The 55298-nt window shown below is 41.9% G+C and overlaps 2 protein-coding genes across 3 annotated transcripts; one reads left to right on the top strand and one right to left on the bottom strand.

Moving 5' to 3' along the window:
- The first annotated feature begins 13030 nt into the window (after window positions 1–13030).
- LOC6542408 (protein nubbin) lies at window positions 13031–46951 on the top strand. Of its 2 annotated transcripts, XM_015159446.2 has the most exons (5): window positions 13031–13776; window positions 32669–33238; window positions 41697–41741; window positions 44237–45987; window positions 46267–46951. In XM_015159446.2, the coding sequence occupies exons 1-4, from the start codon at window positions 13080–13082 to the stop codon at window positions 45874–45876; spliced, it is 2952 nt and encodes a 983-aa protein (XP_015014932.1). In that variant the 5' UTR covers window positions 13031–13079; the 3' UTR covers window positions 45877–45987; window positions 46267–46951. The 2 variants fall into 2 exon arrangements, with proteins under 2 accessions (XP_015014932.1, XP_001969720.1); XM_001969684.3 differs by lacking the exons at window positions 13031–13776; window positions 32669–33238 and adding an exon at window positions 37245–38018 and having other exon boundaries at window positions 46267–46950.
- Window positions 29757–30526, bottom strand: LOC6541318 (THO complex subunit 4). The gene has a single exon (XM_001969686.2). It carries the CDS (start codon window positions 30423–30425, stop codon window positions 29757–29759), a length of 669 nt encoding a protein of 222 aa, XP_001969722.1. The 5' UTR covers window positions 30426–30526.
- Window positions 46952–55298: the final 8347 nt, after the last annotated feature.

Below are 55298 nucleotides of genomic sequence, written 5' to 3'. Positions count from 1 at the left end.
TCAAGGCAGAAGTTCTAAACTCCATAACTCAACATATCTTAATCGGATTTTGGAGTTGCATACCATTAAATGTTTCTGGTGCAATTCTCTAAAAAACTGCATTTAAATTAAAAAATTAATTTTTTTTAAATTTTTTTGTAGTTTTTTTGTATTATGAAATTCAAAAAAATTAAAAATGTCCCAAGGCTGAAGTTCTAAACTCCATAACTCAACATATCTTAATCGGATTTTGAAGTGGCGTACCTCTAAATGTTTCTGGCGCAATTCTCTAAAAAAACTGCATTTCTCGTTTTCACTCCACTAGCTGAGTAACGGGTATCTGATAGTCGGGGAACTCGACTATAGTATTTTATCTTGTTGTATTTGGATTATAAAATGTGTATATATTTAGGTATTACAATTAAATACGCCACCATGAAAATAAAATGGCATTCCCATCAGAAAATCATAAATTGGAATATGAGAAGCAAACTTGCCCCACCCAAAAAATATAATTTATATATGCACAGCCTTCTCGTCTCAGTCATCACAACCTTATTGGCAATGGTAATTTTTTTGCAACATTTTTATAATGAATTATTTTGCCACTTTTTAGTTGGCCATGCCTTTAAAGGCATTTTTCAGAGCTCCATCACCTTGTAATGGAATGTGTGTCTAATTGCCTCGTTAATTTAATTCATACCACATTAATTAATTCTCTTTATTAAATTAGGAACAAATGAATGTATATCTGAAAATATCATATTTTTCTATAGAAATTCAGGAAAGTCACTCAACCAAAAACGGATTAAGTGGGTATGGCAAAAAGCAGAAAAAATCGCCGGCAAAGAGGCGCAAAAACTTGACCAGGCCAACGATGGATGGTGGCGAATTATTATGCAGCAGCAATTACTCGCCAATTGTCGTCGCAATGAGATAGTATAGAGAATGGGAACAGAAGAGGAAAAAGCTGTTCGAAAAGGCGATAATCCGGTCGTCGGGAACGATGGACGTCCTCCACGTCGCATCGAGTCGAATAGGATCGCAATGATCAAACGCCTCTGGAACTGGGATCTTGGCCAGCTCAACGGTTTTGGCCCGGCCAGCTATGACCAAATGCAGAGGATCAGCAGAGTCGTCAGTCGCCCCCTGTGATTATTTTTATTATAATTGCGCGTTTATTGGCGTGAGGATATGTGTTGCCACTCGAATCCATGGGGACACTACACAATCGTACCGCCTCGGCTGTGAGTGCTTTAAATTTCATAATCAAAAATCGAAACACCAATATCAAATACTATATATATATATTTCTCGCTTTTCCACCATCAACGATTGCAACTGCTAATGACGACGACACCTTGGTCGAAACACATACTCCTGGGCCCCCGGTTCCATCGTCATCATCGCTCTCTGGATGCTGGATACTGGACAATTCGAAAACATCCCACTAATTTTGCCATATATGTCCAAAGTGGTACACAAACGGCAAACGGCAAATCGGCTTTGATTTGTGTGGCAAACTTGGCGCTTGTTATACAGCATTTTTGCGTCTCTTAAATGCTGCATTTTCCTCTGCATTTGTTGCTCTTTAGTTTAAGCGGCTTATATGACTATGGTTTGTAAGGAAGTCTACAAAAATGATATTGTGTTAGATCTTAGAATCATAGAGAGCACTTATCTTTCTTAACTTAACTTCTCTTACAACCGTTTTGCTAAACATTTTACAGTATCGTTTCGTAAGCCTTAATATAATGTAAAATATTTAAATATTCATTTTGTTACAAGATTTGAAAAGAGCTTTGGATATTATATCAACATTTTTTTCCTCCTAGTTTTCACTTCAAAAATTTATAGTGGTGTGAGATGCTTGTACCAATTAAAAGTGGTTTACAAAATCAAACACAAGAACCCAAATTAAATTACAATTCTTATGTTGTCCATATCAGATTATTTATATTGTAATGTCTAATGGCTTATTTCCCACTTGTCATATCTATGATCTCGATTGGAGCCTCACCTTCATTACCTCATCAATTATTTCAAGCAAATGCAATTCAATTAGGAAGTGCATTTATAAAAACCCAAGTCGAACTGTAAACTCTAATTTACCAACTTTTAAAGTAGATTTCAAATCAAGCAATTGCCGTTGGCGCCAACAGTTACAACAAAGACGTTAAACTGTTGGAAATCTTCCTGAAATAATTAACTATTGAGCTGAAACGCAATTGGAAACACAATAAGTGTTTTTCAGATGGAAATCTCGAGCAATTTCCAGACCCAGCCTATCATTTATTACAGGCAAAGAAAAATCCACTTGAAATGCTTCAATTCATTTTCATAATTGAAGAAGGCGTGTTTTGAGGGTGGGACTGTGCTAAGTGAAATGTAATTGGATAAAAGTCAATACTTAAGCGAATAAAATATTACTCTTTATATAGATAACATTTGAAAGATATATTAAAATTGTTGCTTGTGCTTGTTACACTTATTTACAGCACGCCAGAACATACAATATGTATATATTTTTATATGTTTATTTATGCTCCATAAACTTTTATACGTCTGCACTAAAGGCTAATATAATATTAAAGCCAGACAGCTTTGCCCTAAGGTGCGATTTGCTTAAAAACAATTAAGCCGCAGAAGAAGCGCTAATAAAAAATTAAAATAATCAAGGGAACAGCACGCCAATGGCTCATTTGTAATGCTCCAGAAGAATTTCGCTGAAGTGTATATATAGTGTATATATAATTACATCGCCTTTTGTTGTCTGCACTTTGCGTTTGCTGGGCTTGCGGGTGTTGTAACGCGACAATTAAAGTTGTAAAACTTTCTGTTTCTTGGCCGGCCTTAGCATAATCGCACAATTTGTCAACGAGTCAGTCGCAGACGACCCCTTTCATATCACATTTAATTGTTTTTCCCTGACTGTTCGCGCTTGCCTCTTGTTTTTTTAATATAAATGCAAAGTTTTCGGGTTAACCAGTGGGGCTCAAATGCGTTAAGGAGAAAAATGTGGTCGGCATGGCGTGCTTGCAAGTGTGAAGTGAAAAATGAGCTTTCAGCCATCTTCATATGATGAGTTGCCATTAGGAAGCCAAAGGTAGTAGGTTCTAGATTCTAGTAGCACTAGGGAAAAGTTCTCCTTATTGATAAAAGTGACTGGGGGAATGTCTTAGGTCATATTCTCAAGTTTAGTAGCTAGCCTCCCTCTATTTAAAATCGAATTAGCTTTTTACGCCGTTTAACGTTTAGGTACAAACTTAAAGTCCACTAACTTTTTAATTTAAGATAATACTTTATCGGACAGGAATATAAAAACATGAAAAAATATATGTAATAATATGGTGCCTTTGATTTTTTTCGCACTTAACCAGTAGCATTTGTGATTCATTTATTACAAGAGAAGGCCCCTATCAAAATCGCAAAGTCGCCATTACTTTTGGCATAACAATCATTTGGAATATTTTATGCCGCTGTTTTACCAATTATAATCAGATTAGACAAGACAAACGCATTTGGCGAACAGCGCAAAATGAGGGAATGCCATAAAGCAGCCAGATTATTGCAAATAAATATGGATGTAAAATCGCAGAATGAGGCGGCTAAGAATTTAGCTACATTCTATCACATGAAATCAAGCAGTTTATGCTGAACAAAACTAACCATCGGGATTAGACCATAAAGCATGCTAGAGTGCTCGTGCTCGGCGGTGTATCTGCCAGATATCTAGATACGTACTCGCATCTAGACTGTGCGTGTCAGCGAGTGTGTAGTGTGTAGTGTGTAGTGTGTAGTGTGTCTTTCTCGGAGTCATACTCGTATACGTATTCGCATTCGGATTGGGATGCTTCATGGTGCACTGGGCCTGGCCTGGACCATCAAACCAGAACGGCCGCCTAGGAAGAATTCTGCCATAAATCATGGTCATAAAACTTAGCTGTAATCTGCGCGGAGAGTAGAAACACTGTTCTGTTCGTCGAGGGTTTTTTATTTTTGCTGTTTTGCGGAAGCATTGCGGACTTTCAACTGAGCATAACTTTGATTGATAATGATGTGTCAATAATATGTGTTTGCAATTTTATGCTGACTGAGTAATGGGTATGTAACATTGTGATGAAATGCCTCGGCTGGAGCAACATTTAAATGGTAATTTAAACATCGACTTAAGTTCCAGGAACCAATCCAACCATGATGAGCCCATCGGCCGAAGGACAGCCCATGCCCATCACTTTGTAATGGCGGCATATCATCATATTGTACTAGAAGCCTATTAGGCAAGAATTTCATGATTAGCTGAATTGGGATTTTTCACATTTTGTTACATTTTAAAGTAGCTTATATCAAGCTATGCGGAAATTTAACGCTACTTTTACTGGCTAACTTGAAAAGGTTGATACGGGAGAGATACAATTTGCTATTTTATACCATTTAATGAACCTTGTGGAAATTCAAAACAAACGCTGTGAAAATTGTATTAACTATAAAATTTAATTTTTTCTTTCAATATTTTCATTTAAGTTTTTATTCATAAAATTAAAGAGGATAAATTGTAGGGTTGGCATATTTTAAAACAAAAACTTTAAACGAATATTCCCCAGTTATTTAAACGAAATGCAAGCAAACAGTTTTCTATACATACAAGCGCAGCATGTTCTTTATGAATTATATTTTTAATCTTTTCCAGCGAGTCAAACAATTGTACTACCCTTACGGATAGGGTATCGCGGATGCCGCGGCATTAAATCTATAACTTCGCGGCCCCTGTGAAGCGGCAACATTTGAATGACCAAAAGCGCGCAATGCGTGGAATTTGCATTCAAATTGAGGCCCGTTCACTTGGGAGGCCGGCGCCTTGAACAAAGTGGAAATACCGCAGAAATGCAAACGACAGGCTAATAAGCTCAAGCGGACAGTTTGGAATGCCTGGCCGGACTGCATATGGTAAACAATTGGCCAAGATCAGTTCCAGTTGGCCGGAATTATGCACCCAGGTCGTCCGATTGCCGATTGCCGATTCCCGATCGCTGTTGACAGCTTTTTTAAACGCCGGCAAATTGAGCAACAGGTAAAATATCCAGCCCGCGGAGGTGAATCAACTTAATTGCTGGCGGAATTGTGTCAGCAGATCGTGCGTTTGCGATATGCGATTTGTGAGGCACCGGCGCCCTCCAAAACAATGCCCTTCAATGGAAACTCCGCGGGGCAGGTCCAACCTGAATGCTCTTCGCCATTCAATGGATCCCCGTTTAGCTGGAAAATGTTTCTCTCGAAGTATTGATGATTAATTTACATTGTTGAGTTTATCCAGATGATGAAAAATTAAGTATACGCCATATAAAAAGAATTTCTTTTTCAAAGATTAAAAGATATATTATGGGGCAGTATTTAATTTAAATAAAACGATTTTTTCATCACGTATAACATAATAATTTTACTTGGTTTTTAAAATATTCAAAGGTGTTTTTAACAAAAAAGTAAGTAAAATGTATGAATAAAAATAAATTAGAAATAGTTATAAAAATCATAATAAAAGGTTAAACGCATAACATAATTAAAATAAATAAAATCTTATCTGGATGCAACCGAGAATGAGGAATATTTGCAGGGGTAAAACATTTTGGTTTGTCAGTATAAAAGTACTGCCTTGTATTAACCCAAAGCGAAATCATAAGAAATAAATACTAATTCCCCACTTATTTAAAAGCTTTTACCACAAATTCACATTTAGAGCGCTCCTTTAATCAGTGTGTACTTAGTTAATAGCCGAAGCGGCCCTACAAATAATGCTGCCAATAAGAGGCGTTGGCGAAACCAGTTTGCAAAACAAAAATCCAATTGGATAAGTCTGGGCCGCAAAATAAAGATAAAGCCCCCCACTTGCGTCAAAGTGACAGTTAACGAGGCGATATATGCAGGCGGAATGAGAGTCTATGCGAGCGTATCTCCCAATTGGGCAGAGAATTGCGGCTCCACCTCCAATTGGATTAAGTAGGCACACACACAAGGGGGCGATAATCATAAATTTAAATAAAGCGAGGGAGCACGCGGGTGCGAGAGGGATAGCGAGCAACCAGATTTGAATAATGCAAACGTGTGCGTTGCAAATTAGCGAGCGAGATTAGTTGTCTCTTTTTCGCCAATGGGACAGCTTTTTGTGGAACCTAAGAGAGCGATCGCAGCTTTTTGCAGTGGTAGTGGTGTGAGTCTGGGCCCCAAATACCGAACCACACCGCCACCCCCCGCCCAACGAGTCAAGAAGCGGAGCGCGAAGAGAGAGCGAGAGGTTTGAGACACAAGAGAATTTTGCTATCAAAGGAAACTTAATTGTTTTTTTTATATATAAAAATGAATTAGTGTTTAAACATAACTCATTACGGCTTGGGAGAGCTTATACTCTCTCTCTCTCTCTGTCTCTCTCTTATCCCTCTCCCACAATTGCAATGTTGCAAGCAGGTGGGTATCTGTGTGTGTGTGTGCGTGCAAGTACCTGCAGCAGACACAAGCAGCTAAAGTCACGCACACTTAGAGCAAAAACCGAACACAGAGACACTTCACATTGCAATTGTTTGAGTGCACTGCCGTTTGTTTATTTGCCTTTTGTTTATATGGATTTGGCAAAAAACTTGTTGCAGCCCGCTGCCGTTAAAGTTGCCGATCCGTTGCGCATCTTTAAGATACTTTCGGCGAGCTCGCCTCAGTTGAGTTCAGCGTTCAGTGGTTGTAGCTCAAGTGCGCGCGCTCCCCGGACTTTGGCAACACATTGTGTCCTCCGCGATATCCCATGCGCTACTCGATACAATACAATACGATACAATACGATCCCGAACGATTCGCTTCGTTTTGTAGACACCCCTCTTCTAATAATAAAAATCCCCATTCTCATCGCTCTCGCGTCGCGATTTTCCGATCTCTTTTGTGCCGCAGTTTTTGCGTTTTGACGGCGGCATTTGTGCGAATCGAAACGTGCGAATGAGACGCAAATTGCGCTTTTGAAACATCATAATTTATTGCAAAACTATACGCTTATAGTTTTAGAGTGCCAGCAATTGTGCAGATAATTAAAAGGATAACTCATTACTTATTCACTTCAACGAAATGAATTCGATATCTAAATATTGAAAAGTTTGTCTGAAAAACTTAACAGCAGAGGTAAATACCAGAGTATTACATTAAGTTATAAAAAATATAAAAAATAAAAATATATTTAAAACATGGTGTAGTGTACTGTATTTCAATAACAGATTATTTTTGTACAAGATGTTATATATAAATAATTTTTTTTTACTGTTCAGCTGTTTTTAGTGTGCAGAAAACAAAATTCAAAATAAAAGTTTCTTTAAAAATAAAATGTTCCATTTTAGAAAATCAAGAAGGTTGGCTCAAGGCTCTTACTAAAATTTTAAAATGGCAATTATAATGGCCATTGATATAATTATCTTTTTGGGTACCATAATATTTATTTACCTTCCCAATGAATTTATGAAACAAAAAGATCAAATTATTTATTTATTCGTTAAATTAATTAATAAAACGTAATTAAAAATGTTTTGTGCATATAATACTGCAAAAATTACTTACCTTTCTTTCCAAAAGATTGAACAAATCAATTTTAGAGTGACATCAGAATATTGTTGTTGATAACAGTTCCCCAGGTCACCTGGACCTAATCATGATTCATTCAATTAATCAAAGCCGTGTAGAATTTCACAATCCTAATCTGGAATCTTTAACAAGCTTTCATAAATGAAACAATCTTGAATTTATGTTGCTTAGCGTTTTAAAAGGGACTTTCCCCCGCCCCGCAGCAGTAAATAGTGTTTGACAATCTAGAAGATTCAAGAGCTACAAGGTTATTGAAAATAATTAAAAGGAAAGGAAATGTATATGCTACCATCTAAGAGGGGGATATGTGGTTGTATAAACCGTTTTTAAGGCGCCTTGAGTTTCAGACCGGAGGTAAACAGAACCTGCATCAAAGTTTACTCTACAAAAGTTGAAGTGGGATATCTGTAACTGCAGTATCTTTCGCAATATCGGCGGGGTGAACCGTGAGGCGAGAAATAATATTGAAATTGAAATAAATAAATACGGCAAACAAAGTGTAAGAAAACCGATCGATGTACACTTTAAATATCGTACCACCCCACCGTTCGATTTGTTTAATGTGTATATCTATATCAATACACAAGCGTATATTATGTTGCCTTATTGATAAGGCGATCGGCTCGATATGTTTTATTAGCATAACACTTGTGGCGTGCCGCAGTTTTGAGTTCAAGTGCCTCTGGACAAGTTGGAGCTGCATTTCCTTTTGGTTGGACACTCATTTTTTTCTTATTCAAATGCCGTTATCTGGGCGGCGTATATAGATACAGTCGTACAGATACCATTACCATTTGCTGTAACGATCGGGTGATTGATTATTTTTACAGTACAATAATAAATATTTGTCCAGCGTTTGTGGCGTTGCCTGCTTAGCCTAATTAGATAAAAATGGAATGGAAAAATGGAACCTGCTCCTTCTTATTCTTATTCTCGTTCCCGTTCCCGTTCTCGTTCTCGTTCTTGGCGTAGCATTATCTCGACTGCGTTTTCCCATTTACCATATTCGGTGCTCCTCCAGCCGAACTGAACTGATTAAGCCCGACCGGGCCAAGAAGACCAAGACGAGTTGGGTCTTATTGGAGTATCTATATCTATGTGTAGACCCGTGTCGACAATTGCGTCGAAGCTGTTGTTTAAAAAGAAAAATGAGTTCAATTTGTTTGCTCTGGCCTGATAAGACACCTCCGCCGGCAGGTGAGGCCAGGTGGGGATCGGCGTGGAAAGGTGAGATAGAGTCAGTAGTGAACTAGTGCCATGCCACGCACTTCATACCCCAGCACTTTGCATATCATCGACGACGTGTTCAGCAATGAAATTTTGGCCAAGCCCAGAAAAACTAATCAATTGAACGGGTATCGATTTGATTAAGGAATCCAAGTCCATAAAGATGAGGGTTAAATGCTTGAGAAATGTGTCTATCTGAATCTCTTAAGAGTTACTTTTGAATTAAGTTGAATTTGAATTTAAACAATCAATTCTTACACCCATTCCGAAAATAGCTCTACAGTCACCTTTTTTAAATAACTAAGAAAGTGCTCATGTAAAATGAAATCTTATCAAGCTAATCAGTTCCGTATATCATTTAAATATGAATCACTTGAGACTTGGCGACCAAAAGAGTCAGCGCATAGTTGATAAGAATTATTGATTTCTTTGCGCCTGATAAGCCAAATTCGTCAAAAGGGTCCTTTCCCCCACTACTATCTTCTCCAATAAAAAATAATTTGCAAAATTAACAAATAAGTTGAAGGCTCGTGATTAGAGTTTATTAAATTCACCTGATTTCGTTTATTGCGCTCTCCACTTCAGCTCACTTCACTCCTCACTTGAGTTTGGTTCCATGAAGTGTGTGCCACAATTCTTGGAACTCGTAATTCTTTCAGCGGGGTAAACAATGGAATCTTGAAATATGGGCTGATGTTTAGTCCGAGCAAAGTTCATTGGGGGGCTTGTTTCGCATAACACGTTTCACATTTCGCAATCTAGGAAATCGGTTTGCACCGGTTCCCCATTTTTCGTTTCGATGGTTTTGGGTTAGGTAAGGTCCGGTGCGATACAACTGGCCTCAAGTGGCCATTCGCTTGAAGTTAAGGGCTGCGTATCTGGTATTTGGGCCATTAGCAAGTGTCCAACTAGTGTGTTCCTTGCTATATTTTAGTGGATTTCCCTGAGTTTTTTCGCTACTGATGCAATTTACTTGTATAATCTCTATTGTCTATGAACAGCTAAGAAATATTCGTATTTGTGATAGTATATGTATATGTATATTCTTATCTAGAAGCCAAGTACGACTATAAGCCAAATATCGCATTTCCCCGAAACAGTTTTATAGATCTTGCCTTAGCTATAATACGAATATTGTGCTTCCCCTTATTGACCTTTTTGAGTTCCGCACTTGAGACTTCTTGCACAAGTCGATCAGTTATAACCACGTGATAGCCATTAGATCGACGTCTGTTCTTGAGGACCCGCCTGCCAATAGCCGGAGGCAATAACAATTGAACGTGACACAAGAACAAAACCGAAGTAATAATAAATAAATTTGTCACAGTTAAAAAAGCAGAAACAATGAATGGCATTCATTAGTCAATTACAGTAAGACTTGGCTAGTTAACAAACACAGACGGTTATCAAGATAAAAACCGGCGATACCGCGAAATGGAAATGAGTCAAAAACAGGTGCCAAATGGGGGAAATGATGATGTCTAGATAGAAAGACAAATAATTTGTTTAGAATTAGGAATTTGGGGCTCCGGCGACAAGCCAATCAGTAAAGTGTTGCTAATTAATATTGAGCTGCAATGGGGTTAATTTGTCTTAGTTGGTAAGTCACAAATTGTTTCATTTAGTGTTGAATATTCCGTGCTTATTTTGTTTTTTTTTTTTTTTGTTTTGTGGCGCAGAGCTAAGCCAACTTGAGCCGCAGGAAATCTACCTTTGGCACTTTACGAATGGCGCCCCATTATTCATAAATGGGGAATACGCAGACCCCCTTCGATATGAGAAGGGTGACAGAAATCGATGGGGGACCTCTGCTATTTGGTTACGCATTAAGCGTAATTAATTTTGTAAATTCCGCTAATACACATGGACTTGCCACTAAACTTCTATTAGCATTTTAAGTCCGCGAGTTAAAATACGCTTCTATTAATTGTCAATTTTTGTACAAATTTATCCACGTATTTCTGACTTTGCTAAGCCTTCCGCTGAAATTGATTAGCTAGGCAAGCAAAAATAAATATTCGCTCGAAATATATTTTTGTATTCTTGACGAGGTGGTGCAGGCCCACCCATAATGAGTGCCCAGGCTTTGTCCCACTTGGGCAAAGGTCATATTCATAGCCACATGTAGACCTGTTCCACGCGGCTTATCACTATCTACATGCAACTATGGATCGTGTGTCACCATTTGCTATGAATTTACGATTCAAAGTATCTTCGGCTATGACATGATTCAAATTAAAGTGAGCTCTGACTGAAATATAATTGTGAAAGCTTAAAGTTGTTTACTTGTTTTGATTGAAGGAGGTGTAGTATTGATTGCCTTATTGTTACCTTATAGTTTGAACATATATATCTTACTAATTTTTAAATAAATATTATGAAAATATCTATCTCACACGTATCTCATGGACTGAGATACCCCCGCTTAAACTGTAACTAACAGTTCGTTCCCATTTGGCTCCCAATAAGTTTCGTAATACGCTTATAGAGGGTTAAATGTTGTTAAATATTTAACAATGGCTAGGAGAGAAATCGGCCGCGTCACTTTTCACATTTCCGCTGCACTCGGATCTAGATCGGGATTGGGAACTGAAAACCCTTTCGGCTTTAATAATAGAACATGACTCGGTCGAACAAAGTGTGGCTTTCTGTACGCACATTTAAATGGCATTAGCAATTATGCGTGTTTAGGCCCTATGTATGAATGAAAATTTGTATCTGTCGGTGTTTATTGTCTGATTATTATTTTATTTCTATGCGATTGCCCCCGCCGCCAGCATGGCTACTGTTCCGTCTATTCAACCTAGTCTGCTTCTGCTTTTGTGGCTTAAATGGTCAAAAACATCAGGTAGATGACTTGTAATTGCGATGCCAAGATCGGAGTCTGTACGGCTATCTCTGTTGTAGTTGGGCAATTTAATACGCCGAATGCGGAGGGGCACCTCGTAAATATCAACTGATGCACAGATAAAAAATGTTGCGGCTTTCATACTTGATTCAAAAGAAAACGCATATATATTTCCATAGTTCTTAATTTAACTTGCGTTCTTCAATGATTATGAATCAAAAAGCTTACAAATTTTGTATGTTTCTTAATTTTCCAAGTTAGACTAACATCAATAGCCACGTAAATGCAGCCTTAAACAAAAGTTTGGCAATAAATTGTATGGGCTGATAACAACTTAATTTTAAATGAAATTATTTCATTTTGGTAGAATTTCGTCTTTCAGTGCAGCGTCTGGTATTTTCTGCGGCTGGCGATCATGAATATTCAGTTCGATTGCCGCTACCGTTGACAGACTTTGTCAACTGTTTAGGCCACCTTCTTCAGCCCCTCCCATCTGCAGTTGGCTGATAAGCTAAGCAAAAGTAAGAATGAGTTGGCGTTTCTAGACTTTACATTTTCGGCCACGTCACGTTAATGGCTTGTCGCCGAGAGAAATTTCAAGGCAATGGGCTGATTTAAGAAGAGCAACATAAACCAAAAATTGAACTAATTAAAATGACAAAAAAAAAACAACAACAAAAAAGGCGAGATACCCAGAAAAGCAGAAGCTCGTGAGGGGCTTTCAACCTGCAGATAAACAGGTTCACATGTCCATCATACTTTGCGTGCGGAGTGATGAGTTTGCATAAATGAGTTTTCTTCGCAGCTCGTCTTCTAAGCTGAAAATGCGATTTGAGCTCTTTGAATTTCTAATTGTTGGGGCTTTTGGCTCGCCTAGAATTTCCTCTGGCTTGAATTATATTTTTTGTAAATTTATTATTACCATGACAATTGCTTTGGTATAATTTATGGCACTCCCATGCCCGAACCCCAAACCCTGCCCCCCACCGCCACGCCCTTTATGGCTAATTAATCTTCTTTGGCTAATTACAGACCAGCCTTCGTCCACTTGACCAACTTGCGGCTATCGGCTCTAATCAAGGTTCCTGAGGTGTTTTTCGAGAACCGTTTTCAACTGCTATCTGCTCCGGAGAGTGATTACCTATGTGCCCTGTGCTGTTGCTGCTGTTGGCACAGTTAGCCGTACACACTGATTATGCCATTGTTGCTAGCAAACCACTATCAGCAGCAACTTCAGCGACGGCAGCGGCGTGTTGCTAGCAACAACGGCATGTTACTTGAATACAAAAGCCATTGCAATACAAATCGGGGCAGCAACAATTGCAGCAGCGGCAGCAGCAGCAGCAGCAGCAGGAACAGCAACAACAGGCGCAGCAGCAACAACCAGCGACAGCTGTTCGCAGCGGAAGCACTAACAATGTCAACGCCGACAACAACATCGAAATACAAAATCAATGGCGAGGCCACCGAAGGCGTTTCAGCTTCCACACTGCTGTATCATCATCCGCATCACAGCCATCGTCATCATCACCATCAGCAGGCGCAGCAGCAGCAGCACCAGCAGCAGCAGCATCATCATCATCATCAGCAGCAGCAGCAGCAGCAGTTGCTGCTGCAGCAACAGCTCCTGCAGCAACATGTGGCCAGCAGTTCGCCGCTGCAACACCTGAGCAATCTGTTTGGCCAGCATTTGCCTACGCACAGCCTGCAGCACTTGATTGCCGCCGAGTACTGGCAGCAGCAGCAGCAGCAGCAGCAGCAGCAACAACAGCCAGCAGCAACAATTAAAAGCGAGCCAACAACTCAATCAGTGGCAGCAACATCGGTCTTCAGCTTCACGCCGCAGCAACACGTCAATTTTGCCGCCTCATTAGTCGCATTACAGCAAAATGATGCCCTGCCCGAGGCAACAATGGCAACGGCAGCAGCAGCACCGACACCAGCGACATCTGCATCAGCAGCAGCAACTGCGGCAACAGCCGCAACAAGCCCTGCAGCAGCGACAACCGTGCAGGCGCCAACAACAACACAAGCGGCAGCAACAATTGACGACATCGATGATGATGATGATGATGACGACAGCAACATCGGCGACCACATGCAAAATGCAGGCGGTAAGTTTGATGTTTTATGATTATTTCGGCAGCTGCAGCAGCGAGCGAGGGGAGGCTGAGCAGTTCCTACTAAGCAAAAGCATGGGGATATGAGAACAACCATTTAAATAGTTATTATATGATGTCAAAATATTCTTTTTTAACTCAACTTGGATGTATATGAATGATTTATATACACCCACTGATCTGCTGTTTCCTGAGCATATCCTTCGAGAAACCCTCGCTTTGGAACCCATGATGCAAGCTCATTTCCATTTCCTGTCCCGATCACGCTTCGTTTCGATCCACCTCTCAACTCGGTTTTGGCAACGTGTGTGTCTTTTGATTTATTATGCGGCCTTTATTTCATTCATAAAATGAAATGATTATGCTGTATGCTATGTGGCATGGCTGCGCGCTCACACATTCGTGTCATCTTTGGCCGAACTCATTTTCATATCATTAGCCTCATCAGCAGACACGTTTGCTGCACTCCACTTCCGCACCTGCCGCCTCCGCAGATCCCGAGTTCCCGAGATCCCTGGGACCTGGCCAAAACCCAAACCCAAACCCAAGCCCAAAACCTCTTAAACATCATCATCAGGCGCAACATTACCATCATCGCAGCGCCCTCTCATCAGCCAATCGTCGACTTCTGTTTCCCTTTTTTCTGTATTTTTTCTGTCTTTTTTTTGTCTTTTTTGTGTCTTTTGTGTTTGCTCTGCTTTCAGTTTGCTGGGCACAAAATCGTCTGTTGTCTGCACGCAATATTCGTAGATGTAAGAATATTTTTGTTGGTTTAGGCCACCAGCACTTGACGTGTTTGGTAGCAAACCGGAATGAATAATATTCTGCGATGGCCAAGTTTTGAATATCTGCTCGCCTGATAAATGTCTCGGTCTGCGGAAATTTACATGGCCTTACAGCTCGGGAAATGAAATCGCATGTCGGCCAATTAAATTATGCTTTTTTGCTGGAATTATGTAAAACAGCAAAAAGCCTTTAGGGTAATGTGCTCTCATTAATTAGGCAATCAGACTGAATTTATTAACATGTGCCCATTTTATGAGTAGGAAACGTATGACAAAACCCAATTGGAACAGTAACTTTTGTTTCAATCAAAAGTGTTTTTAAATGGAATAAATTGTATTATCAGATAGGGAAGATAATGTTCGTATGATTTGCAGAGCCACAGCCGTATTTGTAGACCTCTTTTCCTGCTCTGCCCGGTGCCATTGAATATGAAAATCATTTATAACTGGCCATAAAAGTGTTATAATCACGTCAGAGGTGTCAAAAACCAGCCCCTCCGCCCCCTGCGGGCCAACCCACCGCCTAGACATCTAACAAATTGCCAGCCCCTGTAAGCACGTGGATAATTGATGACCGGAGCCACAGTCAAGCCTCCGTGGAAAGGCCGTCGTACCATCTCCTCCCCGTTTGGCATTTTAGCATAATTTCAAGTGCCCTCGAAGTGATCCCAAAGTGCTTTGTGTCTATCCCATAATTATGCCATTTGTACAACCGTTTGGTTGGAGCCTTTGAGCCGCGTGGAGACGGCAACATCAAACTAATTTGAATATAATTTCATAGAAAATTAACCACTTCGCTTGCCGTTCTCAGTTATTTATTGCCTAATCCTTGTGGTTTGTGCTTTGAAGAACTCGTGCCCCGGCTTGTCTTTTATGCAAATTCTTTTTTAATAACCCCAACGGCCGGCAATTCTTCAGGCAGCCCGCGCAGCGTCTTTTGTTCACCTCACCTTGATTGCAGTCTGTCAGCTATTGTCTGGATCGCCTTTTTTCGGTTTCATTCAGCGGCCTTTGATGGCTTTTGATTCTTATTGAAAGTGATAAATGGAGATGAGTTCGTGTCCGGGGCGAGTGCAGTAGCAATTTGAACTCATCAGGCTGCAGGCAGTTGACTGATAGCTCTGATTGCTACCTGAAAAGCTCACAAAGGAAGTTGCAGCTGGGGATCATGTAACGCTAAAAAGCTGGGATTATTCAAAATATTCATATTCAAGGGACCATCTGGCTTTATGATGAATTTCTCACTGAACCTGCATTGATTGGAATAATTGTTTTACTTAAAACAACCTATTTGTTAAGCCTAAAAGTTGTACCTGTAATTACTGAGCATTTTATTTACCTTGTCTCGAATCAGTTCATTTTAATGCCGTAAAGCCATTATAATAATTTGAATTTCATTATCAGAAACGAATTTTTTGGACTTAGTGTATTATTTAAGCGCCACTATTCCCTAAGTCATATGTATGCTCAAGATTAGTGAAGTGTGTATTTAAATTGATAACTTTAAACTCCATGAGCATGCATAATTTTAAACTGATACTATCAATAAGGCTATAAGCGATCACGCTGTGAACTGAGCTGATGATTTATTAATTTTATTAAAATAGACCCGGCGACCGCCTATCAGAATCATCAATCAAATGTAATTTATGGCTGATTTCGCATACAGAAAGCTTTTCAAAAGCGAAGTAGACAATTTTGATAAGCTGGCTGGGGCATTAAAGTTCAATTCGTTATCCCATTAGGCCATTAGGCTGCAAAACTATTACCGGCTAAATGCCCAGTTAGGCAGTTGAAGTTGCAAATTGCTGGGAGAAACGTTCTGTGGCTTCTTGGCCATCATTGCCATATAACCAAATCGCCGGCCAGAGCGATCATCAGCCATTTGGCCAAGTACAGCAGCCATTAAGCCCAGCAGATCTAGTGGATCCAAAGTGCTCCTCTAACTACTTAACTCGACTGCTCGAGCGAAAAAGAAACCGAAACCGAAACCTAAACCGAAACCGAAACCGCGAGAGCTGACAACTGTCAGAATTTAATGGCGGCTTCAATTTTTATAACCAAAGCACGACTACCGTCAAAAGTGAGGAGGGCTTGCACATCCACATCCACATCCACAACCACAGCCACAGCCACATCCATCGCAGGCTGAGTTTTGAGTTCGAGCCAAGTTAAAACAGATTACGCCAGCCAATCTGACGAGGGCTGAAGGAAATAAGAAATGCAAACGAGTTGCGGCTTCGTCCGAGGCTCGAATGCAGATTTCAGAGGCACGATATCGCTTTTGGAGGGGAGTTACTACTACGTACCGCTCTCGCGGTGAGTTGTATGTGTGCAGCATGCAATATCAGTTCCCACAGTCGCCGCAGCGGTTGCTCTTTGGCAACGCCTTCGAAAACTGATGACGTTGTAAGGCAGCCGCAGCCTCCTCCAGCCTCCTCCAGCCCATCCCCAATCCCCCAATCTCCCACTGCACTCCTCCTACTCCTTTGGCTGATGACTCGCAGACCTCGACATGCATATGAGCTGATGGGCTCGATATGGGTGCGTGAGTCACGGACTAGGAGGAAATTAGTTGAGGCATCTCGAAAAAGCGGTGCTAGGAGCAGCTATATGGTTTGGATCCGCGCAAAATGTGACCAAGTTACTTATTAATGCATGTAGTAGTGTGCCCAAGAACTGTGTAAAGCACAGTGTGACCATGTGCTCAACCCATTTTACGTATCTCTGCCATTGAAAAGATAAAAAGCAGTTGGGAATGCGTAAAAACACTTTAAAATACTAAGCGTTCGTTCAGATTTCCATTACCCCATAACCGTTTACTAATTTCATTCAATTGACTGTTGCACCTGCTTAAGCCCGGCTGAATCGCAATATGCTTCGGTCACGCTCACATCCCCAAGCTCTGTGTTTTGGACCACAACCATAACCATCACCATCACCATCATCATCCACGCTCGTCTTCTTCGTCGTCGTCGTCGCTTATCTGGCAAAATTTGATCAACGTTTTCGCAATTCGGGAGCTCCGCCCCGAAGGTATTTCCATAAATATTCCTTGGCCCCGGCTTCAGCATTTTGCCTGGCTTTTGCTGCATTTGCTGCTTTTGCTTCACTTTTGACTGCTCAGGTTTTGCTTTTTACTTTTATTAGTTGGCCAGTTGTCTGTGCTGGCCAAAAGGCTGTTGTTGTTGCCGCTGCTACAAATAAATTAAAATTATGCATGCTTAGGCATTGGGCCATGGGAATTTGTTTTGTGGGAAAGCCTCTTTTGTCTTTGGGTTCACGTCGAATTTTGTGTTTTTCGTCTTTTTGGGCAGCGTCTTTTTGGGCTGAACTTAAACAAATATGTTTCGATGGGTGCAGATAATAATTTTTTGCACCGAAATTTATGTGTGTGTGAGCCTATTGCTTTTGGCCATACGTATGTATGGTTATGTCAATGGGTGGGCATTACAATACCCAATTATGGTAATTGTGGGTTAAGCCAGCTTAGCAAGATTTTCATTGCTCTCCCTAGGCTAAGATTTTAAGTACATAGCTTACCATGTAACTTCTCAGGAAGGTGTTACTTACCAGGTAATAACACTCAATTAAACTCGGTTTTAAAATTAATGGAATATATAGCCTGTATCTGCTCATATTGAATATGTTTTGAAATGGTTTTTCCTATGCAACTCTGAGCACGAACGTACCCTCTTTGCTTGGCATTTAAAAATTTCAATAAAATTGCATTCTATTCCGTTCAAACAGAATCGCAAGCTGTTCTGGCACGTTCGGGTAGTTAACTGAGTTTGATTGCTGGCCAATGGCCAGTGTCCGGTGCAACTGAGCAGAGCCAAACTGAAAGCAACCCCAAGCTAAAGGGCAGAACGGAGTGGCTCTTCAATATGTTTACCATAAAAAATGGTAAATTTGTGCTACGTTCTGTTTGAATTGAGCAATGCAGCCGGAGAAGCCTGCATCCTGGCGCCTTCTTCAGAACGCAGGCGGCTGAATTTCCAGCGAACTGAGCGCATCGTAACTCATACGCCTCGTGGGCCTCGCAGTCGGCGATTTAATTTGCACCGCCGCAGACTTCACCTCCAATTAGCCATAATAAAGTTGAGACGTGATATTTTATTTCGCTTTTGTGGCCGCGTGGAAATTTGCCTACGTTTTGCCGTTCAGCGGGGGACGGCTGCTCATAAAAATCCATCGACGACTCTTTCCGCAGAAAACCCCTACAAAACAAAAAAATGAAATGAAAAAAAGGGCAGCTGGTCAAATTATATGCATAAATAATAATTTCAAAGAGCCAGGGACAAAGGAATAAGAACTATAAATTTGTTTCATTTTCGAGTGTGGAACGTGAGCTTTTTGGTTTTTGGCCAGAAAGGATATCTTTGAGGGAGGAGGACTGGGGGAGCTCCCTGCTCACTCAATGTTCGAACTGCGAAACCCTATCATTAGCATTTCCGCTTTTTATTATTGCTCAGCATATGTATAAGCCATTCGGGCCATGTGAGAGTACCAGATGATCATACTTAATCATAATTTAAAGTCTTCGGGTCTCCGAGGATCTGCGGATTCAAATTGCTCGAGAATCTCGCCTGGCTTGTCATATGAAAATTGCAGACCCATTAAAGGGAGTCGCGGATCCCGCGGGTCAGCGGATATGTTGTTCTCTGAAAATGTGCTCAAATTATCCCCGAGTCTTGCCAGAAAAGGGTGAAAGAGTTTTGGGTCAAATTGTTGCCGGTGCAACAGTGGTTGGGGCATTATAATTGGGGCCATTTACATTTTGCTTACACCGATCTAAAAGGATTATGAAATTATGATTAAAATTATAAGGACTTTAATTCCCACTCAATTTTAATGGTGAAGTAAGCGATATTGGGCCTGTTTTCATTTGCTGTTTTGTTGAACTGAATTCTAAAATTAATTATAAATATTATTTTTTCAAAGCCATTTTCCCCAGGAAAATAAGTATACGAACCACTGTTCTTCGCTGTGCCAAAAATTAATTGACTTTACCCAAAGATCTCGACAACATTTCGTAGGCAAATTAGCTTTGTGTTAGCTGGACGGAGTTTCCTGGGAACACAATTAACCAAGTTCCTTTCGGCCGGGGGGCGTTAGACGGCAACCTCTTTTACAGTTAGCCGGCAAATTGAGTTTCGAGCTGGGCCAGAAAGGAACAAGAATCCCAGTGAATCGAATCCTAAACAGGACCTACCTGCGTTGGCAGAGCGAAATACAAAACAATTTGCCCGATACGGTAAGATTAATGGTCGCCACAAGGAGCTGGGTCTTCGGTAGCGATTGCTTAGACAGTTCCCGGTATTAATTTTGAATTCATAATTCAGGAAATCGCATTCAGGGAGCCAAACACTCCCCTGGCGGCAAAGTCCTTTCAAATCGCTCAAGACTGACCTTCAGAGTCTTTAGTCTTTTAGTCTTTAGCCTGCTGAAGAGGCGCCGAAGAGGAGTCTTCCATCTTCAATCTTCAGTCTTCAGTCTCCGCTTTCCGATCTCCAGTCTACTATTCACTCTCCCCATGACGCCGACTTTTATGGACCCCAGTTTAACGCCAGTCTTTTCACCCCTCCCGGTGCAAAAGTTGTGCTCAACTGACGCTCTTGCGGTTATAAAATTGTGCCAACATTTTTATTACTTTTCAACACATTTTCAAGTTGACGTTCGAGTCAGTTTTCGGTTTCGTTTCAGTTAAGTGATTTGACCACACTTTGTATGGAAAGGGAGCGCCAGTTGCACGGTTTTCCGACTTTTGATTTAATTTATCAATGGTCCAAAGTGCGGCCACTAAAGGCGAGCATTTGTTTTGTCATCTAGGAGGAAATAGTATCTTTTATTATTTCTGAGTAAACTCAAAAGTAACACAAAAGTGTTAAAATTAAATGTTTGGCGAATAAGAGCAAAGCATCAGCTAAATTTAAACATATCAAAAACGTTGCTTAAATTTAGTATTTTTATAATAACTTATTCTGTTATTTTCGGGATACAAATTTCGATCATACTGCGCGAAAGCCATTTTTCTTGGTGCTCGGCAACAACGCATGGGAATTGAATGGAATGAATGGGAAAATGAGGCGCAGCCAAAGGAGCGTACAATGTGCAACGAGACCGCAGGTTGGACCTGTGCCCGACTGCATCCCGATCTGCAACTTGCCGCAGTCCCTTCTCCCTTCCCCAGCCTTCCAAGCGAACCTGAACCGATCATCCATCCATTGCCAAAGTCATGGGAACTTTTTGTTGCTTGCGCCTTTCGTACGTTTCATTTAATTTGCATGGATCGTGCGGACGTCGTACGTAAGACTGACGACTTGGAATTGCCGCAGTGCCTCCCCCTTGGAACCCTTTGGATCCCTTTGGGTCCGCTCGGATCCCCGCCCCACCCCCCACCCCTGCTTATGCGGCTACTTTGTGAGTTGTTGCTGCTGTGCCTGCGAAAGAAGGACGCGAGTCATCATCATAATCAACTGCCATGGCGGCTGCTGCTGCTGCAGCTCTGAAAGCCTATCATTATGATTATGACGAATATTACTTTTGTATATAACTTTTACGCTGAGCCAAAAGAGATCCACTCCCTACATAGCAACAGGTGCATTCAAGATAATAGCAACCAAGGATGTGAATATTAAATATACATTATCCTTTTTTACGATTTTTTTTTATTTCCACCTATTTGTTTCATTTTTCGCCAAAGGATATGCTAACGAAATATAATAAAACTCAGACATCAGCGGGAATTTTTATAAAAATTTTTACCAGATTTTTTAGTTGCTACATTAGTAGATCTGGATCTTATTTTATAAAATTACAACCAACAAAAGATCCAAAAAGAAATTGTAGCACTTGCCATTTAATTTTATATTTGGTGCGGATTAACCATGCATCTGGGTGCTATTATGTTGACCTCAGCTGTGGGTGCATGCACACGAGCAACATGTTGCTGCAGATTCTTTTTGCATGTTGCTGTGATTGGTTTTAATTCAAGCCGAAAGAGTCGGGCAGGTTCGGGCCACGGCCACTCAGCTCTTTTTGGCCGGGATCGTCCAACAGAAGCGACCTCTTGGCCACAATGGAGATGGAGGGCGTGCTGCAGCAGCCGTGGCAGCAACTCGCAACATCGGCCGATGCATATCTGAAATTAGTTTTGGTAAACTCTTGGATTCGTTCCCTTTTCCATATTTTCTATATACATATATGTATGTAAGTTCATATATACTATGCCATATTGCCCCCGCCTGTCTGCTGGACTAATTAGCTCCCTTGGCTGCTTGGCTGCTTGGCTGCTTGGCCGCCTGGCTGCCTGGCTCCTTGTGTGATCACTGAACCGGCATCATAAACATTTACAATGACACCAACGACTTTATAAAGTCGTAATTGTTATTTAACACTTTGGCAGGCGCCGCCGCTAGATGTCGCTGCAACTGCCGGCAATTGTCTGTCACGAGATCGCTTCATTGTGGACTTCGCTGACTTGGCCGGTGAATCACTGTGGTGGCCTGGTCGACGCGTCGGCAAAACTTGTCCAATTCACGACACCCGCTTTTGTGCGGCTATAAAAAGTTATTAACTGTTTCGCTTTTTTTTGCACCTCAATTGCAACCGTAGACAAGCGGCAGACAAGCTCCGTAAAGAAGTCAAACAAGTTAAAAATAGTCTTGAATAGAAGAATTGGTTGTTTTGGCTTTCGGATAATAGAAACTTTCCGTAGGTGTTTGTCCTCTGCTAAACGGTAAGTAACCATAACATTTTTGTGTTCAAGAAGAATACGAATTTTGTGTTGGATCTTTACAGCTTTATTTGTATTTAGATGAATGTTCTAGGTCAGTTGTTGTTCCTTTTAAATGCAGTCTTTATATTTGCGGTAATTGCTCTTTAATAATCCATCGAATGGTTAGTAAATGTTGTAGTGAATCATTATTATTTCCAAGAAGACTTTTTTACACCCCTAGAAATTCGAATCAGAAGAATCTTCAATCTGTTTCGGGAATTTCTTTATCCCAATTGGAGTAGAACTCACCCCTAAATGTGATGCATCTACTCGACGCTAGATGGCTTTTTGGCAATGCCATAACCTTTATCTTGAAATGTCTTTTTAAAAATTTGAAAAAATATTTTTCCTAGGAAAAACTCCAACTTCTGGATAACTGCACTTGTCTTCAGACTTCCCCCTCCTCATCCACCTCCATGCAATGTTCAAAAAGCAAAACTAATTACAATTGGCAGGCAATTGTGTCAGTTTCCTGGCAGCAGCGACTACAACTCACTCAGTGGCCCAGCCAGTCAAGTCGAGTCACCAAGAGCAATTAGTTAAGCCAAAAGAACCCAGAGCCGCGGCTGAAAAGAAGGAGCAACTAGCGAATTGTGAACTATAATTAAACATTTGCTAATTACCCCCGCTGAAGTGCGGCCCCTGGTCGACGTGGGACGAAGGGGTGCCGCCTTTAAGAAGCAATAAGGGCAATATAAATGCAAGTTGCAGCTCGATATAGAGTGACAAAAACAAAGAGAAAAACTCGCGAAAATATGGATATGCAAATGCATAGTATAGTAAACTTGAATATAATATGCAAAAACTAAAACTTTTGGTCAATAATTTCAAAGAAGTATTTTTTAATGAAGAGCTTGTTTTTACAAACATACAAGTACATATAAAACATTTCAATTTTAATTGGTAACCAAAGAGGATTTAAATTTAAAAATATATATAAAATGTTCTTACAGTGTATTTTGGCCCACTGGTGTCTGGTGGCACCCCCCGGGGTCAGCTAATTGAACGCTTTTGGCCCGATTGCAGTTGAGAACTCCATTTCGCGTTCACAGCTGGAGAAGGAGAAATATGGCATTGAATAGATGGATTTCAGCTGATTTATAGGGAAATTTGCATATGCCACAGTGCTGGCAAGCAATTGCTTGCTCCAGCTATGATTACTCCCCTCTGCTCCTTATTTCCGCGCCCATGAATCCGCGTTCGTTGTTTCAGTCTTTCGATTCGCAGACGTTCTGGCCTGTTTGAGCACTTAAGTGGTTTGTCTCCCACTGTCCCCCCTGCTTACTTTATCTGGCATTACTCCTCTATGAGCATGCGTTAATTGAACTTTTGCCGAGACAAACTGTTATGCGCCTGCAGACATACACATAGGAGTGCATATGCTGAATCGACATCGCCGCTTTTTCCAAGACCAAGTCTCAATTACAAAGCTCGGTTCAGTTTGGCTCAGTTATGAAGGCAGCAGAAACAGCAACAAATATTTGCGTATCTTTTGTTGTTTTTTCGGTCTGTTGTGCAACTAATTAGTGCGCAATGCATTGCACCTGTTGCTAGCTGAAGTACCCTGGGTTTTTGTGGGGGTATCAGGCTATCTGATGGAGTTGGATTGCCAAATGCATAATTTAATAATCATTATTAATAACATCTTAATAATTGTTTTGAAAACATTTTGATAACATTGTAATATTTGTAAAAGTCTTCTTTACACTAGTTAACCCTTTCTAATGACCAGTAATGTAAGGCACTAAATTAATTCCTGGTCTGAAAATTGGTTGGCCAATTAGGGTATTTAATCTGCGGATAATCCTTGCTCACTTCTGGTGCTCTTTTCGTGTTCCCTGCGATATTTTGCACCCAGGGAATGTATTTTGCATGCGATCGCCGCTTAGATGCCGTCGCTGATAATTATTTGTTGCTGTTCTGGCTGCAAGCTCGCTTGTTTTTGTAGCAATTTGCAGGGAAATATAATTTGTTGCCGTTGTTGTAGCACTTTTTTTCGTATTCTACCTACAATTAATTATATGTTAATCGCAGTGCATGCTAATTACCCATACCCCCATACCCCTCCCCGCCAACAACTCGTTGGTAATTTAACCCTGACTGCGAATATGCGTGTGTTCTACAGCGAAAATGCACTTGTTGCTGCCACTGTTCATTCAATTGAAAAATTACAACTTTGGCTTATTTGCGTACATTTCGTGTTTTGATTGTTGCGGCCATTTCAAAACAATTTTCCCCATCATACGGGATAACTGTAGTGCGGCCGCGTATTAATTGCTAATCTTGACCACTAGTGATCGTAAGTTTGAGGGTGCTAATTAAAATGCTACATATCACATGACCTAACCAAACTAACAATTTATAAAATACACTTCTTCTGTAAGTAGTTATGTAACTGAAATAGTTTTCATTTGCTGAATTCAAAAAGAGCTGACGTTTTAAGCAATAAAACCCAGTGATGATCCTTCTAGTTTACCCTTCAGTGACATCTCTATACTTTTTCAAACAATTTCAATGTCAATTTGTTTTTAATCAAAGCTTAGAGACAGCCTGGGATTTGTTCAGCAGATCGGCCTGTCCAAGTGAATGTCAACTAAAGTTAAGAAATTTTTTTATTGTAGCTCGTTTAACGCTGTCAGCAGATCAGCAAATGGTGCCAGGGGCCTCGAAACGGACTTGTTTAGCGGCTTTTGTTTCAAGCCGAGCAAATTTTTTGCCTTTACCCCCCTCTGGAGTCTTTTTCGCTGCCGCTTTTGATTTCCTTAACTTTAGTTGCCGATTTCGCATTATTATGAATGGATTGGCTGGATGGATTGGCTGGATGGACGGATGGATTGGCTAACTGAGACGAGATGGGAAGACAGCCCAAGAAATCATCATAACAAGACAAGAACAGAGCCGAGATTTCTGATCCTTGGCTTTGATCTTCAGCTGCCACATTTCAGCAGCGGCAAAGTTGAAAGCATTTTTCAATGATTTTTCGCTTTGTTTTTGCCTTTTTGCCTTATTGTCTTGTTTTTTTAGTCGGCTTGACTGTGGCACGCATCCCCAGTAAAACTGTAAAGCTAATTAGGGAGTTCTGCTGCCACAGCCAGTTAAAAAATTTATGAAGTGCAACGAGTTTCTTTCTTTTTTTTGAATAAAGATATGGTAATTCGCGGCATATGGAGAGGGCAGAAAATATTGCGTGCTTAGCGGGCGAAAAAAAGTGCGAAAAACCAAAGCAACTAACAAAGCGAAATGGAAATACTTGAAATTTATTTAGATAGCTTGAAGCAAGGCGATTGTAATGAAATTCAAATAGTTTGCCGCCTTACTTCGATTTTGAAAAGTGCGCAAAAAATAATGAGTTTGGTTTTTGCAAATTGGAAATTACAGAAACTCATGTACACCAATGCACATTCACATACAAATGCACGAGCCAAGTAAATTGCAATAATTGTACTAATTGTTATTGCAATTATTGCTGGCAATTACCATGACTAATGTGGGGCAAAATGTTTGTGCATATTGCGCGTACAAAGACAGCCAGCTGACTTTTAGACAGTTGAATGCTCTAAGAGCCTGAATCAAGTTAATCAACGTACTCTCAAAGATAAAACAAAAAAAGGAATTGGTAACTTGATTTATTTTGACATCCATCGACGATCAATTTGCTGATTTCCGAACCCAGTATATTAGCCATTTCTTTGGCGGCCAGCACACCTGCATTTCCCTTTCATACCCGACAATTGCCCATCGTTTGATTTATGTACATGTGCACTTCCGTGTTCCCCATTTCCCAATTGCAGCATTGACCGACTGCCCCAGACAATCAAATAAATTCATTCGCTCAATATCCGTTCGGGCAGGAAAAAATGGGAACCAAAAACATCAAAAAGATGGGAATCATCTTGGAGGAAGGGTATCCTTCCTGCATCATTATTCTGCCCCGAAATACAATTAAATTTCGTTTAATTTGTGGATGGCACAGCAAGTGCCGCGAGCAGACTATTGAAGGAAAATCTATTGCAAAAAAAAAGATCAAAATAAAATAACACAAAATCAGAAGAAAACTCCCCCAAGACAGGCGACTTGTTTACATTCCCACGTCCCAGAACGCACCTTGCTGCATATTCAAAGAGGAGAAATAATAAATAATAATGAGTGCCCATCAATAGGATAATGCGAAATGAGTTTCGGATCCTTTCGTCCTTCGTACTCCTTAGAGCAATATCCGTTCAAGTGGAAGGCAATGCAGTGAAAGTCGTCCTTGCGTCCCAACTACCTGGCTTTGCAATTTTCCACGCACTCGCAGGTGAGATTGCCTCATCCCATGGATCCCACGAAATGTTCCCAGACTTCTTAGGGTTGTTTTCCAGCTCAATCTTATGCAAAATCACCTTAAGGGAAAATTTGCATGGGAAAGTGTTTGTGAGGGTTCCTAAATGGGACATCTTTCAAGGGTATTCTTCTACGGATTTACTCATAAGCAGGAAAGTGCCATTTCATGCAGACAGGTTGATATGATCCGTGTGTATAGTTAAGTAAATAAATGCTCTGAGGAAAACGTTTATACAATATTAAGCATGACTCGTTATACTAATTTAAATAATTTTTTAATATTAAAGGTAGCCTTTTTAATTTGCAAAGGGGAGGTCAATTTGGTTAATTACTACTGCCAACGTTATGAATCATAATTTCCGTTCACTGAAATCACAGCCACTCCCCTCTCGACAAACCCATAATTATTCACTTAACACTATCTAACCTAAGCATATAAATAATCAAGTTTTTGCTTTGAAAAGAAAGAATTGCAGGAAAATGGAAACGTAAATTTAATTTTCCCGTTCATGTTGCAGGGCTCATTAATTTCGCTTGTTAACATTTTAAGCCAACAAATTTTTTTGTCGGCGCAGAGCCAGACGAAAATCATTTTCCAAGCTGAAAAACATCTGTTGAGGCATTTGCATGGCTTTCACTTTTGTGTGTGTTTGCCCATGCCATTGGCAATGGAAAATGTGGAAATTTGTCGCAAATTACTTTCACTGCTGTATCGTATTACAAGAGGAAGTCAGCGGCGACAGCTCGAATTTGAATTGAATGCCAGCAACGCCGAAATCCTTTCGCAGGACATGCAGGGGGTGTCCCCAAGCGAAAAGGGGGAAATTTTGTGAAAATGTTTGCATGTCAAATTTAATTTCCAAACAAATACAGCGACAGCAGCTGCGACCCGCAGTGGCCGCAATCCTTTGGCCCAAAAGTGAAAGGACCTCGACGCAGGATATTCGATCGACGGCGATATGCGTGTGCCGTACCAAACCGAACCAAACCGAACCGCCTTTAATGATGATAAATGCGATGCCCTTGCCATTGGAAGCTGCAAGTTCCGCCACATTGAGCTGCGACGACAAAACAATCTCAGTTTTCAGCAAATACCAGCTCGACTCACTCGAAACAGTTTTAGAGCGGGTTCCTCGTCCTCGTCCCCGTCCTCTAACCCTTGCAGGAATCCCAGGATTGGGTTACACAACGGGCACAATAACAAACAAGGCGCGCATGCGCAGCACGCTTGGGCAAAGGACTCGAGCGAAAGGCGCATCCTTTTGCTCCGCACGCGCTGATTTCGATTTTCATTTTTCGTGATGAGCACAATGATATCTCCGCCGATACATGGCCCCCATTCCAGTTTTCATTATACCAAACACTTTTTTATTGGCCCTCGGCAGTTTCATAACTTTGTTTTTTGCTTATCATTCACTTTCATGCAAAATAGGGTTGAAAATGCATGTGTATATAGTTTTATGATTTTTTTGTCTTTGATTTTAGAGCCATGCCCACATTTGATGTGAGCCCCTTTTCCACCCCTTTTTTGCGCCATGAGCAGCTGCCATTAAAATTCCCATTTACTTTGCGCGCTCAAAATTTCTGTAAAAAACAGCAAGTAATTGCCCGAAAAAATGCCAGGGTGCGAAAAAAATGAAAATCGAATCCGCTTAAGTGACATTTAACCTCTTGAAAGTACTTTTGCTACAAATTCTGCACAATCTCGTAACGTATTTTTTGAATTCTCAATAGAAAGGATTTTATTGCCGCCAGCATCAAATGGAGTGTTTTCTTGGGAAACATCGATTTTAAATTGCCAAAAAAAATAAATAAAACCCATTAAAATAATGCGAAAATATTGCGGGCTTCGTGGCAGCGTGGGAATGGGTAAAAACATATATTTTATTATTTTTGAAATACTCCTTTATTTTCGAACAGTTTTTCGATGGATAAACGCTGCAGCTAAGCCATTGAAAATGAAATCAATTTTCTTTTGCACTAACACTTCTTCAAAAATATTTTGCACATGCTTTAATCAATTAAATTTCAATTAAACTGCAGTGCATAAGTGATTTCTCAAACATATCAACCTTAGCCTATAATTTTAGCCGGCAGCAATTGAAAAATCCTCTGCAATTACGGACTTGCAACACATTTTCACTTCATTTGCAGCGCTGCTTTGGCAAATTTAAATGCAATACAAATACAAATTAAATTAAATATATGCATTTAATATGAACTTACGCAATTTAGGAGCATTTATTTTTTGCGCCCCGCTGATGTTTGCTTTTTTAATGCGCGTCGTGGGCCAAATAACTGCAATTACAAAACGCAAAAGCGCAGAAGACCGCGTGCGCGAAAGAGAGGCAAGACTCGCGCGTCTCGAGCGGCTGCACATGCAAAGTGCGGCAGCGAGAAAGAGACGGACAGTAAGAGTGAGAGGGGGCCTCCACAGGTGCCTGGCACGAAATTTATGCAAACAAGCAGCGAAGTGTAGAAAGGCGTGTAAAAGCGGGGGCGTCAAAAGCGAGGGACGGCGGTACGAACGCACCTCTAAGCGCTAATTGTGCTCAGTGTATGCAAAAAAAGATTGATAGGTAGATAGTTGCGTGCCAACTGCGCATTAACCAGAGCGCGCCGTTATTTAAATGCGAGCGAAGCTCCTACGAATTGCTGCCAGTGTACTTTATGTGCTTACATGCATTGGGCGTGCTCCAAAACCAAAAGAGAAACGTATAGCATATGACAACATAGAGATCATATAGTAAAGCATACTAAACATAATTTAAATTAATTTAAAAGGGAAACATCATAAATGAGAAAATCAGTTGAACTGTTTGGCTTTTCAAACAATTCTTCAAGCAATTCTTTGAACTTGCTAAGAATAAATATAAAATTTATGAATACCATAGAAGGGCTATATTTATTATAGTTTGAACAATGTTACTCCATACAAATTTATAAAGATTCTTAAAAGCCAGCAATGCCACGATCCGTAGCAAGAGTGGTATTACTGGATAAAAACATTATTTCTGTATATATTTTTATGCAGAATGATTATGATTTCAAAGAATCTGCTTGAATGATTTAAATCGACATGTGGTCTAGGTGCGTTTGTAGTACCGCACCCCAGAAGTCCGATAGGTTCCTCGATGGGTCTTCGGCAAAATATGGGGAGAAGATTCGCGGCTCTCGCAGGTCGATGAATCCACTTGGATAGAGTTGCGCTCGAGAGGACGAGTCGAGAATGACAGTGTCCTGAAGAAACCCGGCTGGACAGGACGAGACTGGTAGTAATGATTCTGGACAGGACGCTTGCAGTTGCGTGTCTTTTGAATGAGATGTATTTTCAATCGGCGTCCGTCAACATGAACGCCGTGGAACTGCCTGATGATCATCATGGCATCAGCGCGATATCTACACATCAATTGAGCGGTGCCCAATGAGTTGCCATCGCGATCGTAGTGGACGAACCCCTTCTCCACCAGACCGTTTTCATTGAACAGCTCCATGATGTCGTCGTCATTCAGTGCGTAGTTCAAATTGCAAACCATCAGAAAAGTGTGTTTTTTTGGTGGCCTTAAAGCGTTTTCCCGATTGAACTTGGCCTTATGAATGTATCCAGTTCCGTTTCGGGGCCTTAGAATACCTTTCAATCCGCCTTTTGAGTTTGGTTTTCTCGTCGATCCTCTTTGAACTCCTTGCTTTTGAGCGCGGTGAACTTTGTTCAACTTGATGATGTCTTCCAGACTCATTTGCATTTTATCTAACATCTTAATGCAGTGAAATAGTGTGGTTTTTTTTTAAAGAAGAACAGAATCGATAGCTACCGGAAATTCTTTTTTTGTGATGACTGAACAAATCCTTGACTGACACCTCAGTTGCCTACTTAAATCTGAAATAATCACACATTTAAATCATCCTAAAAACAGTGAAAAACTTGAAAAGTTTTGCTTTGAGTAATTGGAAAGAGCACATGAAGATGGTCAGCAGGTTACCCACTGCGCTGTTTCTAAAATCCCTCCCGATATTATAATACTAAGGTTAGAAACCCTATAAAAAGTCGCAAAAGAAGAAGCAATAAATTCACGTTTCGCAGACACAAAAGAGCAAAAGTCGCAACAATAATCAGTTTGCGCATTGTGCCGCCGTTTTGTTTCGCTTGCTTTTGGTGCGTAGCCAATGATCACAATGGTGTAGTGATCATCATTTCCCGATTCTCCAGATTTGCCATTGTCTGGAATCGGGTTCTTCATCATTTTCCCGGCCAGTGTTACAGTTACACTTTGTGTGCCGAAATACGCAGCGGGTGTGTTGCAGTTGCCAGGGGACAAAAGCCAAATTGCACTTGGTTAGCTGAGCTGAAGGCATTGTCCTTTGCGCAATGTGCAGTTCCCACGACGATGGATCGTCCTCTGCTCCTGTTTGGCTGCGCCAGAGGGAATCCTTCTGGACCCCAGCAACACCTCCTTTGATTCCCGGGCTGCACCTGGCCTCCTGGCGGTGGAGGAAGCGAGATGGATGGCAGGTCTCTGCGGCGATAGCTCCTCAATTAAAATCCTTGGCTAGCTGACAGAAATTTATGACCGAGGAGGATCCTTTTCTCGGTGCTGCCACTTCCTCGTAATTGTGCAATTGAAATGCGCTGTCAAACGGTAAAAAATCTAATAATTCCAGTGTCTTTGTTTTCTTCTGCCTAATGCTGCAGTCGCCTAATTCGTTTGCAGTCGCAGTTATCCTTATTGAATCCTGTCGGCTTGGCCTCAGAAGTTTACCTTTTCCTAAGATATGCAGGTTGCGCAACAGGCGGAGATTTGTTTGCCCAAGCGAGAAATTGAAGTCCTGAAATATCGTCGCTCCTAAATACTCTGCGATAAAAAACGGGATGCCATTGAATACCTGGAAATGAAAGAGGATGGCGAAATGCACTAATTTCACTGTTGTGGGTTACTTAAGATTCATCTCTGTGGTAAGCCTCGTTTAAGGAGATTGCTAAATTCAAGATTAAAAGGTTTCAGATGGCATTGCATTCCCAAGTCTAATGACTAAGAGCCTAAGCTTATTCTACGATTTTCACTCAATCTTTATATTTGCCTTGTATAATCTTTGGAGAAATGCGTACATAAATGCAGTGTCCTACGGGTAACCTCCCCTGTTGAAGGTATCACACATTCCTGCACACTTAGGCTTTCCCTTTTAAGAGCCAACCCCCCTCCAAGAACTTTCACACTTGAACACTTGAAACCCATCCATGTGACTCATTTTTTAGTGGCATTCCTGAGCACAGAAATTACCCAGCAACAGGAACAGGACTCAACGGACACATGATGGCTATGTCCTGCCGTTATTTCGAGCATCAGTTACCCGGAGACATTTCAACGCCTTGCGATGAAAATATTTTTCATATTCCCCGCACTTTTTTGTTGGCCCACATGCGGAGTTGAGGCCATTCAGCCAATGAAATGTGCCCGGTTGGCTGCTTTTTTAAGAGCCCCCCTCCGGCTGTCCCCCACACCCCCCTCTCTGTACGCCAGAAGCCAGGGAAATATGACGTTATCAGCATAATGTCAGGAGTGTGCGTATTGGCCCATCAACCCTCGGGGGAAATATTAAAATGAAGTCAGCCCGCCCGTTTTTTATGTAAATCAACCCCTTTTTTATGGCCCACCAGAGAGAGCGAAGCTTATTCAAATGCCACTGGGGTTGGGTCATAAAAAGGGTTGCTGTGATTCCATAACCATAGGCTTATGTAAATGCCGAGGTCAACCCTTTCAAAGATAGCGATTTGTGCTTCTGATTGGCTCATCGGCAGTGATTTAAATATATATAACAAAATGGAGTCCATAGATTTAAAGGGGGCTTTTATGTAGTTACTGAAACTTAGTAAATATACATACGTGTATAGCTAGGCGAAAAACGAAAGCATTTTTGACAAAAACTACTGACTTAGCGAGCTAAAATCTCTGCAAATCCATTTAACATCCATATAACCATCCTCTACTGTCCCTCCTTGCAGTTGGCAACTTTAAATTCGAGCCAGGACAACAACTTGCCACGCCGCCGAATGAAGCTGTCCTAACGAGTTCCGAGGAGCACAAAGATGGAACTTTGACTGCTGTTGACACAAATATGCGCGATGTCAGCGCAAATCACAGCAGCTCCTTTCTTTCGTCCTCGCCCGCCTCCTCCACTCTGGTGTCCTGCCACTCCCCCTCGCCGCCGCCGCCGCCGCCGCCCCTTGCGGAGCAGGACGAGGGAACGAGGCGGATGCGGGACAAGAAGCTAACGCTCGAATTGAAGTTGCAATCGTGTGATGAATATGTTGAGCAGCCAAAGGATAAAGGAGCCGAACGGCTGCATCCAGCTCAGATTGCCAACGACAATGCTCCGTCGCCTCTGCATTTGAAAGTGGAGGAGCAGGATGAGCAAGAGGAGCAGGAGGAGCAGGGGGAGCAGGAGCAGGCGGAGGAAAAGGATACGGTCCTGGAACTGACCGGAGCAGCAGTTGCTCTTTATGGCCACTTGAACAATGCCAGCAAGGATGTGCGAGATTTAGAGCAGTGTCTGAAATTGCAGGACCCAAATGGTGAGTGGCGAAGAACTATTGCGATGGAAATTGAAGCTAAGAAGGTTTTCAAGAACTGCAGAGTGTAGGGATGTGGGAAAATCGTTTTATAAATTATTACAATCGTCTAAATGTCGCGTAGTATCTAATTACGTATAAGAAGTCCTACAATCCCAATCATTTATCTTCCATGCTAAAGTCGATAAGCCCCGCATTGCAAATACCTAGATATTTCAATGCTCCTTTTAACAGTCATTACCCTAAACAAATACCTTATTAGGCAACTGTCCTCTGCCCAAATCAGAGATAGAGGCATGCAAAAAGATATTCATTTTTTACCTTAAAACTCGTGGGAAACTTCCGCAATGTAGGACCCGAGGAAAAACTGACAAAGAATACCTCGATTTGTGTTTTTTCGAGAAAACGGCGCAAAATAAATCAAAACCGTTAGCAACCACAATCCGAGATCTAGGTAAACTCAAAGTAGTAAGGAAATGAAAGAACGCAATTAAGGAAACTCGCTATAAAACTGCCGAAAAAACGAAGCGAAGAAAGTTTCCTAACTACCCCTGAGTAAACAGAAGGAAACCCAAATTTTCATGCTAAAAATTGCATAAAAAAGCGGAAAAAAGTACACTTTTGGGGGTAGGTAAACAGCTCGCATATGCATATACATCTCAGGACTCCGCACTCACTACCTGAGGGTCCTGCCAATGTATGTCCTTACTTCTGGGGTGTCAAATGCCAGCAAAGTACCGTAGCATGTTCCTTACCATTTCCATTGTTTAGCCTTGCTCTATCGTATGTTTTTTAACGAATATTTCCTTATCGAGGTAGGCAGACAACGCAATTGATTTCTGTTCTTTTCTACCAAAAAAATAGCAGACCGAAATTTTCTGTGAGGACATAAATAAGAATCAAAGAATGTCATTGAATGTCATCCTCGACATCGATGATGCGGTGCTTCATCATGTTACCCAAAACAATGGCAAAGTCTGAATTGAAGTTGCCATCGGAGATATGTAAAAAACCTTAGGGGATTGCGAGGCTAAGTATCATGAATATTTTTGCGCCAAGAACGGACTGCAGCAGCTTTTCCTTTTCCCTCCTCATTTTCAGAGTAGCCCTCTTCAGACCAACCCCAAGTCATTTTGAGTTCGAATTTCCTATAATTTCAAGCAAAATTGTGAGCGGATTTTTGGAGATGCTAAGCTGCCGATTAGAACGAGGGACAAATTTAATTAACGCACACTCTCCCGCTGAACTGGGGTGGGATTTCCATTAAAATTTATATTTGCTGAAAGGGTGCAAAAATATTATCCACTAGGGCTGATGAATTTGAGAAACTTTGCACAAATGTTGCTGTACGATCTCCTTTCGTCTTGAATACCAATTTAATTTCATCTCCATCTTTTAAGATATATGCCTAAACTATAAAATGTTTTAGTGCTCGAAAAAAGTTGCTTTTTACCCCAAATTTAGTTTCCTTTTCCCATTAATCAATGCACTAAAATCTAAAATCAGGAAACCCACAAGAACATGCCCCCAAAAAGGGCGATCTCACTAAAATACAAACACATGCCAACGTGTTTGCTGGTCGAAAGAACTTTACGACTTCATTAGACATTTCACTTTTCATTATTTTCTCAAACAATTTACCAAGTACACTCCAAATGGCTACGAAAATTCCCTTTCCCTTCCATTTTCTTTTTAATATTTTCCGGCTGCCCCAATAAAAATGTTGTTTGCCACTCTCAACTCTTCTGGACTTTTTGCCTTTTTTATGATCTTTGCCTACATTGACTTAAGTAATTCTCGGCAACGTATTTCCTTTTACGATAGTCCGCAAGGACGCTCCGCAGCGCAAGGTGAGTGCGAAAGGGTGGGGTAGTGTAGCGCGAAAGAGAGAAAGATAGCGGGCGAGCCGACAAATAGTTCTGATATTTTTTATGGACACGCACAGTAGGCCACATTGGTGCAGCTAGAGTTCACGCAAATAAAAAAGTCAAACGATCAGTAAGTCAAAGGGAGCTGTAAATGAACTGATGGACTATATGATACCCTCGAGATATTCCTCTACTGACTAGAGATATCTTGAGAGGCAGTCGTGTAAAGCAAAATTTTAATTGCAGATACTTCGAAAGCCAATAAACTTTTAATATTTTTCCTTGTATATGTATGTTTACATCACTGTTCATTATAATAGTATTGATGAATTTTGAAACCCATGTATAACCCATATATTGAGATGGCCACATTCAGCCTAAACCACTCGAAAACACACTACAGGGCATTACAGAAATCCTTTTTTAACAGCTCTTCGCGAACGTGAGAGCGCGAATGACCAGTAGTCAAAGTGGTCCAATGGCTCTTGAGCTAATTAACATGTAGGGCCAGGATGCTGGCCAACAAACCGATTTTCCGACTGCCCGACTGACTTGAGCGACTGGCAACCTGGGATCTCAAACGTATCGAATGTTTTTTATGATTTACGTGGAAATCGAGCCAGCCTGCGTCGTAAAAAGATGGCTAGGAGCGCGAAATCCTTCAGAACCGAGGAAAACTAAACGGATCCTAGGTGGCTGTCATTGATGAAAGCGTTAAACGCTGTCAGGACCCGGTCACTGATTCCACTGATTTCGTGTCCTCTTCTTATCCCACACATTTATTTTCTTCCTACCTGTTTGTTATTTTCGACTTTTTATGACTGTAACAATTTTTTATGATTTTTTTCCATAACAAAGCGATGTACGCATAAAAAATATATGCGTACATTGTGCATCGTCCAGGTAGTTGGGCTAGTTTTTTATATGGGCAAGATTTTGTTACTCTCGCCTTGAAAATTTGACTTTTTCATTATAATTCGTTTGTCTTTGCTGTTCTCCGGAACATAAAAAACATTTAGTTTTCAATATGCATAAAAACGAAATTCAGAGAAGTTGACCTCTGTATTTAAATTTGACCAGATTACAGAAGTTTTTCTAAAATGAATGCGTTGATTTACTGGGGAATAGTTTTCTACTTGTGTTACAAAATTTCAGTCTTATCAATTATACTCGAAAATGGCGTTTATAAACATTACTTTTTTAATATTTATTCAGAAAACTTTCCCACCATAAATGTCCTTTCATATCGAAATATGTGCTAAACCAAAACAAATCATAAAATAATACAAAAACGGGGGAAAAAATCGAAAGAAAGAAAGACCGGGAAACAAAAGCAAGAAAAGGAAAGAAAATTCTTCCAAGTGGGTGGCAAGTCCACGAGAGGAGAAGTGGGTGGATGGGGGCTTTCTTTTTTCGGGAGTACCCCTACTACGCTCCGCACATGTGTGCATACATGAATGGCAAATAAAATTGCGAAAGCGAGGGGGAAACGGGAGGCAGAACAAAGAGCGAAATCAGAAGACGACAGTGCTGCAAATAAGTAGGGTGGGGGTGGGGGTATTCTGCTGCAGTCGACGTCGACGCAGCTTTAAAATATTTTTACATAGCTCAAGAGCACACACACAGCAGCGTTTGGCAGCATTTTTGACTCGCCAATCATAAAATAATATGCATACACACATACGGCTCCAAAGAGCGGGGCCGTATAAAAAATCCATTGCCATTTGAAAGCCAAATTTAAATTTTAAGCCACGCCTCAAACAAGCGCACGCATCTCACACTCACACACACACACACCGCTACACCGACAACAATGGAGCCCACGAGCGAACCACAAACGAGGTAGCCCCCCACTCACACACGCACACGCTAAATTTTAAAGCGCATAAAATGTGTGTGTTAGTTTACAATTCACTCGCAGTCAAGAGAGCGAGAGCGAGCGCAAGAACTTCTCCTCTCCACTCCAATTGGATTGTGAGTGTGTGTCCGTGTTCGTGTTCGTGTCCGTGTGGGTGTGGAACGCATTTCTAACGCCAGCAAGAGAAAGACAGAGAGAGAGATAGGGGGAGAGCGCTCCAAAGCTCTCTCTCGCTCTTCTGCCAGCGATTCTGCCTTTTCTGCCCAAGTTCCAATTCAACTGCAGTCGACGCGCAAAAGTGGAACCAGTTAAACGTGTGGAGCGCTAGGTCGCGTTTTTTATCACGTATACGCCACCATTTCCCCAGTCCGTTTTTTACCCCCCATCGCACACGTGTGTTTGTCTGTGTGTGTGTTTGTGTCTGTGTGTGCGTGCTAAAAAAAGGGAAAATCAACCCTTAAGGCTTTTTTAGGGGTGCAACAAACACAACACAGCACAACAGTTTTCAAACTCAAAATCCCAAACGCCGGCACAGAGAGCGAGCGGGAGAGGAAGAGCCAGAGCCAGAGCGGCCACAGAGCGAGAAAGAGAGAGCAGACAGAGGCAGTCATCATCATCATATCATCATCGCCAGAACGCAAACATTCAGGCCTAGAGCGATTATCCGTTAGTTCGCTGAGAGCTATCCTGCCGCTGCGACCGCTTCTCTGTTGTCAGTTTCACACGAGACACGAACGCGTCCACACGAAAGCGGCGCTTCCAAGAAATCAGAATTAATCTACAAGATACCAAGAAACCCAACACAAACAAATCAGAATCAGAATCAATCAGAACAGAAATACCAGTGCTCCAGTGAATTGACAGTGCTTAAGAAACATTGAACATATCGCATATAAACACTTGCCTTTGCACCATTGAGTTGTGAAAATGGTTATGTCGGAGCTACGTTGGCACACCGCTAGTCCCGAGGATAATAACAATTCCTTGAAGCGCGATTTGCTCAAATCCACACCGACCAGTGCCCGCGAGGCCGCCGTTCACATGATGCAGAATCGATGTAAGTTAACACCTTCTGAACACCTTAGAAACAGACTATAAACTTGTACTTATTGTCTTGACAATGCAAAATGATTTACCATACACAGCTTAACATTAAGGACTCTAGCTGTTCCATTACAAGTGCTTTTTGGTATTACTTTCACCTAGAACTTCTAATTTGTTTTTAAAAATGTATTTTGTTAGTCTGGGAGCTAAGCTTATAAATATTTATTTCTTGCTTAATATTTTCACAATTAAACTAAGTTTTTGAATCACAAAAAGATTGCTCTTCATTTTGGTCATGTCAACACTATATCATATTTAAAGTTTTTGATAACATGAATATTGCAATTAAACTTCTAAAGTTTTCAAGTTTATGTAAGTGATTTATAAGATGGCAGATCATAAGTTTATTTATTTTATGATGATTGCTGTCAAATTATGTCCCCAATAAGAACCATCCTTACAGAGAATCCTGCAAATAGTTTCGCAAAGCATCTAATAAACATTCAAATTAAAATTCCCTTTCACCGCTGAATTACCAAGCCAGAACCCGTGAAAATGACCAAGGTTTAGTCAGTCAGGTGCTCTGCACATATCGGAGCAAAAACCCAAGACTCACCGCTCCAAAGCCAGAACAAAGAAAACTGCAATCTGCCTATTGAAAATAAACACCGGCACAGGTGTCTCTGCCATAAATATTAACTCCCAGTGCCCCACTTAAAGACGGGTCTCAAGACCCTCAAGACTGGCGGTGCCAGGCGAGAACTACCAATACGTACAAGCTAACTAACAAACTAACAAACTTATAAACCAGCAAATGGGTACTACAAATGCCGGACCATAAAATATTTATTAAAGACGCATTTCTTGCACAACCAGCCCACCAATATGACCATGTAAATACACGTACATAGGTGCACCGCCGATACTGGTGGCGATGGGCACTCAATGGAACCGCTTGGCCGTTGTAAACAATACTTTTAATTTGTTGCCTTATCAATTATCGTTTTCGAAGCGCAGCGAATGCGGGGCAATAAAAGAGCGCATTCGATGACAAAATAGAAAATCGTCGGAATATGCGTAATAATTCCGATGAGCCATACTTGAGGTGTACCAAGTGGTACTGGCTTTCGAACGGGGGGGCTATGATTGATTATGTAAAACTTCCCTAATGAAAAGTGAGTAACTGGCATATGCAAGTAGCCAGATAGCAAACGACATTGGAGCATGCTAATGAGATTGGCACTAGTTGATAATTTTGGGGATTTCCAGTACCTGGTACAGGAGCACCTATGTGGAGCACGTGACGTAAATCAGTCGCGTAATCTTGAGAACTAACGATAGCTAATATATGTCTCATGATATTCCCATGGAGTTTACCTTGTACAATACGATTTGCTTATCGCCAACGCTTATCGTTCGCACAACCAAAATCGAGCTAACGTTTTGGACACCTGCAAAATAGCCAAAGAATGATTCCAAGAAGTCCGGCACGTTTGGTAAACAAGTATAGTCATCTTTTGCCGATTTTAATAAATTAATCGAAGACCCAGAAATTACTGGTCCGCCAATCAGTTTTAAATGAATATATTTGGTCGATTACAGCCCGTGGCAATTGACGACAATGTCCAACTTGAATAATAACATTATTTTTAGTCATTGTCCATGAGCTCATGCAGTCATTTCTGTTTTCTGTTTTATTTTTTGTTGGTTTAGTTTTGGCGTTATCGCCTATCGCCGCTATAAAAGCCGATCAAGAAAGAGGGCGTGTGACCGATTTTTATGGGTAATTCTTGGAACTCATAGGAAACAAATGAAGAGTCGATTAAGATTTACAATTCGCCAACGGAAATCGATAGAAAATGCAGTTAATAGGATTTTGTAATGCAGGCTAAGTGATAGGCAAACAGTCAACAGGGTTTGTTGACTTTTCAAAGAGCTCAAAAGAGTGCGAAAGCCGCAACCTGTGATTACATTGCCTTAAAAACTTAAAAAAGGCTAGTTGCATATTAAATTTGCATTTATTATAATATGGTTTGCCTTCAACCGCTTGCATGTTAATTGAGCAGAATGCCAATTAACTAGCTAGACTTCTGAACGAAGTGCGAATGATGTTGGAATAATTCCTAAGGACACGGCGCTCCTTTATGGTTTTGGCACTCTCTTGAATCCTTTAATCAAGCTTTCATTTCGCCGCACCGAAGCTTTCTCTCTGGGCGATTTTGCCAGTTTTGTTTTGCTACGAATATACAGGCAGAGACAAAGGCCAAGGAGCACGCACATTATGTTTGCTTTCCCTTCACTCTATTATGTTTTATTTTATTTATTTATGTTACTTTTTTCGGCTACTTTTCGGGCTGCCCAGCCCAGTCCGAGATGGAGGGGTCAAGAGTTCAAGACACGCAGCTTCCGCCGCCGCCAACGACGACGACGACGACTGCGATTCAATCGATAGTCAGTCTCAGTCTGCGCACGTGATGACCATATAGCATTCATATATAGAAAGTCGGTTGTGTATTGGTTTTAGCCACCCCCAGCCAGCCAACTGTCGAGGTCATTGACTAATTGTGTGCGCCACACAATCCCCTCCCCTTCCCCGCTCTCGTACATCATCATAAACCGCCACCCCCGCTGGGCGATTCTCAAAAATTGTATTTTATTTCCTTGACGGCCGCCTCATTTTTGGGGGTGGCCGCCTGTGGTTTTCGCAAATTTCTGTGCCAAAAACTGTAAAATTCTGGAAAACCTTTCGAATGCTGCTGCTCATTTCCCTCGTGCTGGACACGCGCGAGGGTGTTGAATTTCCCGAACTCTCCACCTCCCAGTTACATAATTTATGTGGCACTTTAACGCCGCGTTTTCTGTAAAACGTTCATCTACCTAACTCCAGCCGATATACACGTATATACTATATATGCTGGATCCTCACATATGCCGCACCACTTGAACTGGCAGCAGTTGTGCCGCTTAATTAGCGGCTCAAAGGCGTGGCCAAAAGGGCGACAGAAGCGTGCCAGCAGTGAGGGAAGATTGAGGTGGCATACGGCGAGAAATCCAGCTCAGATAAACTGATGCACGGAAAATAGGTTCTTAGGTAGCGAAAACGGAGATAGATGGAGTTACTAAAAGAAAGAAGTGTGTTGGATATAAAGCAAAGAATGCTTGCTCCATCAAAACACCAGAATAATGTGTAGTAACCTTAGATGCCTAGAAACACAAGCTCTTAGAAACCCAGTGTCATACAACACCCAAATAGGAGGAGCACTCAATTTGAAATGCATTTCAGAGGGGTCAGCACGCTGCACTCGTAAATTAGCCAGCGCGTCCAAACAAAATTCAATTGCTGCCGATATAAAAATGCAGCACAAATGCTGTCCGTGTCCGTGTCCGGGTTCGATGGCAACTTCAAGAATTCAAATCGCACACGGACCAGGTGTTCCTTGAACTCCAGCTCGGCTGCCCCTCGACGAGCTCCATAAAAATATCCTTTTATAGGCAACGGTGTCGATGTCTGGACTGGCCATTTGGTCAGCTCTGGCTTAGAATGTATATCGGTATCGATTTTGTGTATCGTAAACTTTGAGCATTTGCTTCTTGGAAAATTTTATGTTGGCGACGTGTGTTAGTTTACTTTTAGCTTTAAGTGGTCTCAATTCGGCTAGTCTCAAATTTGTGTTTTCCCTTTTATTTTCAGATATCAGTCGCCTGTCGCGTTCGCCGTCACCACTTCAATCGAATGGTAAGTGTATTTTCCCATTTTCCTATTTTGCTATTTTCCCCATTTTAGAGCATCAGCTGTTGTCCGAAAACGATTTACGAGATTTGTCCACTTCATGCAGCCAGACCTGGCTGTATGTGCCACATATATGCATTCCAGGTCTGAAACATCTGCTTTTTGGGGCAAGCGGCATCAGGCATCTCGGTTTCACTAAATCACTCGCATGTTTTCGGCTCGACACAAAAGACAATAAACCGGAGGGAATATCAAACCATTCAACCCTTGCCTGCGACAGCCACGCGCTAGGCACTGGATAGATATACAGATACAGGGTATACGTGCAGTTCGGTTTTAGGGTTGGTTGGGCTGTTCTGCTAGGGAGGGTCGCCCCTCACACGAAGGCCTGTCAAAACTTTTGTCACAGCCCCTGCGACTGCGACTGTGATTGTGATTGTGATTTAAGCCAGAAAATGGAGAGGGGCGTCTTTAAGTTGATTTTGATGTCTTATTAAATGGGTGTTTCGCCTTAACAGCTTCTTAAGTAGTTGCTGAAATGACAATTGGCCCTGTCAATTGCCCCTAATTGTTCGTTCGCCTAGCCGAGGAGCTGGGAAAACCCATTGTCGAGTGTGTTGGTCTTTGGTGCACTATAAATATTTGATAGATTCATAAAAACCTTCGATTATTATTCATAACTCGTTGCTCGCAGAAGGCTGCGTTCAATTTGCAATTCACACTTTTCAAATTTCATGGACTTCGTTAGTCACGGTCCGAACAAAAACCAACTTCAACCTTTTCTGGCTCCCTTTCGATATTTTTTTTTGACCCCCCCTTTTGACCACATTATTGACAGCATTTCGCTTGATTTGAATTCGAATATGTGTGAGGGAGGCTGTCTGCTGTGTGTGTGTGTGTGGGACTGGACACAGTTGCTGTGATTTCTTTCACGAACATGAACATATATATTTACATATATTTTATGCAAAAATTATTCCGTTATGCCGGCCGTATGTGGGAGCGCTTTTGGGGTAGCTCAATGTGCAGTCAAACTGACCATTTGGCTTTTTATTATTGGTTGTGCTAAATGGAGCAGGGGCGTGCGAAAAAGGGGCTTTCCTTATAGGGGTTTTAAATGTCAGCAAGTGCTGCAAATACTTACATAGAACTCAAATAATCCACTAAATAATAGCACTATTGATGACTATATTCCTTGTTCAAGTATATATATATAAGCACAGCTGACATGGCAAGGACACTGACTAGCTTTCTGCATTAAAAAGGTCAATTATTTTAGATTCCTTAGAACCCCTTTTACACAGACAAAGACACAGAACTCCGCCTATGCCCATAGCTATTCACACAACACATACAAATCGAATTTGCACATCATCTGAATACCAAATGGACGCACGTAGCCCGTCCAAGGAGGAGAGAAAGAAATCGTTCCTGGCCAGGGTTCGGTCGCATATGTAAAAAGGATGACCATGTGGTCGGTGGGTCGCCCACTTGGGCGAATAAGTCATCAAATTCACGTAGCACCAGGGCTCGGGGATCGGAGATTGGAGATTGGGTATGGGGGATTGGAATCAGAGGAATCGGGCATCAGGAGGCGAGCAGAAGTCATAAAGTAGCCCAGGCAAACATATGCAAAAATTGTCCGCAGTGGACAGGATGTGGAAATTGGTTGGTCGGGGCATTGGGATGCGAAATTCTGGATGCCAGACCAGGGACCACTTCAAAGGGTTTAGCTCCTTTGATTGCCCCTTTATGAGGGAGGAAGTCTGGCCATCTAGTTCTAGCAGTCTTAGCTCAAAAATAAACTCTCGTCGTGTATTTAAATATTATTGCAAATCAATTGGGCCGAGCCCTCATCGAAACCCTAACCACTCCACTAGCCATCGCCTTGTTGTATAAATAAAATGCATACAAATAGCAAATTTATACAAATCGCCTTGGCCGGGCATTTGAAATGCTAAAATGCCACTTAAAAGCAGCTAAAAGCGTCAGCCAAAATGAAAAGAAAACATGAGAATTCCATTTGATGTCAAGGTGGAACTATGTAAACTATGGACCAACGGTCTCGATGGGGTGAACGAAAGAGTCGAGGAAATTTTCGCATAATAAATCGAATGCGGTGGGTGGGTGGTCACGTGAAAGGCTTTCACTCGAAACCGAAAACCAACGGACTATGAAATTGAACGAAAATTATACAAAACGCTTGTGTGGCCTATGCTAAATTTATGCAAAAGGACATTCGAATGGGTAAAACGGTCAGGGTGACTCATTTTGCATAGCATCGGTGGTTGGGAAAATCCATTCTCCATGGGGCTTGGCCAGTTGGTTACGCCCTCTTTTCCTTGGCCTGATTGGAAAAGAGTTGTGTGTTTTCATGGGAGAGACTTTCAGAGATGAAGCAGTTAATAAAGTAGAGGCTGCTATGAGCAGTTAACATTTTGGTTCTATTTGGCATGGTTAGTTTTCATTTTCCTAATCCCCAAACCACTCTCTACTTGCAGCTTCCGATTGCGATGATAACAACTCGAGTGTGGGCACCTCGAGCGATCGCTGCCGATCTCCATTGAGTCCTGCGCTCTCCCTGAGCCACCAGCAGGCCAAACGCCAGCTGCTGTCGCTGCAGCCCCACCCGGCACACCACCATCACAATCCGCACCACTTGAACCACCTGAACCACCATCAGTACAAACAGGAGGAGGACTACGAGGACGCCAATGGCGGGGCATTGAATCTGACCAGCGACAATAGTCGTCACAGCACACAGTCTCCGTCGAATTCGGTGAAATCGGCCACTGCATCGCCGGTTCCGGTGATTTCAGTGCCCTCGCCAGTGCCGCCCATGATCTCGCCGGTGCTGGCGCCCTCGGCTGGTGGATCCACCACGCCCAATTCCATGGCAGCGGCGGCAGCAGCAGCCGCCGCTGTGGCATCCACAATGGGTGGTGGCATCTCGCCGTTGCTGGCCCTGCCGGGAATGTCCTCGCCACAGGCGCAACTCGCAGCAGCTGGCTTGGGCATGAATAACCCACTGCTGACTGGATCCCTGTCGCCACAGGACTTTGCCCAGTTCCAGCAGCTATTGCAGCAACGTCAAGTTGCGTTGACGCAGCAGTTCAACAGCTACATGGAGCTGCTGCGGAGCGGTTCCCTGGGCTTGGCACAGGACGATCCGGCCCTGACCACCCAGGTGGCGGCGGCCCAGTTCCTAATGCAGAGTCAACTGCAGGCCCTGAGCCAGGCCACCCAGCAGCTGCAGGCACTGCAGAAGCAGCAGCAGCGCCAGGCGGATGAGCCGCTGCAGCTGAACCACAAGATGACGCAGCAGCCACGCAGTTCCACACCGCACTCGGTGCGCAGTCCTATCGCGATTCGCAGTCCGGCCAGCTCACCACAGCAGTTGCACCACCACCACCACCACCATCAACACCCACTGCAAATCACTCCGCCCAGCTCGGCGGCCAGTTTGAAACTGAGTGGAATGCTGACGCCCAGTACGCCCACCAGTGGCACCCAGATGGGCCAGGGCACCACCACGCCGCAGCCCAAGACGGTGGCCAGTGCTGCAGCTGCTCGGGCAGCGGGCGAGCCATCGCCGGAGGAAACCACCGATCTGGAGGAGCTGGAGCAGTTCGCCAAGACCTTCAAGCAGCGTAGGATCAAGCTGGGCTTCACCCAGGGCGATGTGGGTCTGGCCATGGGCAAGCTGTATGGCAATGACTTCTCGCAAACCACCATTTCGCGCTTCGAGGCCCTCAATCTGAGCTTCAAGAACATGTGCAAGCTGAAGCCGCTGCTCCAGAAGTGGTTGGATGATGCCGATCGCACCATCCAGGCCACCGGTGGCGTCTTCGATCCTGCGGCCTTGCAGGCCACGGTCAGCACACCAGAGATCATTGGACGCCGTCGCAAGAAGCGCACCTCCATCGAGACCACCATTCGCGGCGCTCTGGAGAAGGCCTTCCTGGCCAACCAGAAGCCCACCTCGGAGGAGATCACCCAGCTGGCCGATCGCCTGGGCATGGAGAAGGAGGTGGTGCGCGTGTGGTTCTGCAACCGCCGGCAGAAGGAGAAGCGCATCAATCCCTCCCTGGACAGTCCCACGGGTGCCGACGACGAGGAGTCCTCCTTTATGATGCACTAAGGGATCAGGGATCAGGGATCAGGAAGCGTTGACGGACTGCAGGGAGGTCACATTTAGGGACAACGACAGTGCAATGTGTGGGAAAAATCGAAGGAAGCTTAGCAACAGCAGGTGTGTACTCCTCTAAAACATATAACTACAACTAGATACATTTAAACCAGTATCTGTAGATACAATAAATAGGATTTATATTCGGTTCACTGTAAATTAATTTCCGTAATAACGTAATTGTTTTGATATCATTCCGCTTAATTATCTAAATATTTATGAATGCCGTATTTTGCAAATTGATAACGACTTGAAAACGTAACAAATTATTATTATATTTTTAGTAAAAGATACATGATTATCTTAACTAACGTTATCGCCTTCTCTGCTCTTTTTTTGCAGGTTCAAAGTCGCAAACACATCAAATACTAGCATAATTCTGTACTACGGATAGGTATCAGCTCCTACACAAAATGGGGCTTGCTTATGTTAACTATTAATGGTATTTATTTTAAAGTAATTCTCTTATAAAGGTTATCCGAAATAGTGCTGCTCAAGTGAACAGCTAACAGCTACCCATTCGGCATTTAAAGTTTACTTGATCAACAACATTTTGTGGATCATAAGGAAATGGTATTTATTTGCCTTGATGGGCAATAAATTCGGCTTCTTTATGAGTCTTTGTGGCTTTTGTGTATTACTAATATTTAAGTACACTCTTTGCACCATTTTTAAAGTCAAAATAATGAATTCCTAGCGAATAACATAATTAGAAAGTTTAGCACTTTCCAAGTAAAATCCGTAGATTATATTGTAAGCATATTTATTTTTCGCGTGAATACTGTGATAATCAATTTGAATGATTTTAATTTTAATAAATGAATAAGAAACGGAAGAAAAACATTATAAACATCAACTAACCGTACTTTGTATGTTATGGGCAAGTAAACTAACACGAAAAACATTAATTTAAACCTATCGTATTTATGTGTAAAAATCGATTGAATTTATGAAACACGAAAATATTTACAATTGTAAAACATGAAATACTAGAATTTTTAAATGTATAACAAAAATGAAAAAAAAGACAAAACCACAATGAAATAAAATTAACTATCAGACAAAATACCCACGAACATATTTCATTTGGGCAAACGACTTTCATCCAAGTTTCAGTTAAATTTCAAGCGGAATTGTTATTGCTTGCACAAATATACAGCAAGTATCTGAAAGATATCAATCACTAGGGTTGGAATGAATTTCATAAATTAGCACAGCGGCGCATTTAAAAGGGCATCACAGAGAATCGCAAACGTCTGAGCCGATCTGAAATTTTAATAAATAACAACATGCAAAACTGAAATTAATTCACGGAACTCGAGTGAGGGAATGCGAATGCGCGTGCAGAGCTAATAAGAACCAGACACCCGCAGTACGGCAACTGGACCGCTTCGATCCCATGACCAAGATCGTATCAAGATATCAAGATGTATGACATGCAGATGAGCCGCATGAAACGAGGTTCCCCTGTGCCTTCCTGAACCCGGGTCACTTCAAATGCCCACACTATCAATGGGAAGCCGACTCGACAAAATGAACTCACTGCGATTTGGTGAAGGCGGACGAACGCCGTTTGCTGTCATTGTCGCTCCAGCTTTGAGCAATTAAAAATGGTTTACTATCGCTGTGAGTTGGCAAGTGGAAAGTACAGGCGGAATTCGCTAAGCGGAATGGGCCAAAAAGCATTAGGAGTATGGTATTCTCTTGGAAAACAAATCAACATAATCACAACTTATGCTGAAAAATATTTAGTATTACGCCTTAAATTACATTATAGTTAATATAAAATAACTGTTTTTGTGTTACTACTTCATGGCACTAGACAATTATACAAGATACTTGTATTCCAAATAAAAGCTCAACATTTAACTAATTTTGAACAATAGGGATCAAAGGTTCCTAAGCAAATTTAGCTAAGAAACATTGAAAGAGAGTAAAAGTAAAGCTGAGACAGGACATACAACTAGTACGTTTCTTTTTTAAATTATCGCCCGGAGCATTTTCTTCACGTGCCAGGACCCACTGTATTCATTAGCCAGAAGCTCGACATATACGCAAATGATGTTGAAAGCAGATGCAGATGCCCTCCCATCGACCTCCCTGGTAAATTTCCACCGCCCCTTTTCCGCAGCCACTTGTTTGCATGGAAAGCGCATAATCATCGCGTGTCATGTGGAAATTTATACTATTTATGGTCTGTTTGTTTGTAGTCAGATGGAATCAAACGGAATGGGTAGCGTTGGGCTTTGGTGCTTGGTGTTGGGCCCAGAATGGGGTGGGATGGGGTTGGGATGTACGAGATGTTAGCCCTGGGCACTTAAGCCGTGCTTTTGTCTGCCTTGCCCTTCATTTTAATAAATTCATGGAAAATTGCGGGTAATTACGAGACAAGCGACGACGATTTCACAGGAATTCCGCGATCCAGCGCGCCATTTCCTTCAAAATGAAGCGGCTTTCAGGGGGATAATTTGCATATAAGAAAATTGGAGCTCGTAAACCCCATTAACGCGCACCCAGCTAACATTGTAGATGGATTGCGATAAATCTTTTGGGCCCCTCGAGGGCTTCTCAAAACTGAGACCGAGTTCGAGACCCCCAATTGGCATTTCCCAGGCAACTTTCTAGGCTGCGCGAAAATTTTGAATATTCATTCGGTACCCGAGTCTGGGGCTTAAGTTCTACATGCTTAAATCAACTGAATTATACAAATTAAAGCACATTTAATTACGGACGCGAGATGGTGTGGAATTATAGCTTTGGGGTGATGGGTCGTCTAAGAATCACACCGCTTTTCCTCCATTTAAATCACCGATATGACGATCTTAACACCTACTTCCCCCTTTGCATTACTGTTTTCTTGTCATGCAGAGGCATTAAAGACATCAAAACTAACCTGAATGAGGCATAAATTTCATCTGACTCTATTTTTGTTCTTCAACTTTCTAGTCGCGAGCTGCAGCGCAAAAAAAATAAGCAAAAAAATTTGCAATGCATTGCATTTTAGTTGGAATTGCTTAATTTATCAGTTCAGCACACAGTTGGCATTTCCAGCCCGGAAAATGGTGAAAAGCGGCAGGCGGGCGAGGCACGGATACCATGAATATGCATGGTGGAAATTGCCACAACCACATACTTTTAGTTAGACATCTAGCTTTTCGAAGAAGGCCTCTGGTTCAATACTGGGGGAATTTTGTGGGGAATGCTATTGGACGAGTTTGAAAATTAATATGATTCATTAGGAGTCGATATACATACAGAAAACTACGGGAGACAGAGCGGAGTTAGTGATTAGTTATTATCTACTTTTAACACAAGTAAAAGTAATGGATTTGTTTTAATTAAGTACCAAGTTAATGCTAAATAAATATACTATTACAATTTGACTTGATTCCACAGATTTCTATCATACTTTTGTCATCAGTTCCTAGATATTGTTTTCTGATGTTCTGATGTTCTGTTTTCCATTTTCTTTTGATTGTAACAAGCAGTTAAATATTAAGAAATTGTACTATGCAATAACAGACCATTGCAGTTCCTTCATTTAATTAGAGTGTGATTCATACCCACCCTCGTGAAATCAGCCAACTCAATTCGGAACCTCAAAATCACACAAAGAACTTGGAATTATAACATTTGCGTGTACTTAATGAATGCAAGTGCTGACCACAATCGAATGTCGAATGCCCAGAACCCAATAACCACGGGCAGGTGTTCTCCAATAGCGAATTATGCAATTGCAATTTGCCTTCGACAAAAAGCGAAACAAAGAAGCCTTATTAGCATTCGGCCAATGCAAAAGGGAGCCAATTTGTAAATTACATGCATTTGTATACGAGTATGGGTATGGAAAGGTCGGGCATGCAAGTTAACCACTTCCCGTTCCTGCTGGTCATTAATTAAAAATTAGTTTTGTAAATATTTTGCTCGCCTGTTTCGCAATTTTAATGTATTTTCTTTGTTTGTTCCTTTCGGAAATGAAATTGTTTTATAACGAAGTGTCTGTGGCTCGCGAAGCGCAAAAGTGGCGCCGTACCCCTCCTTCCTCATTTTCCGGGGCAAATGGTTAACTTCCCGGCACTTTGCATGCGATCATGCAACTGCACCGCTCCGAGTGGGCGGTCAAGTGGGCGGAAAGGGGCGGGGCCCGCAGCCCAGGACGGTCCACATTATTTTTGAATTTAATTTACGGCTTGGATCTCATTAAAGCTCGTGGCCATAGAATGTCTCTGATGCCCAGATTGTGATCGCCCAGGGAACCGGAATCCGACGAGGAAACTCAGATCCCCCATTCGACTCTCTTGGCTGGGTATGTTAATATTGGCTGGAGGAGAAGAGGACCGTGTAGCCACAACACCTACTTCATTACAGGTTGCACAGATACCATGCCTCTTTGAGGTAATTCCTCATAAATGAGCAGTGGGTAAAAAGCACCTCAAAATGCTAAGTCTAATCTTTGAGTTCGTATGAAGCAGAATCTACAAAAATAATTTTATTTGGCAAGAGAAGATATTCTAGATTTTTTGAGCCCAACATGAATTTCAAATATATCCTATCATATTATTGAAAATCGTTTAGGTGGTGAGGTTGCGACTTAATCCCCATATTTCGCACCACTGTGCAGCTGCAAATCGAGTCAGTGCATTATGCCAGGAACTATCAAACTCTTATTTAATAACAATGTAAAAGCCAATCCCCTGAGCCCAACGGATCGCGTTAATATAAAGCCACATCAAGGCGAACAAATATACATTTTATGATTGCGATAATCAAGTGAGACACACACAGAAAGGAGCGTTTGGCCATGGTCAGTGGGCTGGTGGAAAGTTATAATACATAAACTAATTAGTAAATATCACTTGCTACCCAGAATCGCGCACTTTAGCTATGGACACCGGCCATGCAAAGACATAAAATGAGTCTAAAATCCACTATCTACAATCTTGCCATGATGAAGAGCGCAGAAAGCGATCCAGCACGCAATCCCAGAGGAGAACATTTTTATATCTCATTAAATGCACATTAAACCCGATGATAATTGTATTTTCTTGTACTGCTGCATCCATGCAAATGGCCATTTGTGGGTGTTTTGCCTGTCAACCGATTCTCATAGGGAAACCAACTTGAGTACTTACTTAGGAGGCGGCGAGGGGATCGTTCTCATCTCGTGTCGGCCGACATGAAGCCAATTAAAGCTGCAACTGCACTTGCAACAGTAAGTGTCATAAAATTTAATTTATTTAAATTAAGACGATGGCAAAAAATTTGCGTTTTTAATTGTCAAGTACTGCCGGCGTTCGAAGCGCTTATAAATTTTCCAGCTGCGAGGAAGTAATAATTATCTTGGGAATCTTCTGTTTCTGTATTTCCTTCAAAGCGAAATGTTTAAAAATTCATAAAATTACAATACATTTTAAGCGCAATTACTTTTTTTATGGTTGATTTAAGACATCTATGTCCACTACTTGGAGCTAATAGATAATACTTAAAACAATTATAAACATTTTTGTTGAGGCAGGCCTTTGAGTTGACCGCCATTGAAAATGCCTGCAACCTCACAATGAAACATCAGATGTAATAACCCATATCCCCATCAATTTTAGCCCTTGAAAATTGCAGGCGTTCGAGCAGCTACCAAATCCGAAGATTTTGTTTTACCATCCTCAGCGGACAATACTCCAAAAATGAACAAAAGGGCGTTCGAAATGCGCTGCTGGCTGAATGCAATAAAAATTAAATAAAGTCATCAAGTCTATTTACAATTTTTCGAAATTGTTTCATTCAGCGCGAGACAAAAAGCCATTGTCAAATGAAGCGTGCAAGAAGAGCGAGCAAATCAAGGAACAGCAGCCATCGCAACTGAGTTTGTTGAGTAATTTAGTTGAACTGCCGCTTGGCCCGTTCTAACGGATGAACTATGACCTGCCCTGCTGAGTGTGTGGGTCACCCACAAAACGCTTCCAGGTGCAAATACTACCGATGGCATCTATCGCATCTATCTCTCGCCGTGATTTATGATGCCGCTTTGTCTCGCATTCTGCGGAAAAATTCCGCTCGAAACCAACTGGCCAACTTTGTGTAGGCGTCCAAGCAACACTCCATGTCTGGACCCGATCATCCGCACTCTGTGGTCATCCTTCGACCCCTACTCCGCTCTGATCATCCCCCATTTCGCGGACACAATGCATCCTGTTTGACCAACGCACTTTTGGCACGCTTCCCAGCCCCTATACCATTTCTATATCATAATAACCCTACCCGAAAGTCCTTTGTCCCTGGTCCTACCTACTCGTTCTCCCACTCCCCGTGCGGCGATCTCGGCTAAACGCTCCGTTTAGGCTGACCTTAATTTCTCGAGTGGCGTGGCATTAACCTTGACTGGGTCCGATCCTTATCGCGATTGCCTTTATTGCTTATTGTGTAACATCCATCCAAAGTGCTTTGTCATTCCCGCAAGGGATCCACGAGGAAGCGAGGGAGGGAACCGCGTGCGAGGGTGTTTCTCGCCCCTCGATTACACATTTCTCCTGGATACATGGTACCATCGGTATCCCCATACCTATCCCTATCCCTAAAATTTATTATGACATTTGGCGCGTGTTGAGAGGTTTTGATACGGGGGATCTGGAGTGCGACCATGTGGTGTGGTGCAGATCGATTTGGAAATGGGATCAGTGCCCTATACTCCTTTCATTTTAATTTATCACTATATAAATATTTATAATGGTTCTAACTTTACAAGCATTTAAATTTTTCGTTTAATTTTATTTTGTGCTGAAATAATTATACAAGTTATTAGGAGTTCCTATTTTCATAACCTCATATTTAATGTATCCCCAATTTCAATGCAAAAGCTCAAAGAATGCTAATTGAAATCATAACTATCATCTCTAACTGATCTTCGCTGAGAACTTTTAGGGAAAAGCCCCTACAAAAATATCTTCCCATGGTTGGGTTAATTATTAATTGTCAAACTAAACCTTTAAGCCAACAAGTGAAGTTGTCTAACTCGCAATTGGTTTTCACTTGCCAACTTGTATATCTCGTTCCTCTTTTCTTTTCTTTTTTTTTTTTTTGACTTCACACACCGACGCCCATTTTTCTGGAGCACCGCCCCATTTATCAATATTCATTTAGTGTCGTCGTCAACTTGTTCTTATTGTTGTTCCTGCTACTCCGCCCGTTTTGATGATGATCATTAAACGCAGGGAGGGGGCAAAAATTAATTGACGGCGCATAATGACAGTTTATCTGGAAAAAATTGTTTGCCCCGAGTGTTGAGTTTTAATTAAAAATTATTGGATTACTTTGTTTGTCTCAGGCACCTCTGGCCGCCTTTATCGCAGCAACTTGTGGTCCTACTTGGCTATGCCTAAGTGTAAGCCAAAGCATTTCATCATCTTAATGATAGTCTAAGAAAAAGCAAACTTCTCTTCGAGTGACAAAACAATTTGCGAGGCAGCTCAGGTCTTCCCACTTATATCTACCCTGTACTATACTCAAAGATGGTTTGAAGGGTGTAGTTGGCTTCTGGGAAATTATTATGGCAGCTGGAATGCGCGGCAGTAAGGCGTTGGATTAAGTTGCTTCTTTCTAATTGGTGTTGGCCAGTGCCAAATAAAGGTAACTCTTTTTACACCTGCGGCGTTCTGAGAAGTGTTTGGCTGGCGACTTTAAGCTGTTATTACTGCTGCAGCTTTCGATAAAAACAATTAAAAAGAGAAAATATTCCATATTGTTATAATTTTAGGTGCTGAAGGTAGAGAGGTACTAGCATTTATGCAAAGTACATTTACAAATATGTAGTAACTTATTATGAATGCATAATAATTATGTTCGGAAGAAACAGACGTGGAACTTTCTGCTTAAAGATACAAATATACATAATATACTTGTTCTCGTTCCAGCAATAAGCCACAATTATGCAAAAGTACCGCTTCGTAGCCACATAGTGTTATTGAATTATTAAATCCGCTTGCTCCAAGTGCCTTTTGTGATCAGGAGCCGCAAAAAATCGAAGCTCCATCCCTGACACTGTCCGTTAATTTTGCTGGTGACTGATCCTCGGCATGGCCACGTTGACAACCTCATCATCATCATCATGATGTTGGCCATCGGCGAGCGGCTCTTGCCTTCTTGACTTCCACTGTCGGCCGTATGATTTTTGATCATGTGCTGAGGATCGGTTCCCTGCCCCCCTGTTCCCCCCTCTCTTACCCTCTGTGTGGCTGGCTGGGTTTGGGCCTTAAGGAAGCCATTACACGCATATATTCAGGAGGCAGTCGGCCTTATGAACTGCAATCATTTCTGCCGCAATGTCTCCCGTTCCCTGTCGCACTTCAGATCGCGATGATGGTCGGTTACGCTTTGTGGTCGCGGTTGTTATTTTCGATGGCCGCCTGTACGTCGCACAATTTATTACAGCAAATTTAAATGTCTTTTTTTATGGTGTTTTTGTTCGCTGCTCCTTGTCAACCGAACATGCAGATGGCGAATGAAACGCACATCCCGTGGATATTCAAATTATAAGTGCAACCTAAGCTGCAAATCTCAGGGAATGATTGGTCCACTAGCGGAAAGGTACTAATTTGTTGACTCAAATGTCATCCCTACGTAGACGACGCAGGCTCGTCAGTCACTTTTCGCTACGCCTTAACAATGGAGCTTCAGCTCGAGCTGTGCATAGTTTTTAAACTCAAATTAAAGCACAAATTGCTACCGCAACGAGCGACTTCAAAGGCCCAAAGCCGATGGATGGGGCCAGGGACATGAGGTCCGGGTCTCCCAACAGTAGCCCAAAAGATTTGCGTTGCGGCTGGGAGCCAAAGTCCCTGGCCAGAACCCCTCTCACAGCATTCGGCCAGCATTCACATCCATCAATTTCTGACGCTTTCATCAAGCGGCATCAACGACATTTGCCACAAAGCGAACCAAAGGAGCGCAGCTTGGCTGCTTTGAGTCGAGCTGAGTGGAGCTGAGTGGAGCTGAGTGGGGCAGAGTGGAGCTGGGCTGAGCTGGGCTGAGGCCATGTTCTGATTATTGTTGCCACTGTGGACCGGATCAGGTTCCGCCGCTCCTCCTGCCCCATGCGCGCATTTAAATTGTCGGCAGGATCCAAGCGTTTTGCACTAATATCCACCAAAAGCAGCCAGTCCTTGTCCCCAATGCATTCCTTCTGTGGGACCAGCTTTTGTCTTTCGGCGCGGTACGTACGCCTTTTTGCGACTGCTCTTCATGGCATTGACATCTTTTCGTCAAAGTCAAATCATTCATTTTGCCGCATCAAAATGCATAAATATTTTCGGCTTTCGGTTTTCGGCTTATAGACTGAATTGGTAGTTGATTGTTGCCGATTGTTGTTTGGCTCTGCTTTTGGC

This window comes from Drosophila erecta, unplaced genomic scaffold (assembly GCF_003286155.1).
Source record: "Drosophila erecta strain 14021-0224.00,06,07 unplaced genomic scaffold, DereRS2 tig00000055-arrow-pilon, whole genome shotgun sequence".
Classification (NCBI taxonomy): Eukaryota; Metazoa; Arthropoda; class Insecta; order Diptera; family Drosophilidae; genus Drosophila; species Drosophila erecta.
This window is presented reverse-complemented; position numbering and strand designations above follow the sequence as displayed.

What these genes read in the sequence shown, in the direction of transcription:
- LOC6541318 (XM_001969686.2), bottom strand. Translation starts at nt 30,425, where the DNA reads ATGTTAGATAAAATGCAAATGAGTCTGGAAGACATCATCAAGTTGAAC.
- LOC6542408 (XM_015159446.2), top strand. Translation starts at nt 13,080, where the DNA reads ATGTCAACGCCGACAACAACATCGAAATACAAAATCAATGGCGAGGCC. An exon ending in GAAATTGCAGGACCCAAATG is followed by an intron (nt 33,239 to 41,696) that starts GTGAGTGGCGAA and finishes TTTTATTTTCAG; the next exon opens with ATATCAGTCGCCTGTCGCGT. An exon ending in GTCACCACTTCAATCGAATG is followed by an intron (nt 41,742 to 44,236) that starts GTAAGTGTATTT and finishes CTCTACTTGCAG; the next exon opens with CTTCCGATTGCGATGATAAC.